The sequence below is a fragment of the Simochromis diagramma genome, unplaced genomic scaffold (genome assembly GCF_900408965.1).
Source record: "Simochromis diagramma unplaced genomic scaffold, fSimDia1.1 OVJJ01000669.1, whole genome shotgun sequence".
NCBI classification, from domain to species: domain Eukaryota; kingdom Metazoa; phylum Chordata; class Actinopteri; order Cichliformes; family Cichlidae; genus Simochromis; species Simochromis diagramma.
In genome coordinates, this window is record NW_024387458.1 from 3,583,950 (window position 1) to 3,635,121 (window position 51,172).

Sequence of the window (51,172 nt, forward strand, 5' to 3'; positions counted from 1 at the left end):
CAAGCAAGCTATCTCCATCTTTTATGTACAGTCGACACTAAACACTGAAGTTGTTCAGCGAACTCATAATTCATATTAAATAAAGTAAAAGAGACCCATCGTCATCAAATATAGTGTTGCATCCCCAAGTAAAGTTTTAGCATTTTTCCTACTCTTTTGTGACTTTTTTAGGAATGGATGTGTTATCGGTATTGAGATGAGCATTTGCATAATGTTCATCTTTGCACAGATGGAGCGGTCTGCTGTCTCATACCTGTATTACCTTCAGACTGAATCCACAGACTCTGAGAAAACTAAAAATATCGTTGAGAATAAGAACAAGAGAAACTTTCACATCTTCCCCCAAAGGGAAACGTCTCTGTAACTGCTGGAAAAAATTGTGGAAGCTGTTCTAAAATTAAATTGAAAAGGATCTAATTACAATTTACAAATTAAAATTCAACAGAAAAAAAGAGTACTGCTGATGAAATTGGACTTTCTGTGAGGAGTCGTTGACTGCTCTTCTGGGTGTGAGATGGATTTTAATGAGCATTTTTCTGTTCATTAGTATTATAGATGAAAATATCCTTTTAATGAAGAATATGCTGCAGAGCGTTCTGAGAAAAGTGATTATACAGAGTTAAATCTACCTAAAGAGGCGTTTAAGGGAGAAAAATGTGGGAATTTAATATATTTTAGCTCAATAAATACTTAGAAACAGATTTAAGTAAAGGATTATATCACACTGTTTTGTAGCTGAATGCACTTATAATTTTTCCTGTGGTTAACTGTAACTGCAAACTGCTGTAAGTAAATGTAGATGCAGTTTTAATGGCATAAAAAGGTAACAGAACTGAATTTCATCCCCCCCTACACATGTTTAAGACTTGCCATGCATGCAGTAGGGCATTATATGCTTGGATGCTGATTATAAAAGCAAATTAAAAGTAGCACATTTGTGCATAGTGAATATCTGAGTGACCATTTTACAGGTTCCAGCTTCAGTCCGGTGATGTGTTATGTCTCAGCTCCATCTAGTGTTCTTTCCATATAACTACATTTACATGTTGCTATGAGGCCAACACATCAGATGAACCACCGATGTTTAAAATGAGGTAAAGAAGGTGAACTTTCCAGAGGATTAAGTGAAACATCCTCCTCAGCATCAGAGCATTATGATGACAGTATCCTGAAGATTAATGGTGTTAATTCTCAGTTAACTCTCCCTAAGTTGGTGTTAAATGCAGATAGACAGAGCCCCAAACCATTTAAATGTCAAAACAAAAAGATTTTGTGACAGCCTCTTATTAGGTTTCCTGTTTCTATCACCACGTGAAGAAAAACTCGATTTCTTCAGCTGTTCTTCCTTTATTGAATGACTGTAACTTGCACTTTATGAAAATTAGGGTTTTTTTTGGTGGATGGCTGTAGCTCAGGACATAGAGCTCATGGTTTGATTCCTGTATCCCTGTACTGAAGTATCCTTGAATGTAATACTGATGCAAGTGAACCCCTGAGTGTGAATGTAAATGAGAAAAGCTTGTGTTAATGGGTGAATGTGGTCAGTTGTATAAATCACTTTGAGAACTCGAGTAGAAAATTGCTCTACAAGAACCAGCCCACTTACTAATGCATTATTTTGAGGAACATATTTTTATTAAACTGGTTTATTTATGTGACCCATTTAAATCAAACTGGACTTTATGCACTTTTATTACTTGCTATAGCACTCTGGTAGACCACCACTGTTCTCTGTATGCAGCTAAACGGTCATTCCTGTACGTCTATATGTAAACCTTAGACTGATTTAGAATCAGTACAGCACTCACACATACGAGTTTATTTATTGATCTGATCATAAAGTTTCGCTGAAGTTTTTTTTATTTGTTTATCTGTTTTAACCCTGTTGAAATGATGTTAACACTGTATTTATCTGATTGTTTAAGTTTAGAGTTGTTACAATCTCTGCTGCCCTCTTGTTGGCATATCTTTAGAAAAATCTCCTGCACAAATAAAGGATGTGACAAATAATAATAAATAAAACATGAACTTCTTGTGCCACTGTACATAATCTAAATGTGTGTATGTGAGGCTGGGTGGAAGGATGAGCTGAAATGAAGGTGGAAAGGTTGCAGAAAAGACAAAGAAAAGGAAGAATTGAGAAAACTGAAAAGGTGAAAAAGACAAAAACAATGATAATGCAGCTGGAAACTGTGAGCATGTCATGTGAATAATAAAGTGTTTCATAGTGCAGTGAAGTCCATGTAAGGTCCTGTTTAAAATTTGGTGGATGATTTCAAGAAATTTGACTGGCCTGTAATGTATCCAGGCTGTCAAACATCCAACACAGGCTCAGAACAGGACCTCCTCCTCTTCTTCTTCTTCTTCTTCTTCTTCTTCTTCTTCTTCCAGGTACTTCCTTTAGGAATCACCACAGCAGATCCTCTGCTTACATCCCACCCTATCCCTACCATCGTCTTCTGTGACCTTTCTTCATGTCTTCCTTCACAACATCCATTAACTTCCCTTGAGGTCTTGCTCTTCTCCTCCTGCCTGGCAGCTCCATCTTCAACATCCTTTCTCCACTATATCCACTCTCCATCCTCTGCACATGTCCAGCCCTTCTCAGCCTTGGCTCTCTAACGTTGTCTCCAAACTGCTCGACCTGAATCTTGTCCATCCTACTCTCTCCCAAAGAAAATCTTAACATCTGCTCGGCCTCCAGTCTTTTTGCCAGTGCCACCGTCTCCAAACTATGCATCGCTGCCTGTCTCGCTACCGTGTTGTAAACATTCCTGGTTAAAATGTCTACTGCCCTCTCTCCTAGACATCCCCATACCTACACAGTTATGTCATCTGGACCAGCCACCTTTCCACTCTTCATCCTTTTCATACCTGCCAAAATTGGACCACTGAATGGCTTTCCACTACTACTTAAGAGTCAAAATGTATGGAACGTTTCTAGATGTAGAAAGGTTTTTTGAGTCATAAAGACATCAAGTACTGCTGTATTCATTCTAAAGTTTAATATATGTCTCCATGTGATGACAGCAAACTCAGTGAATGCTCAGCTGAAATTGCACCTTTTCATTTGTTACAAGAAGAGAAAAATGTAACAAGAAAAAAATGCCTGGTGATATTATGTCAAATTTTCAAGGGAGAAGGGTAAAGGAGGTCTTCCTCTCTGGCTCAGAATTCCAGCTTCTTTTTTTAAATTAAATTTGCAGGTGCATTTTTTTATTAAAGGATTTTCTGGGCCAGGCCCATAGTTTTGGTCTTTAGGGAGTTAATTTTCACCCTCATGCAGTAGAAGTATTTGGTTTCAGAATAACAGACGCATCTCATAGGTGTGTAGATAAGTGAAACATGTGTGTCCCTGAAGTTTTGACCACATGACCATCAACGAGCACACAATATTCCAAATATTTCTCTTTCACCAACAACAGTGAGGTTGACCACTGATGTTGGCTAAGGTTTGCCTCACATTCGGAGCCAGATTATTAATTTACTGGCTTGAATAGAAATTCATATTTAAATTCAGTGCCATGTAAGAGGCGTAGAAGATATATCAATTCAGCAGCTGAAGAATGAAAAGGCAATGCGAAAAATCTCAAATACCTCCTCAAAAGATGCATTTTTTTACATGTAAATGGTGACATTTGAATAAAAAAAGAGGGGAAAGGGATGCTTACAAAGTTCATACAGTGCAGTGGTTAAACATGTGGCCCAAGAGCCAGAACCAGCTGCCAAATGATCCCACTGGTCCCACTCTGAATCCATTAACAACTGTAGTTTTTCAGTAAAATGTGGTGATGTTCGCCTGACTACACAGAAATGAAAATGCATGAAAAGGTAAGTTTTTCAAGTTGTTTGAACCACAAATATCTAAAATACTGAAGCTGTATACTTACAAAAACTCCAGATGTGAAGGTTTTTTCCAAGGTGATTTGCAAACTGTAACGCACATGTAATTACACTGTACTCAATGACTGTGGAATAACTTGGATATATTTTTATTTTTGCATTTATTTTTTAAATATTACCTTTTGTGGTTGTTTTTAATAGAGTGGGGTATGGAGACCTGCTTAACTCTTATGGTTTCAGCTTTTTAAAATCTTGCGCACAGCCCAGGTGCCCAGCCCAAAATCTGCTTCTTCACACTTAAAGAAAGGGGAAATTTGTCAGTGGTTTTACTGGCCTGGCTCGCCTAAGATCAAACTGGGCTGCATGTGGCTGCTGGGCTAAGATGAGTTTGACACCCCTGCTCTAAATGTTGAAAAGGCTTCACCCTCGGCCAGGCCTCTGCTCCTGAGTCATTTTCACTCCCCCTGCACGTACCTGAGAAAGGTCAGACTTAAGCTTTACTGACACAGCCCCACAGTTTGCCCCTCTGCGATGCTAACCGCTGGATATTCATGCAGCCAGCACAATGCTGCCTCACTGACTTATATATCCACCCATCCTGTCTCCGTTGCCTGTAAGTAAGCATCAGCAGCTTCAAGTGAATCTCCATTCTTGTAAGGGGTTTACCCGCTATTGTGCCTTTCACCGGTGAAATATCACCCCGCCAGCTCTTATCTGCTTAGAAATACGATGCAACAGAATATAGTAAACAAACTCACGCGCTGCCATTAGCTTTATGTTTGCGTTTTTTTTTATTGTGCAGTGAAAACCAGTGGCTCATTTCTAAGCAGTAGTCCCCAAAAGCAAAGCATCAAAATGGGAGACAGTGTAGTTACTTTGAGTGAGAACAGTCGCGTAATGGGGCAGTAAAAGGTGTGCTTCATAAATAACGGGTAAGTTGTGAAACATTTTCAAATAAAAACAATATATTTTGGGATAATGAAGTTTCATGCTATGAACTTTCGTCCACATTTCCGCTGTACGGGCATTTGCAAAGATTGATATCTGCAGCAGCCAATAGAAAGCCTCGAACTGGTCTCTCGACCAATAGCAGCGCAGGGGGGGCTGGTGTTATGGAGTCGTAAACGGTTAGTAACAGGACAAGCAGGTAAGTAAGATTTTGTCTTGTTATTTTCTTAAAATAAATGAACGCTCCGCTTGGCAGGAAAAAAACACACATTACGTTAAGCCCCCGGTTGTTTGGCTTGAGCTGGCGGAGTTTTTAAGCGCACTTTTCTGCTAAACGTGCAGCAGTCATTGAGAAGTCAGAGTGGGATCGGGAAGCAAACAAGCTAGCGAGCGTTAGCATCTCTTGCTAGCTCAGCTGGCTGCTATCTGGCAGCCTGGGAGTTCCAAACATTAGCCTGTTAGCTCCGCAACTGGAGAAACTACTGTTTGATTATAGCATAAATCTCCAGTGGCGCATTCCTTCACACAGCGTTCAGTGAAGGAGCCGCTTTTTGTAAACTTACATTTTAATTTCTACACCGTGGTGCTGACATTAGGCGACATTTAAAACTTTTTCATTATAAAAATTTGCAACGATAACGTTAGTGGATGTTAGCTTTAGCTAGCGTTAGCGTGGCAGCAGGACATTCAGATGAATAAATAAATAATAAATAATAAATAAACAGCTGGGGAGACGATACTTAAGACTGAGTCCTAGAAAAAAATAGGGGACGGGCGAAGAGGGTATAATTCAGAAAAAACGCTGAAATTCCGAGATTAAAGTCGCGCATTAACGAGAAAAATAGGAGAAATAGTGTTTATTTGTAGCCAATGAGTGACTTTGCTTCACTTTTGAACATTAAGTTTGAAAGAAAATCAGAAATGTGAACTCCTTGTAATAAAAGACCAACAACACCTCTTTCCAAGTATGTTGTTAAGGCAGACAACAAGCGACAAACTCATTTTCACTACGCTGCAGCGCAGGTCTACGTGCAGCAAGCGGTGGGAGGAGTGCACGGACCCTCAACAGTGTACAGCACTGGAAAAACGTCATGTATACTGACGTCCCGCTTCGCTCTCATACAGTGCCAATTTTATATTTATTTATTTTTTACGTACACTGCGCCTTGTTTTTCATATAACCCTGGCATTGTTTTTATTTTTCCGTTTTGTTTGTTACATTTTTTTAATTGTGCCAGATTTGCAATTAACCCCAATTTTGCGGGTTTTTTCCTCTTAAATTTGCTATAAATTTTATTTGTATATATTCCTTTTTTCCCTTCTTTAATTTGCATTTTTTTTCCTCAGAAATTAGCCCCACGTTTGTCATGTAAATTAGCTGTTCTTTATGTTAAATTGCCCCTAAATTCAAGGGTTGTTCTTTCCATTTTCTACTGGGCAATTTTCCAAAGTTTGCTATTTTTTTTCCTCAAAAATTTGCCCCCCCTTTTTTTTTCTTGTAAATTTACAATTTTTTTTAGTTAGTGTAATGTGCTGATATCGATTGACTCATGTAATTGTTTTTGCCCGTTCAAATTTTCTTTCTCTATAGCATCAGGATTGGCAATCAGCATAAGAACTGAAGTAAAATAAAAGTTAAATCTGCCAAATCAACAACATGGTCCAACAAGGGCCTTGTGAATTAAGGGAGCAGCTGATAGTAGCTTATATATCTGTAACTTGCAACATGTACAAACAAAAAATTCCACAAGAGTTACAGGCTTGCGCATCACCTAACCCTCTATCTTTTCCTACTACGCCATCATAGTTAAATGTATTGTCTGAAATTTTTAAATATGATTCAAGTAATCTTATTTTTTATTTTATTTGTTTCATTTTAGGTGTCATATTTTCATGTGTGGAAACCGGGAAAATGATCCCATGGATTATTGATTGGAGTTCACCGACAATGGAGTTAAAGGTATAATTGTTATATGCATTTATCTTTATTTTAAAGCCAGGGGGTGCTGCAGCCACCCAATGGCCTTGGAGAAAAGATCACATCAGGGATATAAGTAGCCTGGATTTTGAGCACCTGTGTGAAGAGCATCTGATTAGGATACTCTGTGGACATGTCCCCGTGGATGTATTTTGGTCAAGTGGGGTGGATTACATATCCTTGAAGTCTGAAGGGATCACCTAGGAGGAGCACAAGGAAGTTGAGACATCTTTGCATCAGCTGTAACCTGGAGCAAGAGCAAATGGATGGATGGGTATTTGCCAGTTATAACAGTCACAAATCGGTTTGTTTTGTTTCTGTGATGTTTTTCGTTCACGTCCCATGAAGACCTGCGGGGGTCATTTTAGGTTAAGACAAAGCAACAACAAAAGGAAAGAAGTAATATTAGGAGGTGAAAATCACACTTTTAAAAGTTACTGTGGTAAATCAATAAGAAATGGCAATTAAATTTTCAAGAAAAAAAAATGCAGAAATTCTCAGAAATGAAACTAGCGACAAGACTGGTTCACTGAAAAAGTTATGTTTGTAAAAAGTGTAATATTCTTATAAAAACAACAAACATTTTTGAAAATGATAGTCTTTAATATAAAAGAAAAGAAAATCCAGAAATGATCAGAGATTGAAGCCAACAATGTTTTTTTCTCTTAAGAAATGACAAGGTATATTTCTTTATTTTATTAAAGTAATTTGCAAGAGTTAAATGGAAGTATACCCCTGCTTCACTGTACAAGAGTTGGGAGTGGCTCAAGAGTTGGGAGTTTGCCTTGTAATCGGAAGGTTGCCGGTTCGAGCCCCGGCTTGGACAGTCTCGGTCGTTGTGTCCTTGGGCAAGACACTTCACCCGTTGCCTACTGGTGGTGGTCAGAGGGCCCGGTGGCGCCAGCTGTCCGGCAGCCTCGCCTCTGTCAGTGCGCCCCAGGGTGGCTGTGGCTGCAATGTAGCTGCCATCACCAGTGTGTGAATGTGTGGATGACAGGTTGTGTAAAGCGCTTTGGGGTCCTTAGGGACTAGAAAAGCAAATACAAATACAGGCCTTTTTACTATTTACAAGGCTAAATTAAGCATTTTTTATTAGAAACTATGTAATTATTAATTACATAAATTTGATCTCATTAATTGGAATTGATGTTTTTTGAAAGTTTCTTTAATATATATTTATCTAAAATAATCTCATTCTCTGGTTTTAAAAAAAGCTAAAGAAATACACATTCTCTCTGCATCGCTCCATTATTTCCTCCTTAATTTTGTTTAATTTTCTGAACAATTGCTTTCTTCCTCCCTCTGATTTCCACACACACAGATAATGAAGTGTTTATAATGCATGTCCTTTCTGGTGGTCTGATCATGCTCAGAGGCCATGCAAGACCTGTTAGAATAGCTGGGGTGCATTCATTTTTAATACTTAACAAGCATCAGGAGATCAGAGGTACTGAAACAATCTAAAATCACATATTTTTTTCCATTTTCATTTAATAGTGTGCTTAAATGGTAGTGAGACAAGAGAGGATATAATGTAACTTTGTAAACATCTCAGCTCGGGTTTGTACCCGTTTCTAGACGAAAACACTTCTCAGTAGAGAACTACGTTGAATTTCTCTTTTAGTGTGGGAAAATGGCTGTCAGTGTGCAACGAGTCGTTTATAGGATTATCTTCTAGTGCACAGGATGTTATTAAAAGTTGTTTATTTAAATGTCAAAGAAGATAAACCAGACAAGCAAGAGACACTGGAGTAACAGTATGATCATCTAGTGATGGGCGAGTAGCTGCAGAAATGTAGCCTCCCTTAGCAAAAACTAAAAAATAAAACCCATAAATAGTGTTTGAAAGAGAAATTTGAATCTGATATTACTTTTTAAACAATTTCAACAAAACACAGGGCATATTTTTTTCAATTAAAGTTGTGCCTAATGTAACTTGAAGTCCATCCAAGAAAATTAGGTTAACATACTCACTGTGCTAGAGCTGTGCTTAAAATACCTTCATATGATAAACAAAAATTCAATTAATTTGAAGCTACAGGATGTTCAGGTTTATCAGTCAAAAATAGATAACTTATATCTCAGTGTGTAGCCTCAATACAATTTAGACACAATTAAGCCTGGAAAAAAAATCAAAATGACAATGTAAATGTTTAGAAACAAGCTGTTCAGTGGCAAATATTAATTGTTTATTTTTCCATTGATGTGGATGTCAGTCAGCATCGCTGCAAATAGTAGCCAATAAGCTAGCCTTCAACCCAGCTGCTACTTCATCTCTTAAAAATAAAAATGAAAAGAAATTATGCAATATGCAAAATTAGGTCAAGAAGAAGGAAGTAAAATTTGTTAGATGAGATAAGATAAACCTTTAGCCCCACAGGTGGGGAAATTTGTTTACTTATTTGATCAGGTATATATACCTGTTTAAATCTTACCTTAAATTGCAAAAGCTTTTGAAAGCAGAAAACAGTGGCCTGGGTTCGAGTCCAAACTGCTGACACGTCTTTCTTCACTATCCAATTTTTTAAAAAACTATTTTTAAAGGCAAAATAATAAAAAATAAAATACAATAAAAATACTATTTTAAAAAGGGGGGCTTGAGTATCACTAATTAAGGTAATGCAGAGGGTTTTTCCTAGTTCAGAAGGGGCCTCTGTTGGGTTTGACTACACCCGTAAGCATGACTGATGCACATTTAGCTAAGGGAAGTAGTCTTTGCTGTGTTATGTATGGCCATTTAAGAAACAAGCTTGAGTTCATTAAACCTCTGCAAAAAATCTTCTTTAAAAAACAGAAGCTCTTTGGTGGGTGTCAGTATTTTGTTATTTGTAGGAAAATTCCTACTAAATGTGGGCCAGTCATGCTTGCATGTGAGGTCGCCCTCCAAAGGCCAATTTTGAGCCCTAAAAAAGAACTCATAGCATTTGAACTTAAAGCATTGCATGGATACAAAACACTGATAAGACTGACTTTATCTTACAATAAGATGATAACTCTGTTAGTCCCCACTCCCCTTTACAACTTCCCAGCAACCACATCCCCCCTTATTACTGAGGTCAGGGATTTGCATTTTTCCTTTAATTTGTCACCCATCCACATGATGATCTTTTCATTAAAAATCAGTCAGATGTGAACATTTTTTTTGGTCTGATCTCCTCAGAATCGGTTTTCCATAATACAAAGTAATAAGAGGTTTGTCTATAATAACAAAGACTTCCTGTGATCCAGGCCCTCCCAAATGCTTCATCTGCATCTGGACATCAGTCAAAATAAAATGAAAACGTCACTTTTTATTAAAAACTTTTAATAAAAGGTCTCTTTTTTTAAATCTATTAGGCAACAATTGAAAAATTTCACAGAAACACAGGTAGGACTCAGAGTATATTATAGCAACTTTTTAGCCTTAAACATGCTCGTATATATTTTATCCTGCAGTTGTTTTGTTTTGCGGCTAATAAAAAAAGATAGCAGTATAAATGCAACAAAAACATGAGACCGTTCTAAAGAAAATGCTGATTTGTAAGTAAGTGTTTTAAAACATGCCATAGAAAGTACGTTTTTATAATGTTGTCAGACTAATTGATACTTAACAGGCTGTGTCGCCTTCATTATAAGGATTAAATATGTATTGTGGCTCAGTACAGAACTTTCTGGTCATAAATTGCTCAAATTAGATGGTGAAAAATAAAATATCTGCCACTAGAATGCATTATAATAAATCATTATAATGCATAGTAATAATAATCTAATTAGCACTGTAGATATTTATAATAAATATATTAATAAATAATAAATAGGGTTAAAATACACAAACTTTTTAGAAACTTTATTTCTTGTTGACCTAACATGTTGCTAAGAATGACATATTCATTAACTGAGTTTTGTTTCATTTATGCCTGTTCGGACATAGTTGGCGCTGTTTTTTGCACAATATGAAGGTTTACACGCGGCTCTGTGGGGAAGATCTCCTTCACGCGGCCAGTAACACTTGACACTAAACATAAACATTTAAGACTGATGAGTTAAATTGATTCCCTTGTAGTTTTAGCTTCGTTTGTTCTTGTTTGGAGGTAGTTGGCGCTATGTTTGGGCACAGCGTGAGGCTTTTATTATTTTATTACACGCAGCACTGTGGAGAAGAGCTCCTTCATGTGGCCGCTGGCTGCACCTCGTCATGAAGCTTGTTGTGTGTAGTGTAGTGTGGTGTTTGTGGGCGATCCTGTTCCTGTTAAAAAGTGACAAGAGGCGCAGGCTCTGTTTGCACAAATTCTTCCAAAAAAATAGCTGCTTAGGGGAGCAGATCCCGGCTGTAGTCCTCGTTCCTGTTAGTTATTGTTGATTTTCCGCGTAAATATTTAGCGCACAGGTGGTCTTTGAAGCATAAGGGGTATTTTCTGTGTGTACCGTTGGAGTAGGAGCATAGATATGGCGTGTTTAACCAGAAACAGCAGCGGTCGCGGAACCAGTACAGCAAGAAAATAAAAGTGTGTGTCCGCTGGTATCTTTTTTGGAAGACAATGCCCTCCTGTGGGATCTTCTTTTGAGCTTTTATGTCGTTTCTTATCTGCCCTTTACTCTAGTGGTGACTATGAGAAACGTCTCCCGCCTACCAGCTCTAGCACATACGCACACACTCACGCGCGCGCGCAGCACTTCTATGTTTGTCAGAGTCAAATCCGAGGGAGAGGAGCTAGCCGCCATTTTCTAAGCGTCTCTCCCTAAAACGAGAGAAAACGGCTCGCGGCAAACTGCCGTCTGGATTACCTCTTCCTCACCGGGAATCGGACTTTTCGGTAAAGGATTGCCGTGAAATCGCCTACGTTTGAAGTAATTTGGAGTAGAAAGGACGGTTTCGCGGCCTTGCCCTTATATTCGGCGAGGCTAGCTGGCGAGTAAGGTGTAGCTCGTTGATTCGCCCATTGCTGTATCCGGAACGAACCCGAGCGGCTCTGCGCTGTGGACCCGGGCCCCTTTTCCTCCGCTCTCTGGTTGCATTTATTATTTTATGGATATTAATTGATGGCTGAGTGATCGAGTCAACGCGCCACATTTTGTGCGTGTGTGTGCGTGTTAGCACCCTTGGATTTTTTTCCACCAGAAACTGCAGGGGATTGTTGCCGAAATTCCCTCGGATAGTGCAACCTCGTCACGTGGTAGGTTCCTCCTTTTTCTTTGTTAGCGAGCTAGCTAGACTTGGCTGGGTCTACCCCCAACTTCTCCGCTTTTGACACATTTGAGCCCCATTTGTTTGGCGAACTGAATGAGGACCGCTGTAGATTTAAATGTAAAAACAACAGGGCTGCCTCGCATTTGTTCCTGTAGGTCTAATTACAATGCAAACCATGTCTGCACCCTGCATTTCGCTCCCAGCGCGTTTTAAAATAAGTTCTGGGGATGGCCAGATGCTAACAAGAGGCCAGGATTCATTCTCACGCTAATTCTCCGTTTCGTTATTTATGCTCTCATAATACATGTCAGTGCTGGGCGTTTATGCGCCTCAAACTATCAGCCCGGGCGGTGCGCACAGGTTACGCAGGCTGGAAATGTTTACGTGCCTAACTGGGTTAGCTCAAAGTTTACGGCCGAGATATTGAAGAGAGAGCTTCAAAATAAAAGATCTAATGTGTCGCGGATGGGCAGCTTTTCACTGCAGCTGGAGGCTAAGCTTGCGGGCAGGTTGTGTTTCTTGCATCAGCAGCGTTAATTTGCACACAGTGTGTCTGAAGTGACAGGCTCCACGGAGGAGATATTTATCTGCCGAGTTTCCCTGCTGCGTGATCTCCTGCTCGCGTGTATGTTTTCTTAAGATATTCAGCCACGTCTCGATGCTACAATCGCTCTGCTCTTCGGTGGCTTCAAGGCTATGAATAGACTATTATAGCCGTGTGCTCTCAAAACGCTTTTGTAAACATCAGGAAGACATTTTGGTGATTGCGTTATGCTTGGCTAAACGTTGGATGTGGACATTATTTTTGTCGCATCTCTACAGAGGCTCACTAATGGTGCAGTCGGTCCGTAGGGTTGGTTATTTAAATTACCCCCTGTTCTATGCTCAGCGTGTTGCATGAACTCGCTCAGTGTGTTTAAAGCGGAATGGGCGTTTTTTTTTTTTTTGTTTTTTTTTTTAAGGTGGATGAATTGCATTGCATAATCTGCTTCGGAAATACCAACATGGCGTAGTGCGCGCTGACTAGAAACTGCGGTGAAAATACTGAGAGCCGCCTCCATTCATCTCGCCCTGCAGACGCTACAGCGTACATGCAGCTCGCTTTTTATCTGCTGAATTGTGAGAAGGGAGGCTTTTTATCTAAAAGTTTAACATAGATACAAGAGATACTTGGCACGTTTGACGTCCTTAAGGTTTTCTTTAAATTTGAATAATTTACTGACAGATGTAATTGGGTAATAATTTAGGGAAAGGTGTAATAGCTGAAAATTAAACAAGAATCCAGTCAGGATGACATCATGTGCTTTGGGCTAATGCTGGGGCCTAAATCCACCTACTTACTGTAAGAAACCCTGCTGCATACTGACTTACCAGGGCACATGTAGGGCAGTGGGGTTTGGGGCAATTTGCATTGGCTTTTCCTGTTCCTCTCTCATAAAAAGATGTCTTCCAAAGCGTAATCTTTAAAGAGCAGCTTTGTTAAGTTAAAGACAATGAAGGCTTGTTCACACAGGCATGGGTGGAGTGGGAATAATAATTTATTAGCCTGGGATTTAGCTCAGTTGTCTGTTTATTCCATCTTTGTCTTTAGCATCACCAGCCCCAAGGTCAGTGTGTGCATTTTAATTTCTTTGTACTTACCGGATGTTGTGGGTCCCTCTGTTGACAAATTATTGTTGATTTCAGTGACAGCCAAAGAATGGTTCTGGAGTGAACGATTGTATTTTAAGTGACTGAAAACACTTTTGCCCGGGATTTTCTTACCCTTCAACTTTGCTCATGTTTTCTTCTTTAGCAGTTCACAGGTCAGCAGCATGTCAAAGAGTCAATGTCATGGAGTTTCCATTAGTATTAGTACATTTATATTGAACATATTTTAATAAACATTTAAGGCAAAAAACTTTCTTTTGGGGTGGTGGTTAGTAATTTTCCACTCATTGTACAGTCTTACAGAACCTGTACAGCAAGTATTTCTGTTTAATGTTTTGTTGTATACAGGCACAGTCTGCATTCATGTTTTTCCCATCATGATATACAATTATTATGGAGAATATATATTTTTTAAGTATATGGATGAAACATGGATTTTTCCTGGCTAACAGAGGGGCTGGGTGAGGGGGTGGGGATACTACCAACATCAGCAAGATTAGTCGGTGTACAGTAAACACAAGGAGTTACTGCTTTTTCCTGTTGCCTTGTTTGACAAAAAAAAAATACATTCTCCCAGTATTTCTAACCATCTTGTGAAGAAAACCATTGTACATATTAGGGGTGGTTGATATAACCTCAGCATTAAATCTTGATAATCTTGAAAATACTGAATTCTTTATTCATGTTTGATTCTTGAAGCTTGTGGGTACACGTAAATGAAGGGCATGGCCCATCCTCCTTTTCTAATGAGCTAATATCATTGATGAGAAATTGCTGATTTGAAGTGTGAATCTATTGAAATAAAGTGCCAGTGTAGTAGTGACACGGCATTATATCCAGTGACACAGCAAAAGACAAATGTGGCCTTGTTTGCTTTTTCCCCAGGACATTTTAAGTATAAAATTGCTGTTTAACAATAGCTAAACCAACTTAACCCTGTAACAGTTCAGTAGCTGCACAATATTATCACATAATGAAACTGAAAAATATTTAATAACTTGTAACTTTGGTTGAGCTTTTTTTTAATCAGTTGCTGAAAGTCCTCCTTCACTACTATGTAACCGGATCAGTAATTTCCATCCACCCTTGTTTACATTTGGGAGCTACTAGTATCCCCTCCTCCATAGCCTTCTTTGTTTTGGTTTTTAAAGTTTATTTATTTTAATTATAATTTTTTCCTGAAGTGGTGACACACGTTTGTTTCCACCTTTAGAGTAGAACAATTTTCTTGTACGTTTTTTTTTGTAAGGTACCGCACTTTATTGGAGATTGTTGAAATATTTCCCTTTTAGGCACCAAATCTTCATCGCTCTCAGACATGCCTGGGCTTGTTGCACATAAAAGCATATTGTTTTACAGTAATGATATTGTGATGACATTATTATGTCACCATACAAATTTATGCTGGTATGATGATCCCTGGATATATGATGTATCATGGCTGATGTATGACACAGTTGTAGTAATTTTGTAATAAAAAAAAGAATACAAAAGTCTTAGTATTTAAAATATTACTGTTCGTCTTTTTCTCCCTCTTCTTCTTATTACTGTTGTTTTTATTGTTATATTGTTGCAATAATAATATTATTGTATTCATATCATTATTATAACAATAATAATAATAATAATCATAATAGAAGAAGAAGTGTGGACAACAGAAATTTCACTGTGCAAGCAGTGGTTTGAATAAAGCATATTTTTGTGTATACTTGGTTGCTCAACACAGTCACTAAAATACTGCATTTATTGCATCAAATATGGTTTCTCATATTTCAAGAACAGGTCTTATGGTTCCCTCACCTGAGTAATTTTGAATGAATGAATATAAATGACACTTATGGAGCTGCTGGTTTCAGTTTTAAATGAACATAGGTAGTATCTGTATGTTTGTTTACACCTTGTGATGAGGCACATCCCTGTATAAGGTTACTAATATTATCTCTTAAGCGCTGATGGGAAATCTACCACACAACTCCCTCATGTGAAATAGTATCAGAATTTGATGATGGGTGGTTTTTGGTCATAAGGTGACTCTTAACTTTTATTTCTTTTCTGTGGTTTTTTTTTTGTCCCTGCAGGCTGTCCTCAGGTGGGGCAGTAAGCGGGTGGAGTGGAGCAGGCCGCGGTGCCCGTCCCTCTGCACTGCATGGCTGCGATGGCGCCCGCTCTCACCGACGCCCCAGCCGAAGCTCACCACATCCGCTTCAAACTGGCTGCCCCATCCTCGAGTCTCTCACCAGCCAGTGCAGAGAACAACGGTAACGCCAGCAACATCCTCATCCACAGCAGCGGCCCCGCCAAGTGCAAGGCCACCTCCGAAGAGTGTCCCCTCGACTTTTGTGGCGGAGGCGGTAACCAGGAACAGCAGCAGCCACAGGCCCAATCTGACTCTGTGTCCCAGGCCTCTGCCCTGGGCAAACTCCAGCCACTTGTGGCTTCTTATCTTTACCCGGATGTGACACCTGTCCCTTCAACTAAGGAGTCAATTAAGCTGCAAGGAGTCCTCATTAAACAGTCTGTGCTGAAAAGCCACAGAATACTGCCCAACTCTCTGCTCAACGGCAGCGGAGACTTCCTCAGGAAGAGGCAGGCGATTGAACTGTCGGGCGGCCAGCTCAAAAGTCTCATGAGTGGCGGCACCAACGGAAGCGGCCAGCCCATGGCACCCGTCAACGGCCTGGCCAAGAAGCTGGCCACCATGTCCAGCTCTGGCTGTGTGGTCGCGGTGAATGGCGACAAGCCTCCCGCCGCCACCGACTCTCAGCCCCAGAACCTGCCCTTTGACTCTGAGACCTTGACGGCGACCTTAACAGGGCACATCCCTTTGAAAGGAGCTCTCAAACGGAGGCATTCCTCTGGGGTTTCTCAAAACACAGATGGACAAAATGTCGAACCACCAGTGCTTCAGTCAGCTGCACTTTCTCCCTTTACCAGCGGCAACCCTAACCCAGTTGAACAGGCGAATTTGGAGGAAGCAGATCCAGATACCCCTACGAGTCAGCCACAGGGTTCTGATGGAGAGCGGCCAGGCAGCAGTCAGCAGGGCTCACCGCCATGTACGCCTGCACCTCCCATACCCTGCGGTTCCTCCTCAGATAGCCTTGACGCTCATGTAAGAGAACGCACTCTTATCAATAGCAGCCGCCAAGCCGAGCTCGAGAGCCGACTGCGACGCCTGCACAAACGTCTTCAGGTGGTACAGGCAAAGCAGGTTGAGCGGCACATTCAGCAGCAGCTGGGTGGCTTCTTGGACACGGCCTTGAATCGGCTACTAGGCAGCAACCGGAAATCAGAGACTGCAACCCCCACAGCTTCATGGAGGACCGGGCGCCACTCGTCAAACAACCGGGACGGTCTGAGTCGTTTCCTGAAAAGTGGCTCGATGCCCTTGGAGCTGGAGAGGTTGTATTTGAGTGGCTCAGCCAACCTTCATTCAGCAGAAAGCGCCTTTGACTCTGATGTAACAGAGAGTAGCTCTGGAGGGGACTCTGACCTGGAGGAGGAGGAGCTGTCCCGAGTGGACATTGAGCAGCGGCATGTCAAAATGTAAGTCACCCTCTGAGACATCAGGCTGTCAGGGAGTTTGTACACAAGCACACAGCTGGTTAGAGCCTTCAAAGACTGGAGGTGAACACTGAGGGAAAGAAGTCTTATGTTGGAAAAAGGTTTTATACAGAAGCTCCACAGAAGGATTCATTTAAAATTTGGCTGCACTGTTTGGTAAAGCCACAGTACTCTGACATTTCATGGTGCTGGGAGTTGTTCAGTCCCTATATTTCCAGGGAAAGTTTCTTGCTACAGTTTTTCTGTTATGCCATTCCAGGTGCTAGTGACAATTGTAACCACATAGCCTGCCTCAGTAGTTGTTGGGTAAAACCCCAGGAAGGGGTAAGAGGTACGATTCACCCAGAGAGAGAGCGTGTGTAGTTGTGTGGGTGCTGTCCTGTGGAGAACGAACCGGCTCGAATGGACTTGCTGCCTCCTGAGAGGGCCTGAGCTGAAATCAAGCGTTGTATTTATTTGCAGGGCGAAAAAGTGAGCACCCACAGAGCACGTCACTGTTTTGGTTTAAAACTGAAACCTAGTAGGAACGTAGAACTGCAGGGGTGGTGGTGGTTTTTGCAGAAGGTGTGAGTTTTATATTTTAACATGCTGCCTGTTGTGACGTCAGGTTTCCCTCAGCCGGGAGGGTGGCCTGTGCATGTACTTCATGGGAAGTTCACATCAGAGAACGTCTTTCTGTGTCATTAGATTTGGGGAAAGTGTGTGTGTGTGTGTGGGGGGGGGGGGGGTAGAGCAGGTGGTGTTAGCAGCATTAATGGAGTTACTGGCCTGTTGAAGATTGGGTAGATTATTAACAAAGCAGTTAAGATCACTGATTTTTATTATCCTTTCCAGTGTTGACTTTAGACCTTTGACCTAAATAACTCCATAACGTAACAAGAAACTTGTGTCCTTAGCATACATGACTGAGGGGTTCAGTTTTGGAGCAAATGGTTTTTGAATGTTTTCTGTGGAGCTCAATGGGGGCGAGAATATGTTGATTAAGTTATAAATATACTTTATACAATTTCTGTCTTGTTCAAACACAAAAAGAAGCAAATCAATTAAGAAAACTAAATAAATATGATACGCAAGATAAATAAAACATAAGTTAAAAAATTAAAGTGGAAAATAAATGTAAATAAAATAATTGATTCAACTATATAGAGAATAACTAAAAATGTAGATCAAATAAAACAAGACAAATAAAAGTGTTAAAAAAATAAGGTAGAAAATTGGGGAAAGTAACATTAAGCAAAATTGAAAATTAAATAAGATATGTTAAAACCCAGGATAAGAAGTTCTCTAATGCCTTTTAAAATGCCTGTATAAAGTAGTAGTACTAGTAGTAGTCATTTAGGTAATAAGGGTGAATATGGCAGTTCAGAGTTGCATGTTTGTAATGAAAGTGAAAGCTGTCATGTCTGCAGGGGGTTCCCAAAGTTATGTTCTTAAAAATACTACGACAGGGTTTTGTGTTTTTTGTAGTTGTTTTTTAATTCAGTCTCCTTTGTTTTCAGTAGTGGATACGGTTTGCCAGGAGGTCATCAGGGTCATGGTGATAGAAATGGGAAGTTGTGACATTTTAGATGGCTGTATTATTTGTGAACTCATAGCTGATAGTTGCATCTTGTCAGTGAAAATGCCAGGCAGAGGAAACAGTATGGAAAGGTTGGTTTAATTAGAGGCCGTCAAGGCAAATTGGTGGATCAACTTAACCCTTTCTTTTAGCTCTAACTCGGCCCATTATAATGTAGGCATCTCTTGAATTTCCCCAAGTAATGATGATCAAAAGCACTTTTCACCAAGCACCTGAAGTATTATTTGAGTTTACGTGTTGGGCTCAGTTAGCTCTTTAGACATGATGTAAATGACTCATACTGAGCTCATTACATTCAGTGATTTCTTTCTCTAAAGGGGACCAATCATCATGTAATAATCAGCTGAAATTCCCAACAGTGGCTTCATCTTTTCTTCATCTGCTTCAGTTAATCTTCTGTTATAGCCAACATGATATGTCTTGTTGCTGCTTTACCATGAAAGCTTTCCAGCCACCAGCCATCACAAGGCTTTTATTGTGAAGCAGCAACGGCTTCTTGGAGCCTTAGTCACTCTTAACAAGCACTAACTCTTCAGTGAATTCAAGCACGTCTCTGTGGAAATCTGTACACGTATTTACAGTTTTTTTTCCCTCCACTCTGTGAAACGCTGGATTTTAACCTGTATGGTAAATGACACATCAGAACTTGTGAGTGTATGACTGTTTCTAAATGTTGTTTTGCTCAGAGAAGATCACTAATCAATCATTGGCTAACAATGTTAACCTTACTGAAGCAAGCTTAGGGCCTACAGGTCAGGAGATGTGTTAAACAAACAAGTGTCGTTTTTCCACTCATTTATGTGACCTTAACCTGAGAGCAACTAGTTAAGCTTTGTGTTTGAGGGCAGCAGAGTGCTCTTAGCCTGAATTACTTGAAATTTTATCAAGTTTCAACTTAACAAAGAATTGGTTTCACCTTGGATTGATTATAGATAAACATTCAAATTTCAGTTCTTTTAGATAAATCATGATTATTTAACAGATTGTGGAAATATAAATAGATTAATTGAACTCAAGAAACGTTAACACCTGTGGTTCCCAAGTAGTGTGCTCTAGGTAAGTATGAGTGTGCTACAGGATTTGTGACAACCATATGTTGCTGTGATATACAACAATTAAGTATTAATTCATTTGTTGCATCAGTACATGAAAGCTACCTGTCTTGCGACTTTAGTGAGAGGGGATATCAACAGGGCTCAACTGACGTGTGGCATCTGTAGTGAGGTGTTGGTTAATGCCACCATGATGTCAAGCTAGCTGACGAGGCATTTGGAAACGAAATATCTGCCAGTTAAAGAGTGTTGAATTTGAACCAGAAGGCACAAGACAGTTGGGTTGGGTTAAAGTATCAGAAGCAGGGATGGAGTTGAGGTACAGGTTGGGCTGTCAGAAGCCGCATTACAATATCAAAAAAGAATGAACAGCAGATAAGAGTACAGGTGTGCCTTGAAGTTTTGGTTTTGCCATTTGTGCCTGCACAAACCAGTGGACTACATGACTAAGGGTTGCTGCTCTCACTATTCAAAATGCTAGTTGGTTAAACTATTTGTTTTAATTGATAGTAGTTAGCTTCTTCCCTGACAGACAGAAGTGCCTCTCTTGAATGCAGATGAGTGGCTGTAACTTCACAGTAAACAGGTGTTTAAATACTGTTATATATTTGTAGTCAGCAATGCACATAATAGTGGGTTTACACTAAATATTAGTGTTTTATTAATGCCCAACACCAGTTAGCTGCTGGCTCTAAGGTGCTATGCAGCCACCCACCATTAGCCAGACAGGCAAACAACCAAAGTAAGAGGAATTACACCCCCACAAAGTAGTGTGGGTCTGCACTAGTTTGGTGTAAAATGTGAGAGTAGACTGATATCACTTAGCTGGAGCAATCGTTAGGCCTAGTGTGGATTCTAAACATGCTTATGCTCACCCGCCAAAGACAAATTTTGATCTTGGAAAAGCCCCTAAAATATACAGCTGGTAATTTGAAGACATTACACATGACAAGTTTTACATTTTCAAAGCAGAGGAAAATTCTGTATTTTTTTGTTCATGGTGATACCTGCTAAGAAAAAATGCAATATAAAACTTTTAATTTATCTGGCTCAAAATTGGCCTCTGGAGGGCGACTACAGGTGTATGCAATGTAATTGGTTTGCAGTAAGTTGGTGTTTTCCTAAGTCATCTGTGCATTTTCCTGTTTTTTGTTTTGTTTTGTTTTTTTGTCACATTGATCGTGAGTAAAATAAAACCACATAAAGTCAAACTTCTTTATATATATATATATATATATGTGTGTGTGTGTGTGTGTGTGTGTGTGTGTGTGTATATATATATATATATATATATATATATATATATATATATATATATATATATATATATATATATATATATATATATATATAAAAAACATATAACATGCCTGGTGATTTTCCTTGGGATAGAAGGCCAAAACCTCTTCTGTAATCAAGGAAGAACACGGACATTGTGTAGCTGTTCATTCAGTATATTTAAAAAATAAAAAACCCCAAAAAACTGGTTTCTTAGCTCCCAGCCCTGCGGCTCTGAAACCTTAGCTCCCTTTGTGAACATGTTCGTCTTCCTGGAAATAAGGTGTGTGTGTTTATGTACATATAACCATGAAGCCACATTTTCACAACTGGCACTTTGTCTCAGTTACCAATTACTGGCTTACAGCTTGGTACCACTCAACACTACACTCACAATGTAATGTTGTCTTCTTCAGGCCAGCAGCACCTCAATTATTTAATGTCAGCCGAGTTGACAGCGTTGTGTAAAATAACCTATTTGGATGCGTTGCATTACTTACAGCTAATCCCATCATCGCTGTCTTTACTGTAGACGTGGTTTCTCGTATCTCAGAGGATTGGGGGGCCAGCCAACTGGCCAGCATCTGGTGCAGGCTGTCAATGTGACGTCTGTCCATGCCGCTTTCCTTTATAAACTATTTGCAGAATCACTTGGATGCATTAGATTAGGCCTGTTACACTGCATTGAGAAATGAGTGGGTACTTTTTTTTTTTCCTTTTAGTTTCTGAGGCAACAATAAACGCTCATCAGGAAATCTCAGATGTTACATAATGCCTCGTAGACAGAACAATGAAAACGTCTGCGTATTTGCACTCAGGTTTGGGGGCTTTGCATGTTTTAGTTGATCAAACTGTGCTTCAGTGATGGAGTACATGTTGCTCATATGATACTAATGCATCGGGACAGTTAAATGACTGTCTGCCCACCTTGCTTCTGCTTGTGAATCAGGGTGACTAGTTTGGCCGGGACCACAGCGTGCCCTTCATGCTTATGGCTCAGCATTACTCTGCAGTCTCAGCTGCTCAGCTACGTTGTCCCCATACTCATTCCTCCATGTCTGTGTATTTACGGATGTATGCGAGCCCCTGTGTACGTTCCTGTCCTGCTCTGACACATCTGGATGCGTTTAGCTCGAGCTGAGTTCCTGAACACGAACCCACAGTCGTTACATAACCCTCCTCTTTTATGTAATGACTTGCTGCTGCTGCAGCTCTCTGGTTGAATTTGCCCTCTCTAGTTTCTCCTGCCCCACACCCTGCCTCGGCCTGCCTTGTTCAGTTTTCTTCCTATGAAAAGATGAGCCTGACCAGCTGCTAGCTCACCCCTGGCACATCAATTATATCTGAAGAAAATAATGTCAATGTTAGGATAGTTTTCAGCTCTTTTTATTATTTAATGTGTTTGAAAACCCTTCGCACAGGAGGACAAAGAACTAAAATGACAGCTGCTAACTTTAATTTCTCTGTTCTTGTTACATAGTATGAATGATGGCTTGCTGGTTGTGAAGCATAATTGAAAAAAGCTATCGCGATTCAGAGGTCACACTTCAAAGTATCAATATAAGTATGGTAGAGAGTGGAAGTTATGGGAGTTTTAGTAGTGTAGTTTGGTTGGTTGGATTCATTTTCCCTCATAGTTTGCATACTTACACAAATACTGCAAGTCTTAAAAATGCTAAGCGGTGAAAAATTGGATTTTATGATTAAAACAAAATAATAATTCACCATCCCTTTAATTCCAAAGAGAGTTAAAAAGATTGAGTAGCAGAGTCTTAAATCTTTCCTGCTTTGAGCTGTAGGATGCCTGAACTGGTCTGTTCACATTTAGATGATAGCTAACCTAAACTGCATTTGACACAGGGCTGGTACCTGCAGCTTTAACCACCTTGTATAGTCCTGCAGAGATGTTTTGGAGGGTCCAACTTAAATCTGAGCTTTTGAAGTACAAATGAAGCTTTGTACTGGCTTTCTTTGTAGTAGTTACCTGTCCTGACAAAACTAAAAACCCCAGTCCCCGTGGGCATTGCGATGGTGGTTCGCAGCTTTCAGTGTTAACTTGGGGTTACTGCTTCAGGCTGTAAGTGCACGGTGTGTTTGATGTGTTGTTTCACTTCTGTTTCGCACAAAATAAATAATTTGACTTCCATCTACATCAGTTATTATCAGAGGAATGTGTGATAATGATCTAGAAAGGATATAAACAGAGAAATGTAACTGTGGAGTATTTCTGCAGGAAGGTATTTATTTTTGTGCTTTCACAAATTAAATATTAATTTATTTTACCTCTCAGCGATGTAGTTTATTTGTAATTTGTACATTAGAGCTCTGAAACTTGAAACCTGTGTCATTTAAACTGTCTTTTTATTAAGAGTTTTTCTTTTATACATATAAACAAAAAGAGAAGAAAAGGATTACAGATTATCTGTACATTCGGGGTAATTAGCCTGTACACTTAAGGCTGTGAAATATAAAAGGAAAAGAAAGCTAAATAAAGAAATATAAACATAAGTATTATAATAGTAATATTTCCCCAGATAACATAATCCCTGCAAAATAATCCGATTCATTCCCACCCAGGTCACTGCCCTAGACCTGTACACTGTATTTCCACTCCTGACATGAGGGAGTTGCACATAGACAAAAGTGAATGTACCTGAAAATCTGTGTCATTTAAATAGCTCCTGTGTTCAGGACTGACTCTGTCCCTTAGATCAATGACAGATGTGGAAATCACTTACATTTATGGATGGATCAAAGTGAAATGAATTTGACTGATTTAAACCTCTTGGTTTTAAATACTTATCAATTTTATAATCCCTGTTCTGTCAGCTACAGTTCCTGCAGTGTAAAACATACTTGGCAACAGATGAGTCCCAGCGTGAAAACATATTCATGCAAATTCTTGTGACAGTGCAACTCGTACTTGTACTACACAGCTTCCTTCTGCATTGCTAGTCGGGTTGCATATATAAAATGTATTTCTTCAGACACTAGAGCACACTCACGTTAAAGAGTTTTTAGTGTTAAGCTCAGCCTTGCTCTACTTGAACATAGGTCACTAAAGTTAAAGTAATCTCACTTATCCAAAAATCTGTGTATTTTCCTGTCATTTTAGACTTTGGAAGTAAGTGTTTTATTTTTGCATAAATTAACCAGTGAATTCTATTTAAAGTTTAAAATAATCCTCTTAATTTAAAAACTAATTTTTCTCTTTTTTTAATTATAACAAACTCTGACATTTCCAGTTATTAAGTACTTGTTTTTAATCAGTGGTGCCAAACAATTTAACTGCAGTGAAGTTAATAATTAGATTTTTAAAAATAAGGTTAGGTTAGGGATTTCAGCGTTACTCCACCGGATTTAGAAGTATATGGAAAGTTTAAAGTATTTGTACCTCCTACATAGATTCTTTCACTCATAAAGAAGTTACTATTATTGTTTAGTTACAACAACAATTACATGGGAAGTTTTTGTAACCTTTCAGCCTGATCTTTAGACTCAAGGAATGACAGAAATGTTTAAAATTGCACTTTCCTGTCATGCCTTCAGTTGCCTGGCACATTTTATTTTAATTTTTTTTTAAGGAAGTGAATTGAGGCAGATCTTTCAGTTGGTCTTATGGACCTGGTAAATGTTCTCCATAATGTTCTTATTTAATGATAGAGAAACATTTGCAGAGGTATTTTTTTGGGTTAAGGTTAAATAATAGTGATCCAAGTATAACAGCAGGAACAGCAGTACATTTAATGAATTTTTTGACCCGCTGGGTCAGATTTGACACTCCTGACCTGAACTGGAAGAAGTCTTCCAGTTCAGCTCTAACTTGCCCACTCTCTTTATTGCCAGCCTGAGTAAAATATGAACATTCAGGTTAAATGACTGCTCTTTGGAGTTGTGGCACATCTGTTGAGTATCAAATGTGTGCATTTGCTGAAGACTGCTTGAGAGGAAGGTGGAGGTAAAAAAAACGAGCCATCACTGCAAGTTGGAACGGGTGTGGGTGCACATTTTTAAACTGTCTCTCTCCTGGAAGATATTGATAGTGCTACATTTAGCTGTTCGCATGAAAAAGAGAGAAAAGTACAATGACCCAGCTCCTCTCTGACCTCCACACACAGCTTGCCAATCAGGCTGCGAGCCAGGAGCACATGTCAGATCATAAGTTTACGGAAAGTTACAGATTATGGGAGGCGCTCTGTCAAGGGTGTGTGTGACGCTGATGCTGTTAAATAATATGGCAATATGCAGTTTGGACCCGGATCATAAATATGGGTTAAGAGGAGGGAGAAAGTTAAGATAAAACCTACACTTTTAAACTAGCACTCACTGTATTTGTGCATCAGTGCCACAGAAAGCAGCTGATCACAGGTGACGTGGGTGGACATGACTTTTATTTACACGCACAATAGTTCTGTCTGTGCTTTGGCTGTGCAGTTAATCAAATTTTATATTAAACAAGATGATTAAGATAATCATCTGCCTTTTTTCTTTACTAATAGTCCAAAATGACACTTAGCCAGGCTTGTGGCAGTTTTACTTCAGTTCATATTTCTTTATGTAATTCAATTATATTTAAAGTGCATGGAAATCCACTTAATTCTTCTAAGTTGAAGCTGCTGTTTTTCCTGCGTGTAATCATATTAATCTTGCTGTAATCACAAATCCCTAGTCTGTGTTAATGTCTGTCCTATACTAATTTTAAGTATTGTTGTGTAAGAGTGATAAAGTGAAAAAACAAACCTAACAATGCGTACTACAGTTGTATTAACACTGTCGAGTTTCACTGATCCCCACAAAAAACAAATATACACAAATTCATATTTTCTATTAACTTTTCAAAGAAGTAAATGTGTTTCTAGTTTTGAAACCTCTCTATTTGTGTTCCCTTCAGCATGCTTCAGGTATCACTGCATCAGAAAGTGGGATGACTGCTGTCAGTTTTCAGCTTAGCATAAATACAGACAGCTTTTATTTTTAAATGCTTGTGTAACTTTTAAAACATAGTGGTGATAAAAGGAAGCATAAGAAAGGACAATTTTCATCACCTTTTACATTTCCTGATCAGGTGCTTCTCGAAGTACAGCATGAATGACAGCAGCTTCATCTTCACTGCTTTTCTGTTTTCAACATTTTTGAGGAAAAATGAGGCTATTTGGGATGAATCTTGTAAAACATTCATTCAGTACCCTCTCATACTGCTTTTAATTTGCTGTTATGCTTCACAGGTGAATTCATGGCTGTGGTTGGTGGAAACACATTTTTGCTGTCCTTTGTGGCACCTTTTTTCCCCCTGTGGGTTTAAAAAGAGAATTAATTAGTGAGCTTCATTTCTAAAAAAATGTCCAGCAGTCCAGTGTGATACAGTCGAAGCCCCTCTCATACTGCAGACATGCCTGTACACACTGTAATCAACATGTGCTTTTAATGACGAAATGATAAACCAAAACATGGTGGCTCGGATTACATGTTATTAGAATTGCCAACTGTTACACAACCACATGCAGTTAATTCACCAAATTGTGTTTCTATTTGGAAAGGAAGTAAACGGTCTCTGTGGCGCTAGTGGTCAGAAAGATGATTATAGTTGTTGAGGATGCACTCATATATATATATTTTTTTTAAACCTTTGGCTTCAGGTGTCTTCTGTTCTAATCCACCACCAGCGTTTCTGTATTCCTCACTGTGGGGTTATGGCACAAGTAACGGGTCAGTAGTGAGAGCATAAGAATTTTTTATTTTCCCTTAGTCACAATTATAAAAACAATCAGATGAACTGTGATTACCATCTTATTGAATAAACTAACAAAGTTAATGTGTATTGAACTAAACGCACCACAGCCTGGTGGGGAGTTTCTTGAGAGGCAAAAGTAAAGGACAAAAACAGAACACGCTTTTATCCTGATAATCGTGTTTTAAATGATTATGAAATCAGATTAACTGCAGAGCCCTATTCTGAGGAGGACACTGGGAATCATTACTTATATGTAAGACAATATTGAGTTCAGCTTAAAGATTGCTTTACTTACTCTGCGCATAAAATGTAATTCATTATATTGGCATATTATTGCAATAATAGCTTCCCAGCAATTGCTCCATCAAATTGTCTTTCTACCTCCTGCCTTGTGTACAGGCCTGAAAGTAAACAAGTGAGCCGCAGACAAAAATGTCTCGCTCATAGTGTGAGATTTTCAGCAAAGAATTTGCTTCATTCTGCATCGCAAAAGCCCTTCGCTGCTGTACAGGGAAAGCACTTCATGGCAGTATGTTGCATTAACTAGATTTCATCCATCAGTTGTACTCTTCCTCATCTGGTGGCTTTTGAGTGGTAGACTGTGTGATGCAGGACAAAAGTTTATTCACGTTCGGTGAGAACACATCATTAGCTTTGGGTTACTTCATTTGTACGTCTGGGTAGATTTGGTCTGTAGCAGGTGAGTCATCTGTGTTCTTACACACATAGGGCTGTGCGATATGACCAAAATCTCATATCCCGATATTAAGACATCTATCGTCCGATAACGATATAAATCACAAAAATGTAACATTTTCTGTAAATTCTGTGAATCTCGGGCAGCTCGACTTGCGTGAAGTGTTTCCAGCTGCGCTTCATGGACCTAGAGTCGAGTGTTTTAACTGATGCATGAAACTATACATTTTTAGACATAAGTTGTAACGGCCACCGTTTTCTTTGAGTATTTATTACACGGCGTGCTGCGGGGAAAAGCCTGTTCTAACGTTTGAGTCTAAGGTTTATTTTTTTAGCACCTGGCGGCTCTTTTTTTTGCTTCTTATCCGTAAATACTCTGCATCTTTCACGTGATTCAGTTTATTTTGAAAAGTCTCAACAGGATCTTGAGCTTTATTGTGAAAGGTTTATGTGGAAAATAAACTAGCGGAAACGTTGTGGTTTAACCGTCGTTGTTGCTAACAACAACGCATAAAAACAAGCGCTTGTCCATCTGTAGTGTGGTTATATTAAATATAAGAGAAAGGGAGAACTTTAAGAAATTAATATAGCCACTACAGTGACCATCAAAACGATGAAAAAATATTGCCGTAAACAGTTTATTTTGCGACACCACGAAACAAACGATAGCGTAAAATGAAACGATAGACGTTTTTATATCGTTATTCGATATATATCGTTATATCGAACACACACACACACACACACACACACACACACACACACACACACACACACACACACAGAGCAGTTAAGCATAATGCAATATAGTCAAGAAATAAATTGGTGACTTAAGTAATTTATACCACATCATGTATGATAAGCATTTTTTTCCTCTCCCATTTGTTGGCATCCTCTATGCAACGCTTGTGCTAGCTGCTCTTACCTCATGACGAGATAAAAGTGCATTGTGGAAAGGAATTAAACAGATTAGCCAATAGGTCAGTATGTTGAGTTCACCAATATCTGATCAGGATACTAACATCTGATTAAGATATCAGGTTGGTTCATCCTTACTAGCAGGTGAGAAATCCCTATGCACTGCTCATCGTTTTGTTACCAAACTACTGCACACCAAATCTGAATATCAGGTCTAGCCTTTTTGAGTAAAGATTGGACCATTGTCTGGTCCACATGTCGGGTTGTTGCACCCCTGATTAACATCCATAGGAAAACTGGTTGTTTTCACATGAGGCAGCGTCATGTGTCCAGCGGATGGGATATCAGGACCTGCTGGTTTTTGAGAGAGAGCTTTACTGAGAGGCAGCGTTACTGAGCGATTATGGTGGTTTTTGAAGGGGTCACTATGTTATAGACGACATATGTGCTGCATCCAGAGAAGCACCACAATAGAGAATCTGCTGACAGCCAGAAAACGGCCACCGAAGCGGCTGCTGCTGGCACTTTGTGTGTGTATGTGGGAGTTGAGGGGGGAGGAAAATTTGTCCTGATTAGAGAGGAGGGGAGGAGCTCCTCGTTGGGAGAAAGAATGGGTGATAGTAGTGGGTTCTTTCTAACTGACCCCTCCTCTTTCTCAACCTCCTCAGTCACCCTGGTGATTGAGGTCATTGGACTTGTAATGATCGCTCTGTTTGTGCTTTTGTAAACTGCAGCTGAAGCTCTTGTTGCTTCTCTTCTGTTATCTGATTTTAGGTTGTTCTGCACTTTCAGAGTGGATTATTTTAACTTACCTGGGATATTGTCTGTCAGTGCTGATGAGGTGTCCTAAGGACTGAAGCTCTTCATTCCCGTTCAGCCTTTCCTTATCATGTGTGTGATGTTTTGCTTCTGCTTTTAAGGAGCTGATGTATCCTCACTCGCCTTGGTGGTTTGGCTGTCTTTATGTGACTGCTGATCTTTGTATAATAACCATATTTAATGAACACATACCAAATTTTACTTTCATGCTATCAATATTTTCAAAGTTACAGACACTAGAAGAATAAAGGGTTGGATAAGTCACCCATCATCATCATCATCATCATTATTATTATTATTATTATTATTATTATATTTAACAGCGCTTGTGTGCCCTCTTGAATTCTTGAGTACAGAAAATATCTGGAGGAAATGTTCTTTTATTAGGGCTGTTTAAAAACTGTATGTGAAAGGCCTCTCTTTTACATACATTACATATCAGGCTCATCTACTAGCTGTGATGTCCTTTGCTCAGAGCTTAAAAACAAGATTTTGACTTCAGATTGTCACAGTTGGAGAATGTTTAAAATTTATTTGGTTGCAGTTTCTAACAGATTTTTATGTTGTGTAATAGTTGCTGAACTTTCACGTGGCTCAGAAATACTGTATGAAATGACGTGGCAGTTTGACACACCCCTCTTTACCTTAAGTGCATATAACTTGATGCTTGTGCTAAGTAAAGCAAGACAGACAAATTATTTTAATGATTATAAGAGGACCAATTGTACTTGCGTGCAAGACTCTCCAGAATGTCAGTCAGTACCTTTACTGCAGTCGACATCAAGTAGGCCGAATTTGGACCCTTTGGTGAGCTGGCTTTAGGTCCTGGGTCTCATGTTTGATACTTCTAATTCAAAGGGACTAAATGGAACTGATCTAATGGGTGTGTTTGGGTGCATTACAGCAGCGTGCATGCGTGTGTGCGTGCGTGCGTGCGCGCGTGTGTGTGTGTGGAACAGCAACAGGAAGTAGTGCCAGCAGGAAACACTGCAGCTGTATTTACAGCATTGTCCTCCATACTATGTCGTAGTGAACGGGGACATAAGACTAGCAGATGTGTCAAGGAAGAAATCGGAATGTCTCTGATTGCACTGATCGGCTCCGTGATGGACGTCATCCGCCAGAGGAGCTCTGTTTCTGCTCAGCACCTCAGTAAGGCAGGATTCTTGGTTGGATTATTGGTTATTCCAGCGTCTGCACCCAGCCCCACCCCCCTCCTGCACCCTGTGCCCTGTAGATTTGCTTTTAAGGCCTGTCTGTTCCTCTCCAGACTGCCAGAGCGACCCTTCCCATCTCCCTTGTCTTTCTCTCCCATCTACCTCTGCCCTGGTGGAGGCTCTGGAAATTGAAAACAGGTTAGGGTGTGTGGGGAAGAGAGGAAAAAGAGGGAGTGCAAGGTCTATCTTTGTCTGCTATCTGAGTCATTACCTTCATTGTTCATCCACAGCCTCTGCGGCCCTGTCTTTGGAAGAAATGGCGCCCTCTGTGGTTGCTTCCGCACTGTGCAGGAGCAGACATTTTCCTCTCATGTCTGCCTTTGAAATGGCCATTCTGTGTGTCATACTGGTAAAATGGAGTACCCTGCTCTCAGCTGGCACTCGTTCCTTTCTCACAGAGCATACCCCTGCAGTGGAAACCCCCAGTTCTTTTTTTTCTTTAATTTTTAATTTCTCCACATATTTATAATGCATGCCTAATCATGTTATTTTTTGACTCTAATGCTTTTCCAGGCTGCCTGCAGCTGCCACTGCTGGGAGCTCTGCTATAACGCTGATTCACTGACCTCTGCAGTCTGACAGCGGAAATGCTCCAAATAATCAATTTTAGTGTTTAATAATAGTTCAGTAAAACACCGGAAAGTACTTATATAAACTGGGAACAGACTAATAACTGTAGTTGAAGACCGGTTGCATAAATAAGTGGAGCTTCACTAAAGTCCACACTGGGTCCCAGCGAGATGAGGGCTGATGCCGACTGGTCGTTTTTTTCTTATGAAGGTTGCTGATTGAAATGACCTGGAGGTGTCTGTGTGGCAGACACAATAAAAGCTGTTTGAATTCCTTAAATGCTAAGGAAGGGTGCTTCAGTGCTTCCTTTATTACCTCCTTTAGTAGCAGAGTGTACACTGAAACATCCTTTATAAAAGAAAATAATACTGTCCCACAGTTTCAGTAAATTAGGTGTGTTTTCTTTTTCACACAATAGTCTGATATGTTTTGAGCCTTCATCAGCTGGCTGTGTTAAAACCTACATGTGACCTATGAACATCAAACTGCAATAATAAAACATGCTGCTTATCAAGTTGTTTCCTGGTGTGAGGTTGGGGGATTTTTACATGAGAAAACTCAATAAATAAAGATTATGTGAGTTTGAAGTTCACCACAATTCAGTTGAGTGGACAGGATGAGTAATTGATCTCAGTGAGATAAATATGTTGTTTCACTTCATAGGCTGTTTAGTCCTCTTTATTTAAAATTACAGCCTTAGATATAAAGTTGTTTTTCATTGGTGTTTCTATTTAATTTGACCTTTGTGAAAAGAAATTAGTTTGTTTTTGTCCCCCCACCCCAGTCCAACCTAAGGACAATTGAACAAGATAAGACCATGAAAGCAACTCGCTTGTTTCACAAGCCTGAATTAGACCTTGCAATCAAAGCACAATGATTAATCTTTAACTTTGATCTTGCACATATGTTTGTAAGGCTTAACAAGGTGTGTAGAAAGTTTCATTAAAAACAAAGTACTTAAAAAAACAAACATAAAAAAAAACTACTTGTACATTGCAGCCTTTTGAAACCCCCCTCAGCTCCTCCGTACTTTGATTTGACTCTTTTCAGTGCATCAGCTTCGAGACTCTTCCTTGCTATTGGTTGTTCCTTATCTTTGTGCATATGTGTGAATTTAAACACCAAAATAACAGCACATTTAAGACACATGGCTAACACAGGGCATTTACTCGCAGTAAAGATGTAGTAGTAAATAAGAACTTTATTTATATGATAGAGTCCTAAAAGGGAGATGAGAAAATGGTGAGAGATACAGCATCACATAAAAGGAAGCTTATAAGAACGTGGTTTTAGATTTCACTGGGTTTTTTTGCCTGGCTCATCTCCTCAGACTGGTGGATCGAAATCCATCAGAGGTCCTGACGCCTCAGTTCAGATTGTCTGCCTGCAGCATAAACCTTCCTTTTTGTTGTATTCTCTGTATTCTCTCTCTTTGTTGGCTTTTTTTTTTTTTTTTTTTTTTTTTTTTTTTTTTTTAGGTGTGCCTGTCTGTCTAGTTCAATGTGTCTGTGGAATTCAAACCATTGCTACAGCTGGTTTGGCTCAAATAAATAGAACCTAAAGTGATCTGCTGGCCAGATCAAAGTTAGTGAAGAGTAGTTTGATCTGGACACACGTGACATAAATCACTATCACCCAGAGTATCTTCTGTTGACCATAACTTAAACATTCGTGTCATTCCCCCCCCCCCCTGCAGATGGAAGCGAGCAGAGAGCCGCTACACCGTGGAGAGAGCTGCCATCATCAGCCACTGGAACTGGCTCCAGGCCCACATCTCGGACTTGGAGTACCGCATCCGGCAGCAGACGGACATTTACAGACAGATCCGCGCCAGCAAGGTCGGTCCTTCCATTTATTAGACACGTCTGTGCATTTTAGTTTTTTTTTTTTTCTCTGATGTGCAGAAAAGTCTTCCATCAAGTGTAATAAAATCAGAAAAGAGTCCTTTTATGTGTATTTCCACTGACACTGTAGGATGAAGAAGCTCTGTGATGCATTTTAACTTGTATTAATTTCTTTATCTTTGAATTGAAAGTATAACTCTCATCTCTCGATTTTTCAGGGCTCAGTAGAGCTGGGAGGTGTTTCGCCAAGTGGGGTGCTTGCAGGTGGGACAGAAGTAAAAGCAGAGCCTGTAAACACTCAGGTAAACAGATTTGTTTCTTTAAAAAATGTCGTTTTAATAGAACAGTAGCTGCTAGTGGCTTAAAACCATTGTTTTTATTCTTTTTGTTGACCTTTTTATTGTTGTTACATAATTTCTGTCACATGTATTGTTACATTTGTACATGGTCACATGAAATAGGACAAACATTTAAAAAAAAATGAGGTCACTGTATGCACGAGTAATCCCTGCGAGTCTAAGTCTCATAAAGCAGTAAACAGTTCAAGACAGAGGTTGTCTTTAATCAACCCAGCCACTATCTTGGATAGATTAGACAGACTGTTATCAGTTAAAATGGCAATTTTTACTATTTTTATATTCTTTTGATTTAGAAAAACATTTTGCCTGCATTAAAATACAACCGCTGACACGGTTTTCATAGCCCCCCTTTTCTTACTTAGCAAGGCTGATCCCATCATCTCAGGTACACAGCTCTGGCTGCAAGTTGCACGAGCTCCACCCACCAACTGTGCAAACCTTATTTTTGAGATGTGCAACTAATCAGAATAAGTTGAAACTGTTTAAGACGGAGGATGAACCGAGATGAACTGAAAGCTTAACAAAGGGATTATTTTTGAATGAAGATGAGTTTAAAGATTTATGTAAGAGGCGAGCCTCAGATCAGTTTTTTGTGAATACAAAGGGAAGAATACAAAAACAAAATTAGACAGCAGTAAGGCTACAAAATTTTCTTCTTGTTCTTCCAACAAATAGAAAATGGTGCAAGATAAAATCTTTAGCCTTCATCAATTCTTATAAATAACCCCATTCATTCTTGGCTCAAGTGTATAATGTAAAGATAAATAAATATTAATGAATTAATATTAGTTGTAGCCTTTATTCAGCACTTTGATCTTCGGATGCAGTGTTAGTGGGTAAATATAAGCAGCTCTGCTTTAGTCTATCCCTGAGAATGACTGAAATATTGAGCTTGTTTGTTTTCACACAGGTGGAAATGAAATGTTAAGTGTTCACGGGAAATTGTGTTCTTATCTGTTCCTCAGGTCTGACCGAATCAAAGCAGTTTAGAAAGGAAAAAAAGCTCCCTAACCCTCAGATCCAAATAATTTCTCTTGATGAGTCGGCCTGTCTGGGTGTTTAAATTGTTTATGTCTGTTCAGCTGCAGCTGTGCAGCCTCCCATTGCAGCGGTGCACATTTGCTCTGCTGCATGTTGAACCTCATTAAATTAAATGTTTTTCTGTCTTTAAGGTAATCCGATTTGATAGCAAAGCTGCTATATAAATGGCAGTTGTTTATAGTAGCATGTTTCATTATACTTGACATATTTAACACAAGATTTTAAAAAAACTGTTTAAAATAAAAATATCAAAATGTTGCAAAGACGTAAAGTACAAATTAACACATGCTCAGCTATTGAGTTGAAATGATAGAGAAATGTGGAGCAGATGTTTGTGAAATGAGACAAGGTTGACTGGAATCATGAAACTGTTCACTTGTGTAAAAGCTTGCGGAAAAAGTGCTTCAGGTTTTTTATCTTGATGGTTTAAGCCTTGGGAGAGTGAAGGCCTTAGCCCAAATCTGGACTGAATAATTCAAGGCCACAGGACCAAGATGATTTAGTTTGTCTCTAATGCAGTTTCCTGAAATACCGCCGGCTGCCTGAGTGTTCAGCGTGGTCAGCCTGCCAGTTAACACGAGGTGTAGTCTAACTGGTTTTGGTCTTATCTGTCGATGCAGGACGCCGGTTCAGAACGGCTGGAGCACACGGGCACCGCCCATATCAGCAGCACAGAGCCGGGCCCTTGGAAAGGTCAAAACGGGCAGCCAGTCAACGGCGTCCTCAGCAGGTACAGCTGCTAATGATTACCTCATTTTGAGTTCTCGGAAAGGCTCGCTGCCTTTCCAGGAAACGCGAGAGGGGAGTCCTTCGTTTGGATTTGCAGTTAGAGAGATGCTGATTTTAGCTGGAGTGATTAGTAGAAAAGTAATTAACCTTTTTCACAGCAGACATTTCAGCTGGAAAAACATCCACGTTAGTCATCTTTGCATAGTGGTGTTTTGCTGTGGTAATAAATGGACCCAACTATAATATTTGTCTCATGTGCTTTTCACGCAATCACAATATCCACTATGGACAAAGCTTTGTCTGTGACTTTTGTTTTTTGTAGTCTTAATACTGCATTTTTAAAAAAAAAAACAAAACTGGCACATCTTCTAAACATCAGCTTCCCTGAACTCATTTTTTTCTTAGCAAATGTGAAAGTGTAGCTGGTAGATGCCGCCTGATGAGACATGAAACAGTCTTTAACCTCCAGCTCAATAGTGCAAAGTTTGTTGAACTGCACCCGTGTTTGAATCAGGGATTTTTATTTAGTTTATTTTTGTTTCTGTTGTGTTTAGTTTTCAGGATGATTTTCTCCGTTTCGGTTTTGTTTTGATTATTAGTTTCAGTCATTTTTTTTTTTTCATTTCACGCAGTCAGTGGACACAGTCCTGTAGATATATGTCAGTGAACTTCTGTACAAAAATCTACATAACATTTGTTTTTGTAAGTGTGCATAGGTTGTTTTTCACCTGGTTTTGGTTTTAGTTTCATTTTAATTAACTGTAATGACCTCTGTGAGAATGAAGTGAGTAATAATCGTGTGAGCTCAGCCTCCTACACGCTGTGCTCAGGCAGCTTCCTCATTGCTGATGAAGGTTTCTAAAGCAGGCCATCTCCTGTTGTTAATAAGTCATTCCTTTTAAAATGAACCAAATAGGAAGCCACCTGACAGAATCGGCTTTACTTTCAGTAATGACTTCAGTGGATTTTAATGAAGCAGTACAAAATTTTACCTTCATGCTTTGAATAATTTGCTAAATACAGGCTCTTTAAATGTCGATGGGTGAATCGGAGTTTCCTCTTTTTCAAGTAAAGGTGATATTTACAAGAAATTGTCAGCCCTGAAAATTACATTTAAGCTCTGTTAACACAAAAGAAATCTCCTATCACATACTGACCTGTGAAAAGTGTATTTTGGATAAAGTTTTCTGTAGCGAACGCTTGTTTATGTGCCTCTACATCATAGACATTAAAATTGGTGCAGTTTTGCTCCTGAACCTGTGGGTTTGTCACTTGGAGTGGGTGTAGAATTGATTTGCTCTGAAAATGCACCAAATTTCAACCCACTCGTATGGTGCTACAACGGCATCCCAAGGTAAATTTTTATTGTGTAGGTTCATGCTAAGGTTTCTGAAGGGGCACCAGTTGACTTGAATTAATTATAATAAAAAGGTATCATAGGACAATGTATTGAATTGTGTGTCCAATGTTTGTGTGTGGAAACTGTTGAAGTTACATCCTGAAATATTCAGACTCTATAATACATTGGATTAAGTATTGTTCCAAACACGGGAAAGAGTGTGCAAATGGTCCTCACAGATGGTTATTTGTAATCTTGTCACATAGGGTCAGCTCACATGTCTTGTTATTGTCTTGAAGCCTGAATCCAGAGTTTAGGATGCTTGATGTGCTCAGTGATTTCGATTTATTTATTTATTTATTTATTTTTAAATATTTGCAGTTTTTTGTTTTGCAAAGTTTATAATACTTTGGGCACTGTATCATACAGACTGTACAGCTGCTAGTACAGTCTGCTATCTCTGAGGTGTAGCACATCTGGCAGCTAAAGTCACATTGATGAGTTTTAAGCTAATGAGATGCGCTCACAGCTACGAGCACGCCAGCTTTTAACAGGTGCTAAATCTTCTCTCCGTGTTGTAGGATGGCAGAGAGCACAGACGCCAAGCACCAGCAGCCGTCGGCCTACGACAGCACATGCGTGGCTGCACGTACGCGGCCGCTAATCAGCTGCCGGCGGCGGCGACTCATTCAGCCCAACACTGTGCCCAACCTTAACGGCAAGGTGAGTTTTCTGCTCTGTGTGATTATTCTTGAGTTTCACTTGAAAGAAGCTGCAAGGGCACACGCGTGTGAAGGAGTCTTTGTGGAAACGGCGCGAACATGCTGAATGTTCAGTTTTGCACATTTAAGAGCGGTGAAAGGGCTTTTTGCTAGACAGCGCCTAGTGTTTTAGGCTTCACTCTTCGGCTCGTGCGTGACCTAATAACTGAGTAAACGAGAGATGGGGAAAGTAGGGCATCTTTATTCAGAGTCGAACAACAAAGGGTAGTAATGGCCCCATGTGACGACTCACAAGTTTTAGTTGAGGGGGGAATAGAAACGTTTCTCTAATTGTTTACACCCCTCCCCACTCTCTGGGAGACTGAGTGTGACTTTAAGTCTCTAAATGTGTTGAGGCTTTTAAACTTAAAAATACTACTACAATTATGCAGTCATATTTCTCCTGCTTATTTTTATAAACAATATTTTTAAAAAGGAAAAAAAACCAGACTTTCAAAGAAACAACAAAAAGGTCCTTCAAATCAAAGCATGGTGAACCACATGATTCAGAAAGAGAGAAAATCCTGTCAGTTCAGCAGGACATAAGAAGCTTAATGCATGTTTTACATTAAACAACTATTCACATTATAAAATCCAAATCGTTCACAGCTGTCGTTTTAAAATGCTGTGCCTCTAAAACAGCTTTTTTTAACATGTTTTTACGATGTGGTGAAAAATAATCTTAATCATTTCATGATTAGTTATAAATAACCCCACTTTTATGTTTACAGAGTGTCAGTATTTACAGTGTTGACCTGATTGGTTTATGTTCCCTCCTTATCGAAGCCCCAGGTCGATCACTTTGTGGACTCATCGTCTTCCACTGATTCAGGACAGTTTGGTGATGATCTGTTCATCATGGAGCACATCACAAGGCAAAAGTGAAACTAAGTGGCTCAGAGACCACCTGATTTTACACCAGGAAACTCCCTAAATCATAGCATAGAAGCTTGAGGCACTACCACAGCTTCTTTAAAGTACTATATTAGTGTGTAATAATATGGTTGGTTTCAGTAGTGAGGAGGAAACACTGATTATTTCTGTGGGACAAAGTACAGCGAACTAAACCGGTGTCAGATACGTCCACGCGCGTTCATCTAGCAAAACATAATCAAAATAGGAGCTGATATCTCAGATGAGATGGAGGACATTTTCTGCAGAGGAACTTTTGAACACCAGTGATTTACAAATTCTAATAGGTATTGTCTGATTATATGGGGTTTTTTCTAGTAGGAGGACCAAACTCATTAAACACAGCCTGGCTTAAATGGAGTGGAACACAAACTGAAATGGCTCAGTATGAAAAAAATGGCACAGCTAAATAGGAAAAAATAGAATAAAATACACAAGGTCAATGGAAAAGAAGAAAATCTAGATACAATTCAACAAGGAGCTTAAGGAGCGGGTGCAGTCTGTTCTGTTTTTGTATCTATTAAAAGAGAAAGTTTCACTAAAGTACCAGCAGAACTAATAATAGAGCAATTTTAAAAATGGGGGGAATAGACATAAAGCAGGCACACGGAGCATGACGTCAGCGGCTCTAAAGAGCAGAACATTTTCTGGCATGACTCACTCAATAAGTGTTTAACGGCCGTGTCGGTGAAGCCGCTGAATTATTAATAATCACAGCTTGGCTGTGAATGATTTGCAACCGCTCTCGTTTGTCCTCCTGGCAGGCCCCGAGGAGCAGCTGCATCCAGTGTAACTGCAGGGTTAACCCCAGCTGTGTGATGTGCGGTGGCTGGCCCACCCCCAGAGAGGACCCTCAGTACGAGCTGCCCACCCTGGAGCGCCTGTCAAGGCTGGATCTTGGCGTCCACCCCATCCTCTCCTTCCCCGACGGTCAGTGCTGGTCTCAGAGCGGAGCTTGAGTTTACGCAGCCATTTCCTCCTTTACATCCAGAGGGGAAGACAAACAAGGCGTGGCTGTGAGCTCAGCAGGAAGTTCTGCTGAACATATTTAGTCATTTAGAGTCTTCTCTCTCTCTCTGCGCAGCAAGGAACTCACATAAATGAAGACAGGAATTTCTGACTTTACTGCAAATCAAAACATGAACAGTTTTACACGACACAGACAAATGAAGCAGTAGGTTTGGCTGAAGCTCACAGAATAGATTATCTAAGGTTACAGCCTGGTGCCAGATTCAGCCTATCAGGACGTCTGATTCGCTCCCAGAGGGAGGGCAAAACTTTTCAGGCAGTTTAGTGTTCTATTTTTGCCTTTAACGATAAATAAAATGTGTAACCAACAAACCAATAAATGACAGGAAATAGGTTTGATTTTTTAATTATACAGGGGGGAAAAGTGTAATTGTCTTAAGTCTGGGTTGTGTGCTGCTCGTCCGTTTTCCTGTAATTTAACTGGGTTATTTCTGAACCTCTGAGCCCAGAGGAGATGTGATGTCGTGTTTTCTTTTCACTGTTTAATCATTTTGTTTTTTCTTAAGCTATTTCAGGGTGTCTCATGGATGTAATTTTCACTGGGCACCTAAATTTGTTTACACTAAAACAAAGGGGGAACATTTTGGGGGTGACTTTAAAGGTTATTAGTGAACATTTGGACCGCTGCTCCGAGGCTTGTTTCATGTGAATCACTAAACTGCAGAGAACTCTTCAAGAGTTTATAGCACTAATTTTAGGAATATGTCTTTTGTATTCTTGGACTTGGCATGATTCATATTAAGGATGATCATTTCACCCACCCTCCACCCCAGACTACTTGAAATGCTATATTTGTGGCAGATATTTGTGTATTTTCTCCTGTGAGTACAGCAGCATGCAATGTCACAGCTCCATACAGACCTTACCAGTCTGATCCCTGGTAGCTACAGTGCTTTCTTCGCCTGTTCTTGTTGCTTAATGGTGTCTGGCAGCCTGTATGTGCGTTACTGCTGCGTTCTTGTTCCAGTAGTAGTGCTTCAGTAGTGGATATTCCCTCTGGGGTTAAAAAAACAAACAAAAAAACCCTGAGGGAATATATTTATTAGCTGAAGTTGGGCTGCACTGTGATGTAATATCAGTTTATGCTACTGTGTGCTCATCTGAACCTCAATTTGCCTAAAAACGCTCAACACTGAACCCTCTTTACATTTGAGTTTTAACACGTCCACGGAAAACTTTGCCCCCTGGTGGGGGTAATGTGAGTGTAATTACAGAAGTGCCCTCAGTTTGTCCTCCTGTGTGAAAAAAGTAAGCTCCTGATTGGCTGCCCCTTGGAAACATCTGGAAGGTCGAGCTGTGTGCCTGAGAAGAGCCAAGTGTAGAAAAAACTGCCCGAGACTGAGTCAGCATTTATCTCGTATGCTGACCTCGTTAATTTGAAAGTTTCACCGTGTTTAACGTGAACCTCCGTCACCATAACAAGAACGTATTTGACAGAATATGAGGGAAAGCATAAAATTTTCTTCAGGAAGTTGATTTTTCTGAGTCTCGTTTCCTCTGCCGCTGTCTTCCTCAGACGTTTGTATAGGTCTGCGCCTGCAGCAGGTGATGAAGAGCCAGTGGCAGACCAAGTCACTGGAGAGGAGCAAACCACTGAAGAAGCTCTCCCTCAAACACAAGCTCTCCTCATCCAAAGAGAAGCACAAGTTCACCAACTCGCTCATGGCAGTCAGTAAGTATGGGAGCGGTCCGAGCGGCAGCTTTCTGCCATTTGACGGCAGCACACGAGCACAGCGACGCCTCTGAGATCACATCACCCAGACTTAAATACGACCTCTCACATTCAAAATAAATATAAGACGTGAAGAAACAGACAAATGTGTACAAATGTACGATGTTACGAAATGTCATTTTTAAAGTCAGCACATTATTGGGACACAGTGTGATTGTTGTTCAGGTCAGGTTTCTGCTTAATTCCAGCTGTGTAGGTTTCACAGTTCACTCTGTCCTAGTAGCTGCCGTATTTCCTAATTTCACGCAATGAGACGCTTCTCAGAAGAGAATCTGCCTTCTGAGAAGGCCCGATCTCGATGTCATATCCACTCAGCTGAGAAAAGAGCAGCTGTTGATTGGTTGTTATCCTAGAAGAGAAAATACGCATTTACTAATTCCACCATCTCACAAGTGAAGATTTAATATCTGACATATGAACATAAGCCAACTAAAAACTTCAGGCAGTGGATTTTTAAACTCAACAAAAGTCTTGGAGTAAATTTTTATTATCTGAACATGTTTGTTTTAATGTGTAATGTAAACGTCCATGACTGTGGAAGCGCCGTCAGTTGTCCTAACCTGTGCCATATATGACAGTAACCTGATGTACTCCTGGTGTTGCAGGACTGGGCCACAAGAGAAGTGCTGAGAAGTCGAGGACAGTTGACAGCAGCGTTGGCGGAGGCGGCGGCGGCAGCAGCGGCGTGATGAACGCGGCCAGGTTGGAGGGCCAGGCTGTGTGCAAGACAGAGCGGCTGCAGGCCATCTCGACCCCATTAGGGCCGTACGACAAGAACTACAGCCGCAAGAGAATAAGAGAGCACTCGCTGGAGAGAGCGGACTGTGAGTTACACGTCTGCAGCAGGGACGGCTTTAATCTGAGGTCCCATCAGTGAACCCGCCTGACTTTTCCTTTCTTTCTTTCTTCCAGCCTCCCCCAAACTCTTCATGGACTCGAGCACCCCCTGCACGACTCTAGCCAACATGCACTCGTCCCTGCACAGCCCCCTAACACGCCAGCTGTCCACATCTTCAGAGAACTCTGTGCCGCTGGGCCTGAGCAGCCAGAGTGTCCCGAGCACGCCTGTAAGGACGCCACCCCAGATCTCACACCTTATTTGGATTATTCAAATCATCAGTCCGGGGTTTTTAAAAATGCTCGCTGTTTTTTTTTTTTTGTTTAAGCAGGCTTTACTGCAGTCATATATTTTATTAATGACATTCATTTATTTCAGTAGCTGCGTGGAAATCTGATGGTTTCACATGACACAAGATGACAAGCACAGCATTAAAAAAATGTGTTCCAGGGAAAGTCTTAGACGGGGTGTGTGTGGGAAAGCTGTGCTGCAGTGAGGAAGACGGGAAACAAACTGAGACTTCTGCGGCGGCAGCATGCAAACAAGCTGCGAGCGTCACTGTCTGATGCGTTTTTGGCGCCATTAATGCGAACAAAAGTAAAAGTTGAGGCTCGGTGTGAGAAGAACACGGCCTCGATAAACACTCATCGCACAGTGTTTGTCGCTGGGCGGAGGTTCAGACGTTAAACTCGAGCTGAAACTTTTTTGTGGTTGCTGGAGCAGAAAAAGCAGCAGGAAACAAAAACACTCGGCAGACTCGTTGCGCCAGCTGCTGCCGTATCCGCTCTGTAACTCGTGATCTGTGACCCCGTTCGTGGTCGGAGCGCTTTAACGTGCTGCGCTGTCTGGGCTTGTTTTTGTTTTTGCTTTTTTCTCTCATTTTCATCATTATTATTTTAATAATTTTACTTTATTTTAATTCATTATTTTTACACTTCAGAATCAGGCTGTGTGTGTGGATGCTTAGCTTAGCTTCAGGACTTCTTAGCGAGTAATCTGAAACCATGAAGCAGCATTTTACTGATTAACCTGCTGCTGTGGATGGGCTCACTCCAGAGGTTCTCACGGCTGAAGTTCAGTCTGCTTTCAGCGTCTTCTTCCTGCCGTGTGAACTTTTGGAAGCAATTTAACTCGTCCTACGTCTTTTTTGTGCTTGTATTGAATTGCATGTACTCATCTTCACAAACTTATTACAAGTCAATGATGTTTTGTCTTCATTTACATCCAAAGTTGAGTCTCTAAACCTCGTAAAGCCTCTTTTTCACGGATATTAAAGTTCATCTGGTGATTTTCTTGGAGCTGGATAAATCTGGAGCGCTCTGTTTTGCCTCGGTTTGTTTTTCGGGAGCTGGAGGAGTATTTGGACCTAGAAATGGTTAAATGCTGCAGACTCGACCAACTGATTGTGGCCTGCAGGGCATCTTCAGCTCATTTGCACACTCACCCTAAAACACGAGCGTGTAATTGTTGCCTGCTGGTCTTTTACACCAACATGGACAACATTTATTAAACAAAGTCTCCTTGGATTAAGGAGGAAACCTGTAAATTGTAAATATCCAAATGTGTTTGTGAAGTGAGCTCATGATGACCTCAGTTTCTATTAACCTTCATCTTTTGGATTAACATGATGACACGTGTCATCCTCCCTGCAGGCTGTGAGAGCGTTTGAGCTGAAAGTGTGTCGGAGCCGGTCGAGTCGTTATTGTTTGCAGACTTCTGTGTAAAGTCTCGCTTGTTTACACTCCTCCTTTGTTCTCCAGCAGCAGCCAATCAAGAGGAGGCGAGGTGAAAGCTCCTTCGACATCAACAACATAGTAATCCCCATGTCTGTGGCTGCCACCACCCGCGTGGAGAAGCTTCAGTACAAAGAGATTCTCACGCCCAGGTAAACCGATACCTGCATGGAAAAATACCACTCTGCTGTGGCCGCTGGTTCCCTGCACTCACACGTTTTTGTCTTGTTTTCTAAAGCTGGCGGTGTGTGGACGTCTTCTCGCAGCCCATAACCGAGGAGGAGAACGAACGCGAGGTGAGAGAACCACCTCATCTGTGGTATTTATCAGATTTCACGTGTTAAGCTGGGATGTTAGGATCCGTTCAGGAGATCACCTGAGCTGCTGAGCGAACAGTGACACCTGGTGGTCGGATCTGACTCGTACATTTTAACCTGTGAAGCAATCATGAAGGCTTTGAAAACCTAAAAACCCTTCTTTCAAATTCTTAGCGTGACATTAAAAGTTATAAAAACATCTCAGTGTCGTTGTTCGAGCTCAGATGGTCAAACTGCTTTCTCTCAGAGTGTTTGATGATTAAACTGAAGCAAACGAGTTTTTGGGGTCCTGATGACGTGTGATGTTTCTGCAGGTGGAGGACCTGTCAGACGCAGCCTTCATCCAGCTCCATCAGGCCTACGAGGACCAGGAGCGCACTCGCTGGACTTGGAGGGCCCTGGCTCCTGCTAAGAGGCGGGGCAGCAGGTAAGAGCAGCATCATACGCCTCAGTAAGCGCCTCGCGTTTGTTGTCACGCGGCAGCCGTGACATTGACAACTCCTCCGTTTCTTCCTCAGGTCGTACAAGTCCGTGGACGGGCGCACCACGCCTCTGCTGTGCGGGACCAACCCGCCCACCCCTCAGCCCGCGTCCCCCGACCCGGGCCACTGCCCAATGCTGCACGACTACAGCTACGTGCCGTCGCCCATGAGTCCCGCCAGCCCCGACACCGCCTCCAACCCCCACACGCCCTGCTCGAGGGACTCCCACCGGCTCCTGTCCAGTGAGGACACGCGGTGCTCCACGCCGGACTTCACCTTCGAAGAGCGGGTACGTAGCTCCGCCCCTGAGGATCAGTCAGCCTGTGAAGCGTCTGAAACTTTCATTCGTTTTTAACACCCGCATTTTTTTTTTTCCCCCAGACGGTGGCGCCGTGGGAACGCCGATGCTTCCCCCTGCCCGAAGACCCGGCCCCAGAGCCCGAGTCTGAGAGCGACCACCAAGTCAGGCCCAGGATGCGCAGCATCTCAGGTTGCCGAGCGATGGCCTACGGACGCCTCGATTCGGATGACGCAGAGCTGCCGCTTGACGACGAGAACAGTGGCGGCGCCCTAAAACACAAGTCCTCCACCCACCGATGAATGAGGGCCCCCCCCACACACACACCCACACAGCTCCTCTCTGGCATTAACAAGCAGAACCTCAGCGCAGAATAACATTAAATGGGTTCCTGTTGTTTGATATTCAAACATCAGTCTAATACTTTCACAGTTTTTAGTGAACATTACGGAGATAGAAGCCTTTCCCGACACTTGTTTTTTGTCACACGAAAGAAGAAAAAAAAAAAAAGATAAATGTTTAAAAAAAGTATAAAAACAACACGTTACAAAAAAATTTCTGTAGTAGGCTAAACAATGTACATGGGGGCTTAGTGGTGTTTCATACGTCGCGTGTACACTCGTAGCGCACTATGTAGCGGACTCCTCAAAAATATGGCCAAAGGGTTTTTTTGTTTTTGTTTTTATTGACTAGTTTGCTTGTAATTCCCATGTACATTTTTAGTGGAGTGACAAATAAAACAATAAAAAAAGGAGAAAAAAAATCAGCCCTTCCTCTTCCTCCGCCCCCCTCAGACCTTCCTCATCCAAATAAAACGGATACATTTGAGATGTGGTTCCCCCTCCTTCCTCTAGAGGTCGCCTGAACTCACCAGAGCACTTCTTTAAACTGCCAAGTCTGGTTTGCTTCATTTTGTTTGTTTTTTCATTCCTGACGTGTTTTTTGTTAGTTTTTCTCTCGTTCTGTTCTGACTCATCCTCTTCTTCTTTTTTGTGCGTTCCTTTTAATAGTAAATCATTCCTTTTTTGATCTCCCGCCGCTGCCTCTGTTTTCAGTTCAGCTTCACAGAGGGCAGCACAAACAGACGCGGCGTTTTTAAGTTTGTTTTTTATTAGTGTTTTGGTTTTTTTTTTAAAGCACTTACCCCTCAAAGCGCCGCCGCTGCATGTCAGCAAACACGCTTGCGTCCGATCCCGACGGCACAAAGGCGTCCACTTAATTTAAAAAAGAAAAGAGGAAATGGAAACGTCAAATCGCAGCGCGGCAAACAAACCCCGCCCTCCCTCCTCTCACATTTCACATGTAGCAGCTCTCAGCTGAAGCCGCCCTGAGCTCAGGTTCTCCAAGGGAAAAAAATCTTCTGCTGCCCCCTCCGACCTATCGACCGATCGTCACACTCAGACCGGATTTTATTTTCACCACATCCTCCATATAACCTCACACACTCCTCCTCCTCCCTCCACCTTAAAGTAACTAATTGCTATGCAAAAAAAATCTATGGTTTTTCATTTTACACCTTTTTATCCCGCAGCCATTCAGTCACTGTTTGTTTTTTTCTTTTTTTGTAGTTAAGCGAGATGTCGATGTACCTGTTTGATTGTTGCAGCAGTTATAACCTAATCAAAAAGCTGAATTGTTTTTTCTTTTTTGTAAATAGTACCATTAAAACATTTATGTTTAACTTGGTGCCGTGGTCCTGCTCTCAGCTCATTTGAACCTGTGTGATGTCACCGCTCGCCTCTCGCAGGTGTAGCGCTGCGTTTGTCCTCTGGCTCCGCGTATTTGAATGCAGACTTTTCATAGGTGGTCCTGAACGAGCCAGAAATCTACATTTTTACTGTCAGATTTGAAGTGAAACAACTGTGATCAGCGTCCTGATTACACCACCACCTCCACCTGCTGCGTCTGGAAGTGTCATCCTCACTGACGTGTCCTGTTTTAAATCCATAACCGACCAATCAGAACGCAGTAACATGCATGATTTATGTAGAAAGTAAGATTTTCTTACAATGAAGCGAGGAGTTTTAATTCTGACTTACTTTGTCAGAGGTGTGAAAGGTTCACAGCTGGGGTTGAACGTACGCCCGGGCTCACGGGCACTCAGGCAGTGATTAAATGGGGAGTTGAGGCATCTGCTGGAAAAATCAGCAGCGCTTTGAGCAGGTTAACAGGAAATGGAGCGACTCTTCTTTCAGGGTGTGAAACTCTAGATTAAACAGCTGAAAGGAGTTTCAATGCCACAACTTCTTTCAGTGAGAGGCGACTGGTTTAAACAGTTTAGTGGTTAATGTGTCTGCCTCACCAGAGAAAGCTCCAGTTGACTCCCAGAAGAAGACCCAGTTATCCTCTGGGATTATGTCAGGAAGAGAATAAAACATGAGGACTGACCTGCTGTCAGCAGCCTGAGGAGGAAGCTGCTGCTTTAAAAGTACAACTAGAAGTCTTGTTTGTAGACACACCTACAATCTGCAGTTAGACCTGGATTGTGGGACGAAACTGAAACGCCACCTGGCGGCTCTGAGACGAGAGCGACCTTCCTGTTGTGACCGCTGCACCAATCCTCAGACTGCCGGCTCAGAAAGCTTCATTTCAGCTGAATGATCTCCATAAGTGTGCTAACCTGGCACTAAGTAACATTGTTTTGACATGGGTGACCTTTGACCTGTTACTACAGTTTAAAACTGAGTGTGAAAACTTTTTTGGTTGGCTAAAACATTTATAAAAGTATTTTGGGCTTTAAAAACAAAACCTTACTTGATGAAATTGTTAACAGAACTTGTGGCTGTTTATTCAAACTTGGCTGTTTTTATGATGCCTGCTGTGAACTTTGAACTGAAAGAAATTAAAAATAAAGCGAACACTAAAGAAAAAAGCATAAACCTATAGCTATAGCGCTGCTATTTTCTTATCGCTGACAACTTAAAGGTGCTTTTTGTTTCAACGTGTGAATGAAAACATTCACCACCAGAGGGCAGCATTTCACCAGTAGGTGCATTTTAATGTTTCCAGATGTTTGCTGCTGCTCGCGTCCTCTAAAGTCTAATCGTTCACCAGGCTGACATTTTAAAGTAGATCACTTACCTTATTTAAAAAAAAACGTAAGCGTGCAGTTTTAAAAACAATTAATCATAATTAAAAAAAAAACCTCCACCTTCTAGAGCCTGAGAAAGTTCACACAGTGCTCCATCTTGTGGTGCAAAGTGGCATTACATCAAAGTATACAGCTGCTTCAGAAATAAAACCAAAGCAGGTTTTACCTTTAATCACTGTTTAAGTGCCAGTGTTGGCCTCCAGTGACTGCTGAGGGCTCCCTGCTGCTTTGCTGATAATATTAAAGAACAGAATAATTTGGACAGATTGTGACTTTTACGTTTATTAGTGAATATCAATATAATTGTTGTCTGCAGGTCCCAGGGTTGATTGTTGTGCAGCTGCACTAAGAGGACGACCTCATACTGAACTCTGGATAAAATAAGACTGAAACAGGCCTTTTAAAAGTAATTTTTTTAAATTATTAGCTTAATCATTTTTATTCTTTAAATTAAAAGTGATTTTTTTTTTTTATTACAGTGACCGTTTCAGCTTTTACACTAATAAATTTCCCCCCTCTTCTTCACAGCTGTTGCATTTTGTTCGTATAAATAAAAAGGAAAAAGTTTCTCTTATGTTTTATATTTCATAAATGCAGTAAAACACATCGTTACTGTAAAGAAAATGTAAAGCACCAAATAACATAAATATTTGAATTACGCTGGAAACAGATGAATGAGTCCCGTCTGATCTGGGAGTGATTTTTTTGCACTCCTTCACCACCACGGTGACTTCATAGCATTTATTTTCAAATACACATATACAGCAACAAGAATCATCATAAACCAGTTATTGAGAAAATGCACAATAACGAGAACAATCACATTTCCACAACTGTACAGCGTCAGAAGTAACCCCGAAGAGAGGAAAACAAAAACGAAAGAAGGTGACGAGTTTTGTTACTGTGGAAACCTCTCGGAGATCGGCTCCCGTCCCTGGGTGCTCGCGTCCGTCCTGCACGCAGAGACGAGCGTGGAACTGGAACTAAAGAGGGTTTAGCATGCAGATAATGTTGCAAGCTTTTCGTGTGCTTGCTCGTTTAGGAAACCTTACAGCAAAGTCGGTGACCTTTTGACCCTTAATTGCACATTTTTTTTATACAAAAAAAAAAGAATTGGTACATCCGTCCAGTTCCAGAGCAAATATAAACAGGATATACAGAGAGATCGCTTTGTGAAAGGGGGGCAACAAGCAGACGGCTGTCTCTTACATGAGCTGCATGCAAGAAGCTGTTTCACTCATTTTAATGCGAGTAATGAATCAGCGGGGGGGCCACATCGGGACGTCTCTGAGCACATGAACTGGGTTTGTTTGCAGGGGAACGTCTTAACCTGGCTCCAGCTGGAGAACACAACAAAAACGTGACCACATATGCACCGCGTGGACAGAAGTAAGTGGACGCACCTGTCTGGCTCAACCATTTAAAAGGGATCATATTTTAATTTGATACTCGGGCACTTTTGCTGCTAAAAGGAAGGTCCATCTATCCTTTAACTTTGACGGTGGAGGCTTGAGGCTGCCTCCATGTTCAAACAACAAACCTCACAATGGAAATAAGTGTTGGCTGTTAGGGCCAAATGATGCGCCTGTGGCTAAAGCACCATGAAGGCAGTGAAATAATCACCTCCTCTAAATATTCCTGTTCTGGCCTTTTGTCAGAATTTACTGAGAATTTAGACACATTTTCTAAAAGTTAATTAAACACCGAGTCACAGTTAAATGTAACGGCTCATCAAATGAATCCGAGAAAGTACCAAAACCCAAATGGCAAGTAATATCCGGCCCAAGTCTGAGGTTTCTTTTTGTTATCTGGGACCACTGTGTGCTGTGGCGTTCAGGTCTCCTCTGGCCCACCAAACACTTCCTGTGACGCTCATCAAGCCTCACTCGTGACTTTTGGACTACTGCTAAAAATCTGCAGCAGATAAGCTCTCATGCCTCCACAAACTTTTGCCACGAAGTGCACTTTTACTACTTTGCAGGGAGCGAGAAACACGGCCATCTGATCGGTCCTGTGTTTCAGGTGCATGTGTGTTGGATACAGACTGCCTAAGGAGGTCTTCACCGTCCGCCTGCCGTGCAACACTCACAATCTTCTCCGTACAAACGACCCATTAACAGTAAAACAGCCGTTTTCAGTGTTTGTGTCACCGCTGTGAAAACTTTAGTCTACCTACCTGTAAGTGCATAAATACTGTTCTCAGCCTCCTCCTCGCAGTTTAGCTATGAAAATGTCACTTTAAGGTTAATTTTCCCTCCTCAAGCTGTAGCGCATTTACACAAAGCAGTAAAAAAAAAAGAACACTGACAGTAGCAGGCACGATACAAATGTTTCTTCATATCAAATACATGTCATATATCCACAGAGTACGATTATAAAACTGTGCCCAACACAAAGTCTCTACTCTAGCTCTTCACTTCGTCTTTTTTCTGTATTTTTTTTAAATCCAGGTAACGCTCCCCTCCCCTCCCTCACCTACGACGCAGGGAGAGCGTCAGAAATGAGACCGCGGAGAGGCAGCAGCCCCTCGCTTCGTCACCGAGCTCAGATAATTGATCATTCTGAGCCGAACGACTCACACAGAGAACAGGAAACAGCGGGGAACAAAAACCAGCTTAAATAAGTCAAATAAAACCGAAGAAGAAATGTTGACATTTTGTTTTTTAAATTTTTCCTTATTTAGCTTTAGTGTTCTTACAACACGTGACCGGGCCCTTTAACTTCCATATTTAAGGTGAAATATTCCCAGCGTGCTGCTCACGTCTGCAGTGGAAGTTTGAACCCGTGAAAGTGCCACCACGCTGTAACCCTGCGAACGGCAGAGGGAGCTGGTGGTGACGTCACCGCTCGGGCTGGGAGTGCTCGTGCTCTCCGCTGCGATTCTAATGGTTTAAATGTCAAACCTGTGGCGGGTTTAGTTTAGACCAGGGGTGCCCAATCCCGGTCCTCGAGAGCTACCGTCCTGCAGCTTTTAGATGCATCCTTGTTCCCACACACCCGAATCAAATGAATGGCTTGTTATCAGGCCTTTGCCAAACATGATGGCATGCTGAAGAGGTAATCAAACCATTTGATTCAGCTGTGTTGGAGTAGGGATGCATCTAAAAGCTGCAGGATAGTAGCTCTCGAGGACTGGGATTGGGCAGCCCTGGTTTAGACTCTGCTGACATCCACTGTAGTAAAACCAGGACGACCCTCGAGGTCTCAGCAGCTGCGAGTCGCAGCAGACAGCACAGCTTTACCGTATCGTCGCCACAACAACGAGCCAGCTACTTTAAAAGAAACTACAAAAACCTGATGCTTCAGTGTATTTATCGGTTAACAAATGTTTCAATGGCCGTTAGAACAACATCACCCTCACTCGGCCATGTTTCTCCTATTAAGCAGGGAAGAGTTAAACAGCACAGCTGGCGTTGGTAAAGGCCTCTCTCAACCCTCCGTTAAGTGTAATTTCTCTCTTTCTTCTCGATCTCGCGGCTCTGAACGAACACCTGAGCTCGGCGCGTCCCGTAAAAAGTCGCGCGAAGGCGACGCGATCAGTCGCCGTCGTCTCTGCGGTCTCACTTCTGCCCCCTCCCACCCCGCAGTCTCCTGCAGTAGCTCGAGGTGCAGCACATGTCAGGACTACACAAAGCAAAGACAGCAGTGAGGTCTGAA

The 51,172-nt window shown here is 41.0% G+C and overlaps 1 protein-coding gene across 5 annotated transcripts; it reads left to right on the forward strand.

Moving 5' to 3' along the window:
* The first annotated feature begins 4,945 nt into the window (after nucleotides 1-4,945).
* Nucleotides 4,946-48,657, forward strand: LOC120723045 (KAT8 regulatory NSL complex subunit 1-like). Of its 5 annotated transcripts, XM_040014303.1 has the most exons (16): nucleotides 4,946-4,990; nucleotides 6,672-6,751; nucleotides 15,665-17,132; nucleotides 32,707-32,848; nucleotides 33,073-33,156; nucleotides 34,875-34,984; nucleotides 36,904-37,045; nucleotides 38,760-38,925; nucleotides 40,541-40,696; nucleotides 41,353-41,580; nucleotides 41,669-41,823; nucleotides 43,355-43,479; nucleotides 43,566-43,623; nucleotides 43,959-44,071; nucleotides 44,163-44,415; nucleotides 44,508-48,657. In XM_040014303.1, exons 3-16 carry the CDS (start codon nucleotides 15,733-15,735, stop codon nucleotides 44,724-44,726), a joined length of 3,351 nt encoding a protein of 1,116 aa, XP_039870237.1. In that variant the 5' UTR covers nucleotides 4,946-4,990; nucleotides 6,672-6,751; nucleotides 15,665-15,732; the 3' UTR covers nucleotides 44,727-48,657. The 5 variants fall into 5 exon arrangements, with proteins under 5 accessions (XP_039870237.1, XP_039870238.1, XP_039870236.1 ...); XM_040014304.1 differs by lacking the exons at nucleotides 4,946-4,990; nucleotides 6,672-6,751 and adding an exon at nucleotides 6,779-7,043; XM_040014302.1 differs by lacking the exons at nucleotides 4,946-4,990; nucleotides 6,672-6,751 and adding an exon at nucleotides 10,618-11,922.
* The last annotated feature ends 2,515 nt before the right edge of the window (nucleotides 48,658-51,172 follow it).

Excerpts from the sequence above, each read along its gene's own strand:
- LOC120723045 (XM_040014303.1), top strand. The coding sequence starts at position 15,733 with ATGGCTGCGATGGCGCCCGCTCTCACCGACGCCCCAGCCGAAGCTCAC. Across the intron at positions 33,157-34,874 it reads CAGAGCCTGTAAACACTCAG|GACGCCGGTTCAGAACGGCT; the intron begins GTAAACAGATTT and ends CTGTCGATGCAG. Across the intron at positions 34,985-36,903 it reads GTCAACGGCGTCCTCAGCAG|GATGGCAGAGAGCACAGACG; the intron begins GTACAGCTGCTA and ends TCCGTGTTGTAG.